Source organism: Thalia democratica, chromosome 3 (genome assembly GCF_965202585.1).
Source record: "Thalia democratica chromosome 3, ktThaDemo2.hap1.1, whole genome shotgun sequence".
NCBI classification, from domain to species: Eukaryota; Metazoa; Chordata; class Thaliacea; order Salpida; family Salpidae; genus Thalia; species Thalia democratica.
In genome coordinates, this window is record NC_139167.1 from 5,244,505 (window position 1) to 5,316,593 (window position 72,089).

General features: G+C 26.3%; 2 protein-coding genes and 2 long non-coding RNA genes across 5 annotated transcripts; 3 read left to right on the forward strand and 1 right to left on the reverse strand.

Annotated features, from left to right (window-relative positions):
• Window positions 1–15,201: 15,201 nt before the first annotated feature.
• Window positions 15,202–20,987, forward strand: LOC145831690 (kelch-like protein 35). Its single transcript, XM_082939003.1, has 2 exons — window positions 15,202–15,412; window positions 19,561–20,987. The coding sequence occupies exons 1-2, from the start codon at window positions 15,202–15,204 to the stop codon at window positions 20,985–20,987; spliced, it is 1,638 nt and encodes a 545-aa protein (XP_082795129.1).
• Window positions 20,988–32,478: 11,491 nt separating this feature from the next.
• Window positions 32,479–36,932, forward strand: LOC145831960 (ubiquitin carboxyl-terminal hydrolase 53-like). Its single transcript, XM_082939317.1, has 6 exons — window positions 32,479–32,520; window positions 34,518–34,708; window positions 35,248–35,417; window positions 35,985–36,099; window positions 36,458–36,615; window positions 36,840–36,932. The coding sequence occupies exons 3-4, from the start codon at window positions 35,290–35,292 to the stop codon at window positions 36,094–36,096; spliced, it is 240 nt and encodes a 79-aa protein (XP_082795443.1). The 5' UTR covers window positions 32,479–32,520; window positions 34,518–34,708; window positions 35,248–35,289; the 3' UTR covers window positions 36,097–36,099; window positions 36,458–36,615; window positions 36,840–36,932.
• LOC145831961 (uncharacterized) lies at window positions 36,929–42,795 on the forward strand. Its single transcript, XR_014369700.1, has 6 exons — window positions 36,929–36,985; window positions 37,585–37,752; window positions 38,054–38,235; window positions 38,481–38,680; window positions 41,986–42,105; window positions 42,732–42,795. It is a non-coding gene; the product is annotated as an uncharacterized LOC145831961 (long non-coding RNA).
• Window positions 42,796–56,648: 13,853 nt separating this feature from the next.
• LOC145831986 (uncharacterized) lies at window positions 56,649–68,784 on the reverse strand. Of its 2 annotated transcripts, XR_014369703.1 has the most exons (6): window positions 68,653–68,784; window positions 66,624–66,789; window positions 64,323–64,455; window positions 60,644–60,712; window positions 58,584–58,702; window positions 56,649–56,850 (listed from the first exon to the last, which is right to left on the reverse strand). It is a non-coding gene; the product is annotated as an uncharacterized LOC145831986 (long non-coding RNA). The 2 variants fall into 2 exon arrangements; XR_014369702.1 differs by lacking the exon at window positions 68,653–68,784 and having other exon boundaries at window positions 66,624–66,948.
• Window positions 68,785–72,089: the final 3,305 nt, after the last annotated feature.

The window sequence follows — 72,089 nt, forward strand, 5'->3', positions numbered from 1 at the left end:
AAGTTATTGGGAATTTTAGAAAATCTTGGACTGCCTTAGCATAGTTTAGTTTTTTATAAAAACTCAGGCTAGTTTTCTTTCAAATTTTGAATGAGTTTGAGCTGATCCAGTTTCTAATATTTGGTAATTTTCTAGTGTATTTTGTTCAAGAACTAGATTTCAGATTTTTAATTGTAAATAACACCTAAATTTGTAAACCTTGTAGCTAGCTGTTCTACTTATTATTAGATTAAAGTTCTTTTTTTTCAGTTTTTAAAAACCTCATTCTGACTCAGGCTAGTTTATACTAGTGATCTAGCGGACTCACTATCCGGGTCCGGCCGGATATTGCCATTATTGTCTAATATCCGGATCCGGCCGGATTCTAATTTGAAAAAAAAGTCAGGATCCGGTTCCGGCCGGATTCTAATTTGAAAAAAAAGTCCGGATCCGGTTCCGGCCGGATTCTAATTTGAAAAAAAGTCCAGGTCCGGTTCCGGCCGGATTCTAACTTGAAAAAAAAGTCCGGATCCGGGTCCGGTTGGACCTGAAATTGTGGGTCCGGTACATCACTAATTAAAATATAAAATTGAGTAAGCTATAATTTGGACAAATAGATATTCATTACCTACCATATAAACTAATACCCTACACTACTTAGTTGAATAGGTGTTTATATTTTTTACTATAAAGTTAAAGGGATTCAGGGTTAAATAACTTTTTTAGTCTTATTTTTTACATGTATGAAGTTTAGAGTTGCTTCTTACTGTTTTTTTAAATACAAAGTAATTTTTGAGATATAAGCCATTTAAGTGTTACAGTTTCATAAGTTCCTTATAGAAGGCACAGACTAGAAAGCCAAAAAGGCTAATCAAACAAAAATTTTGTTTTTTCTTAGTATTTTTGCAATTATTTTTTCATTTGTATCTTTATAAAACTTATTGTAGTAACAAAATGAAGTTTTAAAATTTTACCTAAATATATGACTTTTTTTATAAACTAATCAAACAAAACATTTTTTTAAGTAAAAAAACTCTGACAGATTTTATCAACTATTTCAAGGAACACTTCTTAAAAACTTGAGGTAAATAGTATAGAATTTATACTATAGATTATCAAAAAATATATAATACAATTACGAAAATGACTGTATTTAGAAAGTTAAATAAATTTTTGTTTTGTATAAAAACTTCCCTAAAGTTCATACTAAACACTTTGTTTATGGGGCAATAATAAATTTTGTACAAAAAAATATTTGACTCCCTTGAAAAAGAAAATTATTGGTACGTTTATGCTGAGGCTAAAATTTTCATTAATATAAGAATAATTATTTAGATTTGGGGTCGGAAGGTCAAAAAAGGAACAGTTTTAATTAACTTTTTGTAGAAAAAGAATTATATAATATATTATTTTTTAAAATAACACTAAAATTTAAGATTTATTTGAAAAGGAAACAAGTAAAATTAGTTGAAATAAAATTTTGAAAGCCATGGGCCATAGTTAGTTTTTCCCTGAGTTAGACCATTAGTAAAATTTTTATATATAACTTTTACACTTTTTTTTTTTGCTTGTTTATTTATTATATGATATAATCTGTAAAAGCAAAAACAAATCAAAAATATTTTTTTCAATAAAATTTAACTTTTATAAGCATCTTACTTGGAATAAAATTAAATAATTTAAAGCACTTTTTTTTATTTTGAAAGTTATTCAAGCTTAAATTTTCATTGTTTTTTTTTAATGGATTAAATAACACAAATAAATTTAGGGCATAGGGAGGTGTCTATCTTTTTTAAAATTTATTATTTTTATGTTGAGTTTTAATTAAACTACTAGTTGCTTTTTACATATTTTTTTTAACTCAAAATAACTTTTGAAATATAGCAGGTCAAAGTCAAAATAAGCAGGTCAAAGACTACAATAGGTTCCTTAAAGGAGGCGCAAACTGAAATAGCTCATAACTAGAAACCATTAAAAATTTATCTCATCCTACGTTTTATAAGATAACTACCTTAACTTTCAGTAAATTTACCTTGCAATATTTAAAAAATTTTGTCTGAACAAAATTTAAAAATATATATAAAAAATTAATAACAAATTTTTTTTTTTTCTTTCGAACAGAATTTTTAAAGTATTTCAATAAACATTTCCTGAAAGTTTGAGGTATCTGTCTCAAAAAATGTAGGAGAAGATATATTTTTTGTGAAGTACTCAGTAGTCTTTTTTTTTGCAGTTTTAGTTTGTGCCTCCCATAAGGAACCTATTTTTGCCTCCAACCTTGACCTGCTACATCTCAAAAATAAATTCGATTTTTTCAAATTCGTAAAAAGCATCTTGTAGCTTAGTAAAAACTCAATAAAATAAGACTAAATTGTGAGAAAAGTAATTTGCCTTAAAGGCATAGGGGAGTTGCCCAACTTTTTTTTTACAAAAACTAACACTAGCTCTTATTTAAACATTTAAGAGTATATACTATAAGATACTATTTATAGAAAAATACAATATTAATTGACTTAGAGATATAACCTGTTTTGTAAAAAAAATTTAAAAAACTGTATGGAATCAGAGGTTTAAAAGGCAATTTTTCTTGAAACTTTGAAAATTCACTAGAAATCTATCTACTCCTTCATTTCTAAACCATTTTCATTCATTTTTTTTTAGGAAATGTTCTCTTTGATAGAACAACTTGTAGGAAGCAGGTTTAAAAAAAAACAAATGGAAAGTTTTGGACTAAACTAAAATTAAAACAATATTAATTTTGCTAATTTTTTGTAAATAGAATTAAAACAAAAACTAAAAAATATGTTTTCTTCAAGCTGTTATAAATTTATTTAAGATTACTCTGAAAATGTTTTAAAACAATTTCTAAAAAAATGAAGAAGATATACTTTTAGTAAAATAGTCTCTCTTGCCTTTTTAGTTTGCACCTTCCATAAAAAAACTTATTGCTCTAACTTTGATTGCTTATATCTTAACAGTTACTTAGAATTTCAACAAGCGGTAAACAGTAACTGTTAGCTTTATAAATTATATAAAAAAAAATTGTAAAACTAATGTTATTTTGAAAAAAAGTCTTTTACCCCTTTATGCCTCAAACAGACTTTTATAAAAGGTTATAAGGGCTTACTTGTTTTTTATATCAACATAATAATTCAACTTAAAGACACAATGACTTATATAGCAAAATATAGAAATAAACTTTGGCACACATACAACGATTAAAAATAAGTTTAACAAAACTACTACATTGTACAACTGACTAAAGCATGCAAGAGTTAAACTTAAGACCTGATAAAAATAGGGTTACCTAAGGTTTTTGAAAAATTTCTTTAAGCATTTCTGAATTTCTTTGAGATTTTGAAAAGTAGAAATTTTTGGGTCTATTTATATTATCAAGTTCAGTTCAAGGCGAAAAACTGTCTTTTAATTAATAATAACAGCATTAAGTAGATACAATAAAGCTACTTTAAATGCGTTTTATAATAAATTAATTAATGAAAAAAAATCAGTATTTTCTTTATTCTAAAAGTAAAATCTATATAAAATTTTAGGTTTTTAGACCTTAATTATCAAATTCTAGATTTTTCAAGGATTCCAGATTTTTTGGCAACCCTTTAAAAATTACAAAAGATTACTTAAAACTTTATGCTTAAAATCAATCATGGCACACAATCTGTAACAAAAAACAAAAAATAATTACAAACCAAGTATCACACTAATAAAAACAGCATTCACAAACAAATCATTTTCTAGTGAACTTTATTGCTTACAAGCTCTAGTTAGTTTATCAATGTTTTTTTATGTTGGTACTTAATTTTTAAATCTAGTAAATTTGGTTTTAAAAAAATTAGTATACTAATTCATTTACAACTTAATACTTAAAAGTTCTATTCATAGCAAAATATTTTCAAGCATATACTTAAAATTATTTTTTAACAACTTTTTTATATTTTTTTTTCTATAGTTTTTACCAAAAATAATTTGATAATTTAACAAACCCTCTTGTTTGAAAAACTTTTCAATGTTGGCTGGGTCAGTGTAGGTGACAAAGTTAAACTTCCTGGAGATTTTGGGCATTTTGTCAGCTATAAGGATCTATTCATTGATGCTCAGACTGATGTTTTCTCTAGAAATTTCTTTAATTAGACAATGTAGAACTATATTAACTGTATACTTTAATAAACTTTTTTTTCTAGTATAGTTTACAAAATGTTTTAAATTGAGTAAAGTGTATATATTTTTTGTAATTGTTTTGAATTTTTTTCAAGTCTTTAATACATTAGCTTTATTTAAATTAAGTTCATTAACTCAATTCAAATACTTAAAATCCACTTTTTTATTGCGCTTTTGAATATTTTTAAACATGTATAATGTTTTTGTAATTATCTTAAAACATCTTAAACCTATTCATTTAGTTATGCATAAAAAGTCTTGTCTACTTTATATTAGTAACTTCTTAGCTGTACTGTATTTATTACAAATATTAATGCAAACTAAACATCAATCATCAAGCTTTTAAAAAATTAAAATTATTATACTTTAAGTTTAGTTGTAAACAGTAGTAGTTGATAAGTGTAAACTGAAAAATTTCCTACTAGAAGCAAGGAAGTATCTGGCATTATATTTTATACAAAGTTTTTACTTGAAAAAGTTAATTTTATAGTAATAAATATTTAAAAATTGTTTTTTGAGGATGTTTTCCAGACTTTTTAAACTAAAAACTGATCTAAAACTGTAATTTTTTTTAAGCAGCTTATAAAAATGTTCTAAAGTTTTGTACCTAAACAAAACTTTTTAAGTTATAATTTTTTTTTATTATATTAAACATAATATACTTTTTTACCAAGCATTATCTCCAGCAATTATATTTATTTTGATTTAACAAGTGAAATAAACCACAGATATTTCTTTCTAGTAAAATATTCATTGTTTTGCATTTAAAATTTGTTTAAAATTTCAGGTTCTTTTATATCCGATGTTTTTCAGTTCTTTTAACCAAGTTTTAAAATCCTAGGTTTTTTTAGGTTTAATGACCAGTTTATAAACGCTTGTTGTTTCTGTATTTTAAGGGCATAGAAATGGTCTACCTTGATTTTTAAATGTTGATCTTATTAATAAAGTTTTATCTGAGCGATCAGACTATTTCAACGGCCTAAAAAAATTCAAAGTTATTTTTGAGATATAAGCGATCAAAGTGGTGACCACAATAGGTTACTTATGAAAGTCGCAAATCAAAAAGGCTAAAAAAGACAATTTCATTTACAATATATCTTCTCCTTCATTTTTTAACCAATCCTCTTCAAATTTTCACAAAAACTTCATTATTAAATTTTGAAAAGATTAAATGAAGAAATATTTTTAACTTTAAAAAATAAAACTTGTATTAAAAAAAACACTTTTTTTTTTTTTTTTTTTATGTAAAATTTTTATTTTTAATATTTTTCAAATTCCAACATTCAAAGTCTTTTAAAGTATAAAAGGAATGTTTCCTGAAACTTTGAGTTCTATAGCTCACAAAATGAAGGACAACATAGATTTCTAGTAATTTTCTATATAGCCGAGAAAATTGACTTCAAATAATTTGCGGTCCATAGGTTTGTATCAGAAACTGTTTACAAAAATAACAATACCTCAAAAGTAAAATAAGTTTTTTAATTAAATAAAAACTAGATTTTGGTTTGTACTTAAAGCTTTCATATAAGAGCCAATGTTATTTTTAATAAAAAAAATGTTGGACCCTTCCCTATGCCCTTAAAAAGTAATAATATTATATGTATGAACAAATACAAAAACTAAACCTTGATTTGATATTTAGTGCATATACTTTAAAAAATATAGTTTTATAACTTTAGATACTCAAAATATTTTGAAGAAAACGTTTATGTGACACGTTCACTAACTTTTTCAGTCACTTTCCTTACATTAATTTTTTGAATGCTTTAGCAATGGGCCAGATTTGACTTTGAAAGGAATTTTAGATATTAAAAAAAAAACTATGTATGTATGTATATATGTATCCAGTTAAAACTCTTGTTTTACATTTCTTAACTTGCCTATATTTAAAACTGTTATTTAACAGTTTATGGTAGAAGATTTGAAAGAAGAACGTCTATATAGTTTTATTGTTTTGTTTTACATGAACTAGGGGGACGTATAGTTACGTTACTAATTGTATTGTTACCTTTACATGTTATGGTTTAGCATTTTAAAATAAACTTAATCAAACTAGAGTAAAAAGTAATCATTCAATTACAATGAATAAAGTAATTATGTTTTTATATATGTATAATTTATTAAGAAAAAGTATTAAAAAAAAACAGAACATACGTTTCAATATTCAGCTAATACAGTTTGATATGATAGCAATTACTATATGTAACCTCATATCAGAAGACTATCTTTTGACTAGGACTGGTGGGGTTGTTTAGATGAGGGAGAAGGAAACAAGCAAGGCTACCTTAGTTTGCTGAGTAAAAGATCTAGAAAAATACTCTAAAAAAGACCTTATTATTAACTTACATGTCTTTATAATAAATACACAATATATATATATATTTAGATGAGTGCGTATAACTTAAAGTTAGATAGTTTAGTAAATACTGATTTTGTATGCAGTGTATGTCAAAAAGACTTTGAACCTCCAAAAACTGATTGTATTAGTTGTAATAATTGTGAGAGAAGGTTCTATTTAAATTTTTGTGGAATATCTAAACATGAAATTAATTTTCATGTTTATAATGAATATCCTTTTTATTGTATAGACTGTGTAAATAACTAAAGACTAATATATGTTGGGAGTGAAAATTATGAAGATGTTAATAAATATTGGGATGAGTTCGAGAGTATTTTTAATGAGGCAGTATTTGAACATGCTCCAGTCAAAATTTAAAGTAAAAAAGAACAAAAATTAAAGCTAAACCGTGGATAACAAAAGGTATATTTATCTTGATTGACTTCAAAAAAATTAATGTTTAAATTTGCCATGGAAGATAAAACTAAAAGAAATTGTTTTTTTTTTGTATGATATATATTAAACAGAGTAATAGAATGTTCCAAAAGACTTAATTATAAAAAAGATTTAAAAAAAATTAATAAAAAAACTATAGAGACTGTGAATAATGTTTTGACTAAATCAGGGGTCGGCAGGTCAAAAAGGAACATCTTTTTATGTGCTTTAAAAAACACATTTAAAGACATTTTTTTGAACAAAAAAAAATTAGACAATAGAATATCCTTTAAATATAACACTAAAATTTTATTTTTGTGTTTTCGAAAATATTGGTATATTAAACTAGTTGAATAAAAATTTTAATGTGGCCCCGGGCCGCAGTTTGCCAACCCCTGGACTAAATCTACCTGTAGTTGTAAAATTAAAGGTGTTTGATGAGTGTGGTAAAATTGTGAATGACCCAAAATGTGAAGGCAATCTAATGAATAAAATTTTTGTAAATATTGCTGACAATTTTCTAAAAGAGAGAAATTATGTTGCTGATGTAAAGAATGATGAGTATTTATCTGACTTAGTAAAAATTATTTTGTCTTCAATGAAATTTCTTATATTGAAATTCAGAATTATATCAAAACTATGAATCTAAATAAAAGTGTGCGTTCTGATGTCCCTAGTATTCCTTTTGTGAAACTCAGTGCAAAAATAATTTCTCTTTATCTTTTTTAATTGTATAATAAGTGTGTCAAGTATGATATGTTTCCTTAGTAACTTAAAATTTTCTGAAGTAATTCCAATTTATAAATTTTGTAAAAAATTACATAAATAACTACCAATCTATTTCTCATTAATTCCCATTTTCAAAAATGTTTGAGTTTTTAATGTGAGAGATTAAAAAAGATATTTTTGTTGAATGAAGTACTACATGAGAAACAATATGGGTTTAAAGAAAATAGAACAACTAATCTAACTGTGAATCAGATTGTTGAAGAGCTAATTGAGGCTAGTTAGAAACAATTGATAAATTGCTCTGTATTTTTGGATTTAGCTAAAGCATTTAATAAGGTTAATCATAAAATTTTAATATTAAAACTTAAAAGTTATAATATAATAGGTTCAATGTTAAGTTTATTAGAAGACTATTAAAAACATAGAAGCCAATCAATTAATATAAATAAAGTTGTGTCTAAGCGTAAAATTGTGAATGTTGGAATACTGAAAGGTTCTTGTTTGGGTCCTTTGTGGTTTTTTATGATGATATTTTTTCCTCTACTGAGATAAATATGAGGTTGTTTGATGCCTGCTTTAGATACCAAAACAGTGGACCTGAGAATTTAACTGAAATTATTAAGGAATCGGTTAAAGTTGATAAATGGTTATGTGCTAATAAACTTTTTATTAATTTTACATAAACAAATTTTTTGCTTTTCAATAAAACTTTTAAAAATTGCGAATTTAGTGTTAAGATTAATGGTTTTCTTATTGGGCAGAGTGATAGTATAAAATACTTCGGTGTAATTTTTGGATGATAAGCTGAATTGGAAGAAACATTTAAGTTCTCTGAAATCAAAATTTTCTAGGAGTTGTTATGTTATGTCAAAATTGAGGCTACGTTTGGACAAAATTACACTTAAAATGGTATATTAAAGTTTATTTTATTGACACATCAAATATTGTTTATCTGTTGCAGACTGTTACTTAAAACCAACTATTTGCATGCAAAAAAAGAGTATTCAGGTATGTTTGCTGTGTGCCTGCCTTGACCACAAAAAACCTTCTGTTTAAAAAAAATTGGTGTGCTAAAATTATTTGATGTGTATAAATTGCAAGTCTGTAAGTTATTGCACAATACTATACAGGGTTTGATGTAGAGCAAATACAAACACAAAGTTTTCAAATAAAATGAATTAAATAACTGGAAGACCTAGAACAAGATTTGGCCTGAACTGCTTTATGTATTTGGATTCCAAGTATTGGTCTAGTGTCCCTAAATATTTTAAACACTTAAAAAATGTTGTTTTAAATTTCATTATAAAAATTTTTGTCAAATAACTACAAGGAGTAGATCTAGAGTACTTCTGCTTGTATGTGTTGTTTTGTTTTGAAATTTGATTCATGTTATATGGGCATTAGATTGTGATGGGTCTTTTATTTTTATGGATGCCTTTGTAATGAAAAAGTAATTGTTATAAATCATTGAAACCAGTTATACTTAATGTTAATTTATTTTAACTGTTATCTTTTTGTTAGATTTAAGATAGTTCATTTTGTTATAATTTATTATATTTTTTATATATATATTTTTTTTTTTTAGGTAGAAAATTATATATAAGAAATTACAGGTAAAAGTATAAAATTAATACAATTTTTTATTTTTTTAGTTTTTATGTCAAGTTAATGTTAATAAATTCTTATTATACTTAATATTTTTATTTATTTTATAGCAAAATCTTTTCATAAAAACAGTATATTTAAACATTTATCAAAAATTTTTAAGAATTTATTTTGAATTTTTAGATTGTATTGTGTAGTAGTAAAACTTCCCCAAGGTACAACTCTGCTTTGTAAAATTTATTTTAGCTCATAGACTTAGAAGCCTTCTATCATTTGGCTAAAATGTTGTAGACAAAATTAAATTATTTTAAGTATTATTTCTATATAGCAGAAAAGCTTTGAATAATCGCAAATTTCTTAAATATAGAGTGACGTAATTAGCATTCTTAACCGTTAGACAAGCATAATCTAAAACTTTGGCAACTCAGATTAGACGTTTAATTTGTTTTTTTAATTTCCAAAAATTAACCAAGTAAAGCTTTATTAAAAGCTAAAGCCTTAATTTTAAAGATTTTTTCATTTGTAAAACTCAAAAAATAGACTAATTTAACCTAAACTAGTTTCAATTGCGAAGTATTTTTTTGTGGTTCTTGTCTTGACGAGACGATGAATAGAACTATATTAAAACCGTGTACAACTCGACTCGATACCTGAAAGGCTTTTTTGTACAATAAGTCGTAAAACCAAATATTCTGAGCAAATTGTTTTTTGTCGTTTAATTAACAATGTAATTATAGTTAGTAAACTTTTTTTTCTGTTTTAACACTGCAAAGTCATTATTTTACGATTTGCTACAAAAAAAACTTTTATAAGTTTTTTTCTTGAATTAATGGAAGTTAGCAAGCAGTAAAACAAAACATGTTTTTTATCATAAATACTATTTTTTAATTTTTTATTTTGATATAAATTTAAATAAAAGTTTTCATTTCATAAACCAGATTGAGTGAAAAATTAATAGTTTGTTTTCTTTTAACGATATCAAAAATAGGAAACTATAATGAACTACTATAACGATATCATAAAAAAGACTTCGGAAAAGCATGTTTTGTGTAGAGATTCTAAATTTGAAGATTAAAATATTTTTAAAGTTAGTAAATTGTTCTTTAAAACTATAATGACTTTTACAGCAAACTTTACATAGAACTTTTACAAGTAAAATTAGAACACTTAAAAATTACATAAGATATTTTTTAAATACGTAAAAATAAAAGTAATCTTTTTGAAATTAAAAAAAAAGGTTTATTTAGTAAACCTCGATTTAAACTCTAAGAGCTAAGTTAATTACATTAATAAGTAATTAAATATAAAACAATAAACTTAGAAAATAAAAATTTGACATAGATGCTAAAAAGCTATGATGTCGAAAGTGAAGTAAAGGGTATTTAAATACAAAATAAGTTACATTTATATAAATAAATTACAATTAGGCTGAAAAACTCAGATTAAATTTAAAGCGCGTTACAATGATTTACTATTCCGATATTAAACAGTATACCTTAATATTAAAATTTTAAAGCAGACTAACTTGCTTTTAGAAAACAAATTTTAGCGCAATGGAATTACAAATGCATAAAATTTATTAAATTTAAGCTAATTCATTAAAAGATAGTTTTTAAATTATTATGTACTATAAGTTAGAAAAATAATGCAAAAATAAATCTGTTGATAGAATACACGAAGATAAGATTAAATATAATATCAAAAGGGTTTCAAAAATAAAAATAAATTAAGTATCTAAATAGGGTACATCTATTGCCCTGACCTGCAAATTTTGCAAAGTTTTTTTGTTCGTATTGGTAAATCACAGAAATAGACAGCACAGAAAATAATTATCTTCCTAGCTGTAAGCCTGTTAGAGCAGAACACATTTAAAAACTCTTCTCTATATCATGATTTAATAAGTTAAACAAGGGGTGGTCTTTTTTTTAAGTTAACTTTATTTTGTACAATTTTATTCAAGTTTCTTATTACAGTTGTTTAAAAATAAGCTAATTTCTATTAACAACCAAAGCTTGTTATTTCATTGGTTTATTGTAGTAGAAGCAAACTAAAAGAGCAAACTAAAAAAGACTACTTTATTTGAAACTTATCTTCTCTTAGAATTTATATAAAGTTTAATTTTTGTTAAGTAAAGAGTTGCAACTCCTTGTGTGCAGTGCAAGTGCATTTTATTTTGTTGAATGTCTAATTGAACAAAATGGCTCAAAACTGACTTATAAAAATGTCAAAGAGTTGAGGTAATAACGGTTTTTTGAAAAAGGACCTATGAAAATATACAAACAAAAATGGCTTCATTAAAAAACAAGTTAGTTTATTCCCAGTTAGTTAGTTCATGTAAACTGCAGTAAAGGGTTTAAACACACTTAGTATACTCAGGATAAGTCAAGATAATTAAAATTCTTTTAAATTTTAGGATAAATCAGATATTTTTTTTTTTTTTGTGTATTTGCATTAGATTTATATAAGTAATTGGTATTTTTGAGTTTAGTTTTAGTAAATGTGTTTTTTGGTATTTTTATAAAGATACATTGTTGAAATGTTAAACTGCCTTTTGTAGTAGAACAACCAATTTTTCAACAAACAGTTAAATAGTACAACTATTGATAAAACTAAGATACATACCATTAGTAAAATATTTAGGTTACACACCATTCATGAAAACAAAATAAACACCATTCCAAATGAGAACAAGCTACACACCATTTAAATATTCACCAAATGAGTTAATTTTTAGTTTTATTTTTTTTTACATGAGAAAGATTTAAAAAATTTTTTGAAAACATTTTGTTTCCTCATTACCGTCTACTTAAAAGGTTCCTATTTAATTAGCTTTAAGGTTTTTTTAATACTTTGTATGCTTTTATAATTTTTTTCTGCTGCAACTTTAAAGAACTAGTGAAGTAGCACTTTTGACAATAAAAAATAATTTTTCTCGTTATTCTCCCGGCAAAAAAAAATTATGGAACACTGCGGTCCAATTTAGTTGAACATCAAATAATATAAAATCAGTCAACCAGAAAGCTGCTTGATCTGGAACAGTTTTACATTTTTAAAATGTAGGATATATACCAGCCACAGTGTGATTGCAGTGATATTAGAATCAAAACCTTCCAGATGTAGTTCATGAACTAAACTTATTTCTTGTTTTATTGTTTTTTCTATAGTTATTTTTTAAATAGTGTTTATTAGTTATAATTTGTTATCTGATTGTGGTTCCAAGTAGTTATTTTAAATTCAATTATACAGTCTTTTAGTTTATTTCTATTAGGTTTTATTGTTTTGTAAAAGTTTTGTCCACATTTAAAGTATTTTCAAAGTTCTTTATTTGATAATGTTTGCATTTTTTTTAATACAACATATATTTTTTCATGTTATGTCTACTTAAGTTATCATATAGTATTATATATCATTCAGTAAGGTTAATGTTGTAACTTACTTTTTGTTGTTTATAGCAGGGGCGTGTATAGACTTTTTTCAAAGGAAATTCACAAAATTTAGGTATGCACTGCAAGTTTAGTTGGCGCCGAAAAACTCTAAGTTAAAATTGCTTTTTTCTGCTTAAAAATAAAAAAAAAAACATATGAAAGTAATAGAAAATTAGTAAATTTTTATATTTATTATACTGTATTAAGTTTAGATAAATTAAAACTGAAAAAACCAAAAAAAGTTATGAACTTACAAATTTTGAATTAAATGTTAGTATAGATGGAGTTCTTACAAACTTTTCTTTTAAACTTTTAACTCTATACATTTATACATCTTTTTATAATAAAAGTAATTTCTTCAAGTAATTTAAAGTATAAAAATTAAAACTTCACTAAAAAAAATATTTAGACTTAAACAACTAAATTAAAATATCCTTAAACTATAATTAAATGTTTGCCTGATGTTGCAGGGATTCTAATGATGGTTTTGAAATCTTTTGAGTTTAAAATTTCAAAAAATCAAGAATCAACTTTGTGGCCAACACATATACAAAAGTAAAACACATTAAATAAAAATTGAAATTTTACTAAAAAAAAATTTAAGAAAATTACAATTAAACTAAATTTTTAATTAATAAATTAAAAACATAGATTAAAATATCTTTAAATTATAATTAAATGTTTGCCTAATGGTGCAGGAATTCTAATTATGGTTTAAAAATCTCTTTGAGTTGAAAATTTCAAAAAATCAAGAAGCAACTTTGTGGCCAACAGATATACAAAAAAAATAACTTAAATAAAATTATTAAAATACCTTTAAATGATAAAAGAATAAATTGCTAGGTGGTGTAGTTGTCTACAGATGATTTAGAAAAATTTTCAAGGTTTAAAAGCTTCACACAACATTAACATTTACAATACACTAAGTAAAATAAAATTTTAGTATTGATATTGGACATTTTTTAAGTAAAATTGTACTTACAAGTTGAAAAATAATACTCAATCAAAAGTTATTTACATGAAGTAGCAATTTATAATAGGAACTATGAGCATCTTAGTAAAAAAATTTACAGTAGAAAATAGTATTTTAAATCTTTTACCTACTATCACGTCACAATTAAAACTTTATTTTAAATCTATTTCAGCTAGGCAAAAACGAGCATTTTTCGTTACGGAAACTTATAATCTTTCAGTGTTATTAATTCAACATTCATTATACAAAGTTTATCAAGTAAACAAAAGAAAGTCAATAATCAAAGTTTGTAGTGAAATTCTAAGAATTTTTTTTTTTCATTTTTCTTATTTTTTTTCAGGGGGTTCACAGGAAGCAGAAAACCAGTCAAAACACGCCCCTGGTTTATAGTGTGATTAGTAAATATATTGCAACCATAAAATTTAATACTTAAGTAACCTTCATTTATGGTTTAAAACCTTTTCAAAAATATTGATATAGATATACGTCTTCAAAAGTGTTCTGCTCTAGAAGGCTTATAGCTAGGAAACTAATTTTTTGTGTTCTCTTTTAATGTGATTTGCCACATACAATAAAAAGTAAAACAACTATAAAAATTTTATTTTTGAGGGCTAACAGATGCACCCTAATGCACATTGTAGAAAGAACTATAAAAACTTTAAAATCATAAAATTATTTAAATAATTTAAAAAAATAAACCCTGAAATTGCTTCAAAATAGTTACTTATATTACAAATATTCTTTTAACTGTTTCATAATCAAACATCAGTCTCGCTTTACACTTTTCAGATTAAAGTGGTTACATGAAATTCGGACAACTCAAATTCCAGCAATTAAAATTCTTAAAAAATATTTAATATACCTCACACACTAATATAAAATAATAAAAAATAGTTTAAGATCTTATTAAAATCTACAAGCCACTTTTAATTTTTTGCAAAACCTTAAATGTTTGTTAATAAGTTTTAAAATTACTAAAAATAAAAATGGATCTTATTATTTTATTACAAAAAGAAAAAAAAAGCTTTTAGATACTAATAGGAACTAGATATGTATTTTTATGTTTGATAAATATACATTAATTTTTTAGTTGTGACCATTTAAATTTTTCTAACAATTTCAATTGTCCGAATTTGAATAGTCGTGCACACGATTAAAGTAGACTGATTTTGTATTTTGTCACATTTTTTAATGTATTATGCCGATGGTAGGAACCTTTTATACTCAGCGGCATAGTTTCACCTGATAATAAAAAACGGAGCGAACTTGTAATAGATATCTCTATCTTGCTTAAATTTCTAAAACTGAACTAAAAATTACCATTCAACTGTAAAACTGCAATGAATTAATTTAAACACTATGAAATATATAAGCAATATTGAATTTAAGTTTTATAATTTACTCATTATTCTTAATTTAATAGAAAACATCTTTTCAAACTTGATCGAGTAAACCAAGCTGTTTTTTTAATTTCAAATCAAGTTATTCATCCATGTTTTATCAAACTTATTTTTAGTCTTAAAGTAGTTACAATGAAAAATAACATGTCTAAACAAAACCAAGACGTACCAGCAAAAAGATGCAAACTCAATCACTTTGAAAAAACATTTGTGGAAACAACTGGAAATTTACTCGACTGTGGTAAAGCTATTAGAAGGACTGAAAACAAAACTTTTGTGAAATTGTGCAAGAGTAGTGCTGAGAAAGTTTTGGCGAAGAAAAAAACGGAAAATTTAAACAACGTTTTCGAAGCAGGTTGCGCTATTTTAAAAACTTACTATTTTTATTTATTTAAAATTTTTATAAATATTTTCCATAAAAATATTATCGAGCTTACTGATAATTGTATTACTGATATGTACTGCTATAGTCAAAGTAAAATAAAGGGGTGGATTTTTTATGAGGTCTTTATATATGATTCTTCATTTATGTCTATAGTTACAGCAATTTTGCCAAAAAGTAATGCTCAAATATTTTGACTACGTCACAAAATAGTTATAAAATAGTTGAAAAAATGAAGGTAGGACTTTTTTATGGTTAGTTTTTTATCGAGTTGTACTTTTTATGGGTGTAATTGCAGCAACTTAGCAAGAAAGGCTCCAATAAATGTTCTGAAATTGTTTGCTTTAAATAACAGTGGCCAAGTCCATAGGAGTCCAAATGATTGCTTAAAAATACTTATAATTAACAATTTTTAATGTTGAAAATCATTGGCGACACATGTACAAAAAACAGTGATTTTTGTTACTATAAACATATCGATGTACTTATATAGAAGGGTTATAATTAAACTGATGGTCGGAGTACTTTATTGATCTATTGTTTGCTTAGCTTTAAACACCACAAAGTGTAGAATAACATTAAAAATAGATTTAATTAAAGTGTACACTTTGTCTTTTTACGTCAAATGGCCTTAAACCAAATAGAAAAACTTCAGTTAAAATAAGTTATTTGATTTTCTGTACAAAAATGTTTCTCTTAAATATGAATTCAAAAGCTACTAATATTATATAACTAAAAAATTAATAATAATATTAATAATAATCTATTTGGCTACCAAAGTTTTAAGAAAAAAAAATCTAAACTTTTGATATCTTTTAAAACATAAGTCTTATTTTCTTTTAAAGAAACACCTTATTATTAAACTTTATTTAATATGTATTATGATTTTTTCAAAATTACAACATTCCAATAAATATCAAGGTTTAATGGTCACCCTGTTAGCTTTATTCTAAATTAAAAATGGAATTGAAACTAACATCAATTTTTTATAAATAGTTGAAGTTTATTTTATGACTTGAAGCTACCAAAATTTATAACAAAAAAGTTAAAAAAATCAATAGCTTGTACTGTGTTTAAAATTAAATGTCTAACTTGAACAAAAAGGTGAATTTTTGTGAACTAAAAAGCAGATTAATCAAACACTATATATATTACTTTAATAACATAGGAAATGTTTAGTAATATTTTATTGGCTAAATTCAGGTTTATTTTTATTATTAATAAGAAAAAGCAAACAAAGTAAATTAACCTAGGGCTAAACAACAATTATGTTTTGTTTACAAAGTTTAGGCTTTAAAAATTACCCAAAGTAAAGTTAATGACGTCATCAAAGTAATGTGTACTGTTTTACAATATTGCTGCAATTGAAATTATTACCCAATATTAAAAGTACTCATAAAAACTATTACTAAAAAATAAGTCATGCTGAAAAGAAAAATAATTATCTTAAATAAAAAACCGGCTCCATTAAAAGTCCTTCTGCTAACTTCTGGAGCTTATTTTTGTAAACATTCAATAAAAAGCGTCTATGCCTGCAGGAAATGCACTTTGTTTAAGATCATTATTTGTAAACAAATGTAATTACATGCAGATAAAAAAACATACAAACTTTCTTCCGTGGTTTATTAGCCTTTAATAATATGTAATAACAATTATAAAATTGGTCGAGCGAAAACTTTGTAATTTTATTTAAACTATAGATAATTATACAAACATTTTACTTTTTATCTACAATTACAGGAGAAAATAAATTAAATTTCTAATAAATTTGGGTTTGAAAACTATATTTAAAAACATTACCTACTATGATACCATATACGTTTTCGGTTTTATGATTATTTTTAGTAAATATGATTTTCTAATTTAAAACACATTTAATAAATTAATAAAGTTATTGAAGGGATGTGTTTAGGTAAGCAAAAACGAGGAAAAATGATTAATTTAAGTTCAAACTAAACTTAAAGAGTTTACTCGCGTAGTGTTTAAAAACAAAAATCCCGTAAGCTTTTAAACTTTATTTTGAAATTAAGCTGAAGTTAATACCTGCTCTTGTTTAAAAGTTCAATTTAAACCATTAAATAATTAAATTACATTTATTTGATTTGCACCCATTGTGTGTAGCACAATGGCACTAAATGTACACATAAATACGTTTTACCCTTACGTAAAAAGTTTACAAAGTACAAAATTAAGTAACTAAATACAATTTTCAATTGTAAAACTGTTTATAACGAAATTTATATTATTATCAAACGGTCTTCAAACACTTTTGCCACTAAAAAGTTATAAGAGCCAAACTATTTTGTTAGTTTAGTAAGCAAAGTTAAACTATTTACTCGGGAAATAGTAATAGTTGACAGCGATGATAAAAATATTTATTTCGATGACTTTTCTAATTATTTATGTGTTGAAAAAACATAACAGTGTTAATGATAGCTTTAAAACTAGTAGTATCAAAAGACGAAATAATGCTTGTAAGGGTCAAAAATATAATTCAAGTATTTATACAGACATTAAGCTAGAAATGTATGTTAGATTGTTTATAACTTTTTATACTTAAATCTTTTTTTTACTATTTTAATTCACTTGAGAGGTGGGAAGTTTATGTCACCAAAACCGGGTCGTAAATAAAATATCTAATTTGCACGCCTCTATTTAAAGTCTCAGTCTACCGAAACTTGTGGTCTGATGATCGAATTGGCATGATCAACCCTTTTGTTAAATTTGAGCTTGTATCACGGCAAACGAAAGTCCGGACTTGTTCTGCAGACTTTCGCCGATTTTGTTGATTGTACTAAAACGAGCGTACCAGATGTCTTGCCTAGTGGACAATGTTTTAAATGTTGCACGGCAAAGACAATGCTGACGTCACTAATCATTGCCAGCAAATGGTTGCTTCATGCGAAAGCATGATAAACCGTTTGTAGATTGACGACTACAAGTTTTTCGGTTGTGACTGACTGATGAGTCCTAATAAGGACGAAACCGGTCTCAGTCTACCGAAACTTGTGGTCTGATGATCGAATTGGCATGATCAACCCTTTTGTTAAATTTGAGCTTGTATCACGGCAAACGAAAGTCCGGACTTGTTCTGCAGACTTTCGCCGATTTTGTTGATGCCTCTATTTAAATAGTTATAATTAAGTGAAAATATTGAATATCTTACAACTATTTAAAAGTTTCTTTTAAACAAAATGCGAGTTACTTCTTAAAGTTTACTTAAAAAAAAAGTATAATGTTCTTACTCTAGTTTGCCTAACACATCTCTTTAATACCTTATTGTTTAAATAACTTATTATTAAAATATGCCTTTAATTTAAAAACCATATGTACAAAATATGTTCAGAATATAGAAGCAGTCTTATAGTATCAATATATAGACCACGGTTTCCGAAACCTTTTAAATTTGCCTCCTTTGAAAAAAATTATTTTTTGCTCTTCATCGACAACTCAAGAGTATTTAATGTAAGTTTCAAATTTTGGCTTTAAAGTCTCCTGTAGCTCCTTTACTAGTCACGACATCTCTTTGGCTCAAAGAGGTTCATATGACCTACTTTGAGAAACCCTTGTGTAGACCTTAATATGTATTATATACAAATTTCAAAAATTTTATTTTCAAAACTATTTGTAGTTATCCGTTAAATTTATTCTTTCTGTAAATACAGCTTATAAATTAAAAGTTTATAAAAGTACACATAGTTTAAGCTAAATTACTCAATTAGAAATTTTATGATTGTTATAAAAGTTGTTAAAATTTAATCAAAAAATTAAAAATTTATGCATGTATATTTTTGTTTTTGTGCATGTATTTGTTTACAAATAAAGATCACAAACAAAGCGCATTTATTTTAGGCCGAGGTGCTTTTTCTTGTATGTTTACAAAAAAAAAGTTTCAAAAAATAGCGATAGGATTTTTAACGAAGTCAATTTTTGCAGCATTTTTTTATACATAATTTCAATTTTTTATTTCAGCCTGACTTATTTTTGTAATTTTTTTGTTTTGTTAAGCAGCCAAATAAATATTTATTCAGATAAACTCTTACCATGCTTAACAACGACTAAGTTTGGCTGAAAACTAAAGTGTACAACTGCAGCTTATTTAATTTCAAACATTTTCACAGGAACAACGGGATACGACCGGAGCAAAACGTTTCAGCGTTTCGAACCCGAACATTTCATTTTAGACGAAAGCGTGAAACGAGAAGTCGTCGACCGCATGAGCGACAAAATGAGCCTCGAAAACGTGGCGACTTACCACAAGGTGGCGAAAACGTTCGGCATGCCCTCATTTTCAAAAGCGACTTTGCGCTGCATGGAGCGCTTCTTCGTCGCAGCTGCCGGAAGCCAAAACTTCCTGCACCTCGATTTCGCGCTGTTGAGCGCAATTCTGTCCAGTACGAAGCTGAACGTCACGTCGGAGATGGAGGTGCTTCGCGTCGCCGACCGCTGGGTGAGCTTCGGAGGCGCGGAGAGGCGCAAGTATTCAACGCGCCTCCTCGCGGAAGTCCGTCTTCCTCTGCTTTCCAACCACGAACTGGATCAATTTTTAAACGAGTCTTTGGCGTTTCGGAGATGCGAAACTTGCTTCTCGCTGATCGACGACGTCTTGAAGGGAAAAACCCGAAACAAGGAGATCGAGCCGAGGCGCTGCGACGACTTGGACCTGGTAGTCGTCGGCGGCAGGAGCTTGCTCCACATGAGCCAGCCCGTGCAGCGAATCGACGGGAGAAACGGCTCGGTGACGAAATGCGCAGATTTGGAGTTTCCTCAATACCGGGAGTTCTGGGCTTCGGTGTGCGTAGACGGCTGCGTTTACGCTTTCGGCGGCAGTGAAGATGACGCGCAGAATGTCGCGGTGAAAAAGTTGCCGGTGGGCGGTCAAGAGTGGCAAGACATTGCCGACCTGGACCTGATTGCAACCTACTTCGGCTTGTGCGCCTTCATGGGCCACATCTACGTTGTTGGCGCGTGGGTGTTTGACGATTCTGAGGTGTGGTCAGAGGCTCGCTGCATCAGGTTCGACGCGAAAAGGCACGGTTGGGAGGATGTCGGCAGGCTGCGCGAGGCGAGGACGCAAATGGGAAGCGCGGTTTTCAGAGGCAAGGTTGTGGCGTGCGGCGGATTTCAGGATCGGGACGGCGCCGAAAACAGGAGGATTTTGTCGAGCGTGGAAGCGTACGACAGCGCAGCCGACGAGTGGGCTTTCATGCCGAGCATGATCGAGCAAAGAATAGACTGTCAGCTGGCGGCCATCGGAAACAAGTTGTTCGTGTTCGGCGGCGGGCCTGCGACCTGCGAGGTCTTCGACTACGTTTGCGACCGGTTCGTTTTTCTGAAAATGCCGCCCGTGGAAGTTAACCTCGCACGGTGTGCCGTTTCGGTTTGGGGAAGCAGAGTGGTTGTTTTCTTGGACGGCAGCGGGAAAAAGGCGGTTTACGACGCGGAAGCACGCGATTGGTCGGTTGAGAGTTGTGACGTAACAACTGAATACTCGAGGTACGGGGTCGTGGAAGTTCCTGCGCCGTTTGGCGGCAAGAAGACTCAGTAAAATATTTTCACAATAACTTCCCTCGCATGCCCGTAAGCAAGTCAAAGTCTGTGACGTGAAAGCCTCTATGCATGTTTGCGCTTGCCTAGTTTATTAAAGTTTTTTTAAATATTTTGTTTTAATTGCTAAATAAAGTATTATTTTGAATAAAAGTAACTATTACTGTTTTAGAATATATTTGTCTAAAGTTTTGTGCGCTATGCTATTTTGCAAGTTTAACATTTTACTATTAGAACGCAACTAATAAGTGTTGATAATTTTAGTTCTAAAAATGTTTCAATCTAAGCTGTATTTTGTATATATATATATATAAAATAAGGTTATTATTCAAACTTGAACACTTTCTACAGAGCCCACTTAGGGCTTTTAAATAATCTATTGGAAAAGTACGATTTTAAAAATACTGGTACATATGTTTCGTAAAGCTAAGCGCTTTGATCATCAGCCAGTTCAATTTATAACAAAAAGAATTTTACTAAACATAGATGCAAAAGTTGTACAAAAAAAACAAAAAACAGTATGACGTAAAATTGTGCATAACAAAAATTCAGTACAAAAATCGATCTTCCATCTAACTAATCAAACAACTAAAATTAGCAAAAACACCACTTAAATGACTATAAAATATTTTAAAATTTTTTGTAAATTAACATATTGTATATTGTAAAATACAATAAGTTTTGAAATATTTTGTGCTCTATTTATGAGAAAATTTTTACCATTTATAAACTTTTTAATTTCTCTTCCCCCGCACAACAACCAAAATCTAATATTGATCATAGACAACGGATCAAAGATTGTATATAATGACTTTTGTTTTTGAAATGTCTCGTTTTATGTAATGCACTTAATGATTTTTGTAACTATGTTTTTACATGACCTATGCGTTCAGACGAATTTTAATTTCTGTCTATAGTTATTCCTAAATACATATAACAATTTGTTTTTGCACATTAAGATTTTTTTGTTAGGTGTCGAGGCGTACTTTTGAAAATTTATGTGTCTATCCAATATCCATGCGCTCTACTATAGATTTTATTTGTGTGATATTATAATGATTGGTTTTCAAAGCTAAAAGTTCTACTAGAAATAATTTACTTATAAACGTAGCAGCTTAAATATTCTAATTATACAAAATAAGGTTTTGTTGAATAACGTTTAACTTATTCTGTGAGTATTTCATGAAGTTAATCACAAAATGGACACAAGTAAGTTAAAATAATCTAACTTCTTAAAGAAAAGACATTAAAAATATAAAATGATGGGTGAAGGTGGTCTACCTTAATTTTTACAAGTTAATTTTATGTTGTAGAGTTTTATCTGAGCTATCAGCAATTCAAAAAAGTTAAAAGTAGCATTTGAGTTATAAGCGATCAAAGTCGGTGTGCTCAATAGGTTTCTAATAGAAAACGCAAACCAAAAACGCGCAAAATACCGTTTTATGAAAAATCTACCATTTTCTTAACTTTTTAACTAATCCTCTTAAAACTCTACAGAAAGTCCATCACTAATATTAAAACAGATTTGATGCAGAATTTTATTATATTAAAAAAAAACGAAACTTTTATTAAAAAAAAAACCACCTGTTTTACTTGTTTTATAATTTCTTTATGATATTTCTAAAATTAAAATTTTTAAAGTGAAACTTTAATCTATATAAGGAAAGTTTCCTAAACGTTAAGATCTCTAGGTCAAAAAATATAGGTAAATAAGTTTTTAGTGATTTTTTAATTTTCCTAAAATTTACCTAAAAAGTTAAATAAAAACTTTAAAAAAAATAACAATATCTTAAATATTAATCAAATTTTTAATTCTATAAAAACTGGTTTGTACTTTGTACTCAAAGCTTTTATACAAGAACCAATTACAAAAAAAGCTACTTTTTTTTTGTTAATACTCTTCTCAAATTTTTAGTGCTGTTTTGAAACCAAACATCATTAAATGCTTATGTGTTATCCTTTTCATTTCTGCTGTTTGATAATTTTTACTTACAAAAAATTTTATACTTACAAGAACAAAGCTGCTTATCCAAACTTATACCTAACAACACACATGACATTGAAGTTTGATTCATAACTCAACTTGTTGTTCTTCAATTGGTTTCGTTACTTCATTCAACTGATTATTTTTGTTTTTCGAGTTGCTTCTTGATCTCAAGATCTTCAGAATTTATTACAAAAAATATTTTGTTCCTTTGCAAAGTTATGATTAAAATAGATAAAATTTTAGATGAAGTTTAGATTAAAGCATACCTGAAATAAACTGTATACAATAGATGTTATACTTGTAAATTTACTTCTACTTTACTGTGAGTAAAAACTATCGCTTTATGAGCTTGTAAAAGAAATGAAATAAAGATATTTAAAATTAGTAGTATGCATATAAACTAAGTGGAATCCTTACTGCATTGTTTTAATAAAACAAACAATTAGATTTCTTTAGCGTCCTCTGCAGCTGACCAACGTGCTCATCACAATCGCAAAGATCCCCCGTCCCGAAACTTGTACTCAGCGGTCTACCACTAACCCTGTACGCGCAAACTAGCAGGTAGTTGGCGCTGCGGAGCGTGTTAGGGTCGATTTTGACGGTGATTTCCCGCGTTTTATCGCACCCCGCCTGCCCCAACGATTTTATGATGTTGTTGAATTTTAATTTTGATAATGAATCAGTTTTTCCGATCGTAGCATGTCAAGTTTTTTGTTTTGGCGCGTTGTATCGCACCCCGCCTGCTTTAATTTGCTCTTGAACATTATTTATATAATCTAAGTGGCTGTTTCTTATCTTATACTACTTAATCGTTTAATTGCTTATCTTTAATTACTAGCCGTCAAAGTTTATTTATATTCAACAAAGGAACTATTTGATACAGTTTATTGCTTTCGATAAACTTAAACAGTTTGAATAGTTCAGACACAAGTTGAGACATTTTTTTTACTCTTTAGAAACAAATAAAACTAACACAACATAACAATATGCTCACAACTCAATACTTTAAGTTTTATGTTGTTTCTAAGGAGGTTTATCAGCGCTCTGCCGTCTGCATAGTTGCTATCGTGGGAAAACCCCAAGGTAAAGTCTCCTCAACCCCACAAGCTGCTCGCAGCTCACCATGAACGGGTTCTTGTTGACGTACACCTGTTTTAAAGAAAATTTTAAAGTTTTATTAAACTTGTACTTCTTTTTGACAAAAAAAAAAAAAAAATTTTTAATTACTATCGAGAATAATTAATCAAACCGAAAAGAAGGCGTATGTTTTTGAGTACGACAGATATTTTTTTTCATAATTCCCATCAAACTGGTGTGAGATGAAAGGACTTGTTTCAATTCTTTCGTCATTTGCAGTTCGGCGATTTCTGCTTTGTTTTCCTAACATCTAAAAACATTGCTAAATCTCATTAATTAAAAAAATAAATTACCAGTAAAAATGAGCATTAATATTTTAATTATAGACAAATAAAAACTAGTTATAATGGAAGTTAAACTATTTTAAACAACTCAATGATGTTTATCTGGTAGGCATTAATAAGATGTTTTAAATTTATTTTATATTAACAATTTTGTTTAAAAGTTGAATAGTAGTAAAGTATTTTTTTATTACAGTTCTAATATTTTGTGTTCTTTGTTATTAAACATAAAGCTGCCGCTTTTTTTGAAGCACACTTAAACAGTTTTTCTAAATAATCAAACAACCAAGCATTAAATGAAGTCAGTTTTTTAAACACATCTATACCATCGTATTTAATCAACAAAAACTAGTTTGGTGTCGTTACCCTCACCACTACCTTGTTCGAGTTGTGATTGGCTGGTGACGTCGATGACGTATCACTCTGTGACGTCACACTGCAGTTGTGAACAAAGTAGTCGATCCATTCTTGTGTGGGCAGAGTGCCCAAGTGCTTTGTTAATAAGTCTTTTATCGTCATATTTTTGTGACTATTAATGCGTACAGAAAAAATATTTTTTTCCTAAGGTTTTTTTCATTTGTATGAATTAATATTCAAAAGCTGGGGTGAATTTCGTTTTATCAATAAAAATTTTTTAAAACTTTCATTGACAAAGCAGCTGTATGAACAAATAACATAAATTAATTTTTTTATAATTAAGAGTATTCAACTTTTTAAAATAAGTTGTTTAATAAAATGACTTTACAAGATAGAGAGTTTTCAAAAAATTTAAAAAAATGTTTTATAGTAATATATTTCTAATTTGTTTTAGTAATTGTTTCAGTAAACACTTTAAAGATGTAAGAATTAAAAACTGTGTGACAGGCACAGGACCTAAACTTATTTCTTATATGCATTTTCGTTAGAAATGTTTAAATTTTTATAGAACATAAAATTCTATAATCTATGCATTTTTTTTCAAGTAATTTATTCTAAACAACTTTAAAACATATTTATTTTGAGTAGATGCAAAATATGTACGAAGACACTTTTAAACGGGTTGATTTTTATATCCCTTTTTTATAACTAGTCTTTATTCATTTTTTTTTATTTACTATCACTGTTACCCCTAACCCTTACCTCAAACGGTAACTTTTATTTTCTTTTTTTTTTTTTTTTTGTTCGTTTATTTTTATCTTTCTGTTACGATTTCTTTTTTTTACTGCAAAACTGTTACTTTAATTATTGTTTTCTTTTTGTTTTTATTATTACTGTTACCACTAACCCTTACCCTCGGTCGGTAACTTGAACTTTTTTTTATACTAACTATTTATTTTATTACCTTTTTTACCCATAATTTTCGGTCGGTATCTTTTTTTTTGTTATTTAACTGTTTTCTATTTATTTATTTTTTCCGTTATTGATCTTATTTTTTACTCTCGTGTAAAATGACTTTTCGTTCAAAATTGATTCTTCGTGCAAAAGTGTCTTCGTGGAAAAGTGTTTTATCAAAACTGTCCTTGTACAAAAATTTTTTTTCGCGCAAAATTGTCTTCGTGCTTATTTGACCCGTTCCCAAATAACATATCTATTAACCAACGAACCGTAAAAAGTCTACTCAAATGTTCATATGTATATACTTTTACCTAGATTTTAGAGACCATAAAATAACTATCGCAAGTTTGCAATCTTTGGTTTAGGTATATACCAACAAAAATACTAAACACAACTGAAAACAATTCGTTACTTTTTTTTTCATGTTATATAATCTTCACATAGGTAGTTAATACGTAGCCTATTCATTTAAAAATTCTTTCTGTGGAACTTTACATTTTCTTTCTACTAGGCTATTCTATTTAAATAATATATGCATAAAAAAACAACAGAAAAGTAGACGGCGCGTTGACAAACGCTTTAAATATTTATTTGATCGACAAGTAAATAAGAACATTGGTAACTTTCTACATCTGATTACTGTAAATATTTTTGTTATTTTTTTGATACTCAAGTACAAATAGTTAGAAAAAACTTAAGGTCAATTATCTTACTAAAACTTAAATGCTTTAGTTTTTCAATTAACTTAGGTGTCGTATTAATGTTTTGATCAAAAAAAGTCAATAGTTTAAAAATGAGCATTAATTATTTTAAAAATAAAAGGATTAATGTAGTTTAAAAGCATTTATAGCAAAAGTTAAGTATCAATTAAAGATCAAACAGTCAGGATCAGTTAAAAAACAAGAATTAAGTAGTTCAATGAATAGTTTTTAAATTAACTGCTGTAAATAAAAAAAGGTTAAAATAATTTTGCTAAAACATAAGGAAAACTTTATGTATTATTTATACATTAATTACGATTAGTTTATTAAATCGAAAAAAGAATTTAAATTTTACAGTAATAAAAATTTAAGTAGTTAAAAAGTTTGTTAATTAAACAAAATAAATATTAGTTTTTAAAGTGGATATTGTTTATTTTTTTCTAATGTTTTATTTAACTTTTGATGTAGGCACAAGCAATAAAAAAAATAACACTGGTCTCAATAACATCATACAGCCAGTTACTCCAGCTGTGATAAACAGTTAAAGTTAAGAATAAAAATATTGTAGTTATACAATGTTATACTTCCAATAAAAAATACTTCTAACACGTAAGAAAAGTTAACTTAACTTAATTCTTTACTAAAAATTTACATTTACCTTTACATTATCAAAAGAGTGTTATTATATGTTATAAAAATTTTTTTTAGATAATTATAGAGCCAGAGCTTTATATAATCATATATTATTAAATAATATTAATAATATCATTTTATTAATCATATTTTATTAAATATGATAGTTTAAAAATAACATCCAAGCCTATTGTTTACGTATTCTAGTTAAGTAAATATTGCATACTTTTGTAATGAGAGTTTTAATACTTAGATACAACGTTAATGGTGCATTTTTTACACTTTTGTATTAATTAAAAGTTTAGTAATCAGTAATAATTAAATTTCAACTAATCATTCCGTATTAGATTTACAATCGTTAATTAATAAAAATATTTCTATAAAAACTTATAATTTTCAAAAAATTAACAGATTATTACCAATACATCTACTTAATGTTCGTAGTCATAAATACTAATGACAATAATAATGCTGTTGTGCTACACCTGCCAAGCCCTAAAACTATTAGAGAACTTAAAGCTGCATATAAGAAACAGCTCGGCAGTGTTAGCAAAGTCCATTTTTACTACGAAGAGCAGTCTTTCCTGCATGGTACATTATCAGTTTCAAATGAACGTGTTTTGTATGCGAAGTTCTTTAAAGACAACCAGTAAGCATGATAAAAATGCAGCTTATCCCGATACCAATGGAAAGAAAACAGTTCAAATCAATGGAAATTTAACCAATGAAGCACCTGAAGTTCAACAAAAAGTTGATAACTATAATGTTATAGAAGATGAACCTCATTTTGAAGAGTTGTATGCGAACAAAAGTTCTATTAAGTATCTCGGTGAACGAGAAAAGTCTGATTGGATCGAGTACTTGAGACGTTTGCAGCAACAGGGCCTCAAGTGGAATAACAACGTAGTACAATGTTTCTACGACAAAAACCACAGAAATGGTTTTAATAACCTCACATACTACAACTTGTGGTATCTTGTACACCAACGAGGTTGGCTTGATGACGTAATAGTCGACTGTGTTCTGTCATACTGTTTTAAAAACAAACATATAGGCTTTATAGGGACTGGCATAATAAAATTGATTGAAAACAATATGGTTGAAACTCCATTCACAGATGACAAGGACGGATATGTGGCTGTGAAAAACGTTGATGACTATCACTGGGTGTTCGTGTATGCCAGTTACAAAGACAAGACTTTCTATGTTGTGGATCCGCAGCACGGAAGCGAAGCGTCCTGCTCAAAATCACTCGTTGCTAAACTGAAATCAAATTACCGCAACGAAACTTGAACGGGTTTAGTGTCGAACAAATCGAGCACACTACGCAAGGTGATTGGTGGAACTGCGGTGTTTATTGCATCGAGTTCGCGTTGAAAGTGCTCCACAGTTATCCAGACACACCGGCAGATTTGTTTGTTGAAAAGAAGGACTTGAATGCGTACAGGCAGTACTACGCTGCTCTACTACTCGGACTTTCGGAAAAGATCCGGTCAGATCCTGAGAACAAAGTTATTGTCCATGAAAAGGAAAAGTTAGAAGAGAAGTGAAAATTTTACAATCATGAAAAAACATTCCTGATGAAGAAATGAATACAGAACCCTTCGGTTGCTCTTAGTCCATCACCTTGTATGAGGAGGTCATTTCTATCTTTTATAAATAATTGTGTTTTAGTTGAGTGTTTGCATTATGTATTAATATTTGAACTTTACATTAAAAGTTTACAAAAAGTTTGCTCCTTTTTTGACTTTACTTGAACTTATACGTTAATTCTGTGTATGCATTATTTTTACTTTATAAAACGCTCGCTTTCAGAATAAATTAAAGATATATAACAGTTTTTTGTTGTGTAGACTAAATAGTATATAAAACATACTAACTGTAAAAGGTTGTTAAAGTAAAATAGTTCTTTAGAAACAGATTGAATTGTAATATGTAAGAAAGCACACTGGTGCTAAGTTGACTTAAAAAATTGTTTAATCATTACAAAATAAACTGAACGGTCAAGGTTCAAAAAAAGAAGGTTTTTACGTTTGTAGATATGTATAAAGTAACTGAGCTTATTCTCTGTTACTATTGTGCCGGAGTTAGATAAGGTTTACATTGACGACAAATTATTTCTTCACTTTTATGCAAGCATCTTGAAAACTTTAATAAAAGTGTGTACAGTTAGAATAATTCTTTTTACTTTTTCATAAAAATTTCCAGTAACTAAAGGCTGCTGGGGTGGCTTTTAATAAAAAAATCTACTTATAAACAAACCTTATTAAATTAAAATTTTAAATAAATATTCAAATAATAAAAGATTTCAATAACCTGTTTAACTCTTTATGCATAAGTTTTAAGTTTAAGGTTTTATGTTGTCCATTTTAGCAAAAAGTTGTTAATATAATTTTAGTATACATTCTAACTAAAGACGTAGTAGTTTTTGGAATATATTTCTATTTAATAATTTATTTGGATAAATATTTGTATTATTCAATTTTGGACAAACTATAAAAGGCAAAATAAAAACTTGAAAGTAGTTTCACTTTAATTTTTGGAAACTTAGATTCTTGAATGATATGTTTTTTTGAAATTATTTTAAAATTATTTGAGTTAAATTAATATTGAAATTTTAAACTATTTATAGTAATAAGTTAGTAAGTTGTATATAAATGTTAATTTTCTATTTCCCATTAATGCTATTTGCATATTTAACTTGTGTCGTTCTTCCCAATTTGAGTAAAAGTTTTGTTTTAGTATATAATCAACTAATGACATGTGAATTTTTTAATTTATTTAAATTTTTTCATGGAGTTTTAATATATCTATGTTAGTAAATAGTAGTATAGTTCTTAAATAGAATACAATAAGCTGTTTTCAAAAATAACTAGTTTTCAAATTATTTTTACTCAATTCACAACAAGTTTGCTATGTTGTATAACACACTAAAGAAATATTATTCTTTTAAATTTACTTTATAAAAGTTTTTAACCTGTTTTTAAATAAACTTTGAGCTATATTTATTTTTATTTATTTAATTTTTCAAAAAACTTTTGCAATAGTTTTCACAACTCTCATTTCTGCACTGTAGTTTTAATCGACTTCTTTAAATACAACCTTGTTTTATGCTACTTTCATTATAAACTACAAAAACATCGGCGAGAGTCTGAAGACTTTTAAAATTGATAACTACAGGTTTTTAAGCCTGATGAGTCCTGAAAGACAAAACTGATCTCAGTCTACCGAAGGCTTGTGGTCTGATGACTGAACTGGCATGATCAAACCTTTTGCTAACTTACACTACAAAATATAGTATAACTATTAGTTTTTGTAAACTTGGATCGATTTAATACATTTTAAAAAATAAACAAACCACGTAGTAATAATTTAACTAGAGACTTTTATTTAAGAAGTTGTTAATACAGTAAATTAAATGATTACATTTTCTAGAGTTAATTGTTTCTTTTCCTAAGTAAAATTTTTTTGAGTAATCTACCATAACATACTTGTATGTTTAAAAATATATTTTAAGTAGCAACATGGGCAAACGTTTCTGTAGAGTAAATATTCTTTTATGTTATAAATAATTCTTTTATTTAATTCCTAATACTGTTTGTGTTTTTTAGAAATTTTGAACCTTTTTTAAAACAAATTAAGGTATTTTTACTTTAAATTATTTTTTTTTTGTTGTACTTACAGTTTATCTGGTAATACGTTTTATGGGAAAATATTTTTACTGCCTTTAATTTATAAATTTCTTACAGAGTTATGCGATAAACTTTTTTGTCAAAAACTTTACTAACTAAAACATGTTTCTAAAACGAAGGTAAAAAATAACTTGGTTTTTAAAACTTTTATAACAATTGTTTAACATTTTATTAAACGAATAAATAATACATTTCTAATTTGTTATTTGCTTAGATTTATACTAAAAGTTTTATGGCTTATTTCAAACTTACACATTTTAACTATTTTTCTAAGTTCTATTTAATTGTATGTTCTGTCCAACAGGGTAAAGAAAAACAATATATGATAAGATTCTAAAGTATTTATATTTTACATTTATTTTAAAGTTAGTTTTTCCGCTTTTATGACATAGTGTATATAGAATCATTAAAGAAAACTTAATAAATTCGTGAACTTTGAAAATTAGAAAGAAAATATGTAGTTGCATTAAATAACAATAAGTTTTTTAATTAGAAACTAAAGCAACAACTGCTGAAAGAACTTTTTATTTTTAATAAGAGAGCTAGTTGGAAATAGTTTTTCTGAGTTTTTATCTTACTATATAACAAAAGTTTCTTATTTTTGTGCAAAAGCTACTTAAGGTTCGGTAAATAAACAACTTAAATTTTTAGGTAGTGTAATCTAAAACATTATTTGGTATGGTTGTAAACATTTTTATTCTACTCAAAAAGAGTTTTTACTTCTATTCGAATTTAAAAGTGTTGATCATTGATACATCTTACTTGTTTAATTTTTGCTTATTGTTGAATAAGAAAGACTGAGTAGTTGGAATATGATGTTTTCAGAAATTAAATTTTGGTAATTAACTGAAGTTTAAGTTAAGTAAGTAAATAGTTGGTTGAAATTTTAAAACTAGTTATTTCTATATTTTTGCAAAGCTTTTAGAACATATGGCTTTTAAATAACTTACAGTTTATATAAGAAAGTTAAGTCTTCAAAGTCATAAAAGGTTTATTTGAAAACTGCTTTAAAATTTTTAGTAAAGTATTTATATTGAAAAGCTATATCAATTTATTAAATTAATCTAGAGCAGTACATATTTTTCTTCCGGTTTAAATATTTTGTTAAGTTAGTGATTGCTGTAAGAACTATGGTAATTTAAATAAACAATAATTATGACTGAACAGATTTTATAAACAAGCAAAAAGTTGTATAACTTTATTCAATTAGATCTAAGCTTTAAATAATACAATTTTATATCACAGTAAAATATATTAAGTTAAGTTTTATACTTTTTGTTAGTATTCATTTATATTATTAAAATACATTATGTGATTTGTTTTTTACTAACTTTTTTACTTCAAATTTAAAGTGATTTTATACAACTTTAAATTTCTTTTTTTGTGTAGTAAGATAATTTTGTAAAATTTCATAAAAGTTTTACTTTAGTCAACTTTTAAAGTTCAAAAAACAAGCAAATTGTTTTGCTTAAAGTTCCAACAGTCATTATTTTTTAAGGTTAAGAATGCTAATTACGTCACTCTATACTTAAAAAATAGTAAATTATCAGAGATTTTTAGCTATATAAAGAAATAATTCTTAGAAAGATCATACAAATTAATTTACTTTTGGCTACAAAATTTAGCCAAATGATAGAAGGCTTTAAAGTCTATAAGTAAAAATAAGCTTTACAAACTAAAGTTGTACTTTGGGGAATTTTCACTATTCCTTTTGTTTTCCAATTCCTATATATATATAGTTTTTATAGTTACATGTACAAAATTTAATGAACTTGAGGAATATAATCTGGTAAGTATAAAATAATTTAATTTAATTTCTTAAGAAACATTTAAATGTTATCAATCCTACATGTGTTTAGTATGGATACGAATAGGATTTATATTTGTTAGTTTTCATTTGAAAATTGTTTTTTCATGTTAGATTTTGGTAACTTGTTTCTTGTTGTTTCTTGTGTATATTAATTATGTTTTTTCCTCTATTGAGATAAATATGAGATTGTTTGCTGATGATGCAAGCTTAAGCTACCAACATAGTGACCCTTAGTATTTAAATGAAGTTATTAATAAGGAGTTGGTTAAAGTTGATAAATGGTTGCATGATAATAAACTTTTTGTTAATTATTCAAAAACAAAGTTTTTGCTTTTCAATAAAGCTTCAAAAAATTTTGAATTTAGTGTGAAGGTTAATGGTTTTCTTATTAAGCAGAAAATACTTGGGTGTGGTTTTGGATGATAAGCTCAAGGTTGCCACAAGGTCAGGAAAAGTCAGGAAATCAGAAAAAGGCAGGAAAAAATAAAAAAGATTACAAAAGTCAGAGAAAAATGGGGGTTTTTGAAAAAAAGTCAGGAAAGTTGACAAAATTAAAAAAAAAGTTTGATTTTGTCAGTTTAAGTTGTCAAAGTTCCTTATTTTCCAAAGTCTTCAAATGGTAGAAAATTAATTAAAAGTCCGTTAATGTCAGACTAAAATTGCAAAATTTTTCTATAAATTTACAAAATTATTTAATTCTAATGCCTTCATCTGGTATTAATTAATAAAATATCCTTTATAAAACTGCAAAATTTTTCTATTAGCATATTAAAAATGCAATTTTCGTAAACTTTTAAGTATTGATGATCTGTAGCAAGGACACTTCCATAGTAAAACTGATATATACACAAAAGTTTATCTAGCATAATTTTAGAATGAAAGTGTTTTTTGTTTAAGTAAATAATTGAGGCAGCAAAAATGAAGGTAAAAATAAATGAGTGCAAAAAGAAAAGAAATAAAACCTACAAATTGTGGCTAGATTTAAAGAAAAGATTCTCTTCAACAAGTGTAGGGGAAGCAGATGAGAACGGTCTAAATACAATGAGGCAAATGGTTAGGCAAAACTGCCAAGAAAATAAAGTGGGATGCATACCACATGAAGGAAACCATATCTTTATTAGATGAAGAGGTTGAAGTGCTAATAAAGAAATGGAAAAAATAAATTTTAGTACATAAAAGAAAAAAAAACAGTGTTTGATTAAGTTCTTAATTCTTTTAAGGTTTTAGTTGTAAAAGTTCGTTACTGTTTTAAGATTTTAGTTGTGAAAGTTTGTTATAAATTTAAGGCTTTAATTGTATAAGTTTCTAGTATGTCGTTTTGTTTATTTAGATACATTTATGTTAGGAAATGTTAAAAAGTTGTCTCTTTTTTCAGACAAGCTGTGCTTAAAAGGTAATAATACAAGTATTTTGCTGATAGAGCTGTTTATTGCAAATACATCAATCATACACAGATGGTTCAAGTGATGTAATGGAAGTTTGATGACTGAATTCAGCAAAAAAACTGTTATTTTTAGCTGTATTAAAATTAGATTGAAAGCTTTATATAGTTTGAAGTTTTAGATTATGTAATTTAGAATAAGTTTTAATGAAGAGTTTGATTTAGAAAAGTCAGGAAAATTTTAGTAAAAAGTCAGGAAATTTTTCTCAGCTTGATCTGTGGCAACCCTGGTCTTGCCACATTTACTTGTGATCTTAGATGCTTATCTTGTTAAATAAACAAAAACTGCTGTATACAATAACTGTTTCATAAGTAAACACATTTGTTAAAAATTTAGAGATCAGTACACATTTTTTTAGCATTTACCCTTATCACATTATTCTAAAACCCAAGTGATAATTTATTACAGGTGTTATTGTATTTCATTATGTTTACATGCATACATTAGTTTTTTTTTACATTTTTGTTGAGTACTATGAATTTTAGCTAAGTTTAACTTGACATCTACAGTATATCTCAAATATGTTTCCAACAGGTGTTATGGCACCTGGATGTGTTCAGTCGTTCTTTGAGAAGATTGGAAGGTCACAGGTGCATGGGAAGGTCTATTATGTGCGTTGAATCAGATATTCGATCAGTTTGAGTGCTGAGCACTGGCACCCAATTTTCTGAGGAGCACGCTGGCAATCACTTGTGATAAGGAGAACAGATGCTACTGAGTGTTTTGTTAGTTATTATATTGATATTTAATTTAGTTTTGTTTTAGTTTGTTGTAGATCCCATCTAACATCTAAGTAGTGCTATGTTGTTTTTTATATATTTAAGGTAAATGTGTATTGTGCACCCTTTCAAATAGATTTTTATGTAAAATCAAGTATTTATGATGTGGTCAAACCTGTTTTAATAAAAAAACTTATATTTTTAAACTATAATGAGCTGACAAATGTTTGCTGAACTCTAAATATAATATTGTGTAGGTAGAACTAAATAAAAAGAGCATATTTAGAGTGTTGCTTTAATATGTTGCATAGATGGAGCCCTTAATATTTATTTATATATATAACTAAGTGAGATTATTATATGATAACTAGACATAAAAAAAGATAGCTGACACTAGTATGTTTTAAGATAAAATACCAGGATGTGACTTAGGAAAGATTTATACTATTTTTTTTCTAGCTTGTTATGCTTAAAGTAATCAAATCACTGGCTTTTATTGTAAAACTAACAACAAACAATAATATTTATATACTATCTTGGTACAGGACTTCCACTTCACAGAGGACGGTGATGAGAATAACAAGGACATGTGCACTTCAACCCACAGAAAGTTTGGCATGACTGTTGTTGAACATTACGTTTGTCCCTGTGGGGCCACAAGTGAACCATTGGGTTACGTGGAACTTGTCCATTACGTGGCTGCTACTGCATTGTGGTATGTGCAAATGGAATTATGATAATAAATTAAAAAGAAAGTTACAATTTTTAACATAACTTGCAAAACTTATATCCATGGAAAATGATTAAAGATTTGTTGTATAAGTTTAATAAAACAATATAATAATCAAAATATATGGTATGTATTGTTGATGTGTGATATATTGTGGGTATAAAAGCAAAGAATCATGATATTTATTTTAACATTAAATAAAGTTCATTCTTTGCTTTTAGTGAAACCATAATCTAGTTGTAAAAAAATATCTTATAGTTATTAAAATATCTTAACACATAAAAGTTTGATTTTAACATTTTATAGTTTATTTAATTTGAAAAACAAATTTTAAGCTGCAGAAATAAACATAAAAAATAATTTTATTATATTTTTGCCACAATTTTATTGGAATTTTATAGATATGTGTTAAAATTTGTTAATATAAAAAAGCAATTAAATTAATGTGAACAAGATGAATTAGTAATAAATCTATATCAGCATAATTTGTACTTACTGGTTTTAGACTCTATCGTTTTAAATGTAATTAAAAAAAAACCAAACAATTTACAGTGAACAAGATGGTATAATACGGGAAAGATATGGTATATGCGAACCTGTTAGTGCTAATATGTTTGATAGATTAGTGAGGAAATCAGATAGTTACAATAATCAGCAGAGTTAGTAGGTATGAATCTGTTTTTTAAACTTTTTTTTACAAAGTTTTGAAAATTCAGTTTATAATTATCAAAAAATGTCTTTATTTTGCTAAATAAAGAGTGAGACATACAACTTTTAAATATAAATGTAATTTATCTACAATAGAGAGTAGACGTAACTAGATATATATATATATACAACATATTGCTGAGATTAAACCTGAGTAAGCTCGATATACTTTATTAACCGTTTTGATCTATCACCACACAGTCATATTGTTTTCTTACATTTAAAGAGCAGACAAATCAAATATATGCTGTTAATGTTGCTAAAGCTATCTAACAGTATATATTGAGTTCAATCATTTTATGACAACTTTAACACAGTCAAGATGTGGTACCAAACTAGCGGGTGAAGTACGTCGTGTTCTAATGAACGATGCTGATGTTATCACTTTGGTATCACTTGGCAATGTGAACAAGCTAGCAAAGATGTAATTGTGAAACTCTTACACATGCTTGGCACTACTATTAGATTGCCTGACGTGAGTTGTTTTTAAGATATTCATTTTTTATTCAAATTATGTAGATATGTTTTTTTATTCAAAACCAAATAACCACTTTTTTATGTATCTTTAAAGTTTAATATCTTACAATAAATCTACAGAAACAGTACTTAATGGGAGTTAAAAATTTTAAAGTTAGAAAGTTTTATAATTTTTTCATGCTAAACTAGCACTTACAATGGACTTAACGTATTTTTACACAGTTATTCAACACAACAATGAACGAAGGAAAGTCGCAGAATCCGCTCTTGTTAGTTGGTAGTGTTATTACCGTAAACATTATTCCACATTCTTCTTTTACAACAAATTAAACATGTGGATTTATTTCGATGATTCGCAAGTTATTGAGGTTAGTTGTTAAAGTTGTATTATATTTGATTTTAAACTTGTTGTGTTAATCAAATATTTATGTAGCTTGTCAAAGGTTTTTTGAAATATTTTAGATATATAACAACAATTTATTTTTTTTTTGTTTCATTAACAGCCTAAATAAAAAAAATAACTATACTAAACAAAAGTCTTATATATAAAAGACTCACATTTAAATAACCTTGAACTTGTAAACTTTTTTGAAATTAAAAATTTATTTTAATTAGTATCATATCATACTTGTTTTTGCATAAACACCTTTTTAGGAAATTGACATCAATTGGGAATTGAAAGTTTTAATTAGATTAAAAATGATCCTAAAATAGTGTCTTTTAAAACTAATCTAATCTTATAGTATTTTAATGATGATATATTCTATCAGTTTACTTATTAAAGCCTAATGATATTTAAAACAATATTTCAATCGTAGCATAATTTTTATTTAAAATGAATAATACTAAAACAAGTTTATGTTTTATACAGCTCGATTTGAAAAACTTCATCAAGTTAAACTGCACTCAAAATACAAATAACGAACTAAACAATTAACATATAGTAAATAATTAAAGTACGTAACAGATGAACCAAACGGAGAATATTTGGAGGATTACAAAATACGACTTCGCAATACCCCCACCACCTTTACTAAAAAACCCGCCAAAATCAAATCATGTGTCAGAAGAAGATTTTCATTCTCCATGTTGAAATCTTCGTCCAAATTGAGAGTGAAAAGTTCTACAAATGAAGGTAAGGAAACATGAACTGTTGATTTCAGCACCTGAATAACGACATATGAAATTATATTTCAGTGGTAATTTTTTTAATATTAATAAAATGCTATTTTAGTATGTAAGTAAATGATCAAAGCAATTTATCAATAAAAATGTGCATACATGTAAAAACACATATTTAGTTAATTTTTTAATATCTAAAATTTGGAATTTGCTGGAAATAAAATAAATAAATAATGTAAATCAAATTATTAACCTTTACCGTACTAATACAAATATACATTTAATCAATTAAAAAATTTTCAAACCATTTAAAGCTTCGCCCCTGATAGACATGCAACCCCTATCACCGAGGAGCAGGAGTACTCCTAGCAAGTCAAGACCGACCAATGACGTTAAAGATTGCCGCAGAAATCATGTCAGAGATCGCAAGAAGTCACGTGACAATTATGACGTGGTAGACGGTAGTTGTGACGTAACAAAGGTCTCGTACGATTTGGTTTGTATTTATTTATTAACATTTGAACATTTTAAAGTTTAAATTTTGATTTATTCAAACTTTCAAGATTATACCGCCTGACTCACTGCCCAAAAGTCTATAATTTATGCCTGAAAGTTTTACAACTGTCTTTAACATTAATTTACAACTGTCTTCAACATTAACGTTTTAGCTGCGTGATTCTGTTCGCTAGCAACTTATTTTTCAACACAGTATAGTTGTAACTTATTAAAAATTGTATTCAGGTTTGAAATTTACATCGGGTGACAAGCCGAAGTCAAGTCATACCGAAAAACCATCTGAAAAGAAACAACCAATAGTTGAAAAGAAACCAGTAGTTAGTAGTGTTCACAAACCCAGTAAGAAGGAAGATTATGTTGAGCCCACTAAAAGTTCAAGTTGGCACACTCACATAAACCCTTATTCACAACAAAAGAAATATATTGTTAGTTGTTAAGTTTTATTAATAATCAAATATGCAGAAGTACAAAATTAAAACCTAATTTTAATATGTTGGATTATTGTTGTTTATTTTATTGTATGTGTTTGGGTTTTTATAATGTTAGAGTAGGCACAGTTTATACACACTGTAGTTTAAAGTTAATACAATTTTTATTGTTTACTTTTATAGTTGAACTAGTAATATGTTAAACTATGATTTTTTTACGGGTTTTGCCTATAAAGCTATTAAACAAAATAAGATAACATAACATAGAAACACTTGAAATGCTTGAAACAAAAATTTGGTATTTTATAGTAAATCAACTAAAAAGTGTACTCACTACGACATTTTATTTGCACAAGTGTTGTTATATCTTTTATTTAATTGGTGGTTTTGCTAAAAATATTTAAAATTCTAAGTGAGTGTGATTATTATATAAGTAGTTAATCAATGTTGAGAAACTAGCTTTGAAATATTATTTTGACAGTTTTCATGTTAAATGTTTATATGAAAACATTGCTGTGTCAGAATAATTTATTTTGATAGTTTGTGGTTAAACCTATAATTATTCATAATACATTACATACCTTATATAATACAAAGAAAAAGCACTTTTAATATTCTCGGCAAAACTGACCAAAAAACAAAATTTATTTATATTCGTCAGACCTTTTTGAAAAGCCTTAAATTTGGAACGAATTCAAACAATTGACTGTTTGATCAAACTAAATCAATTGTCATTTATTTTGTTACATTACAAACCATTTGTTAATAAAGTAAAATATAAATTTGAAACAAAAAGTCTGTATTGTTACGGTTTTTTTTAATTGATGGTATTGTCACAGCTAAATTAATTCTTACATAAAAATGTTATTTATAAATAACTTGTTTTGTATAGATTGCTTAAGCAAAAAGTACATACAAAAGATTTAGTTTCTAAAATTGATTAATTAGCTTTTAAAAGAAAAACAATTTTTATTTGATTATGATTAGATTTATTTTAGATCATTCTTAAATAATATTTTCTACAACTTTTTTTCCTAAATTTTCTAATTACGTGCATTTGGTAAAAAAATAATTTGTATAGTAGAATCGACAGGGTTGCCACAAGGTCAGAAAATCAGGAAAAGTCAGTAAAAACTAAAAAAAAGACAAAAGTCAGGAAAAAATAGGGGTATTTGAAAAAAGGTCCGGAAATTTAACAAAATTTAAGAAAAAGTTAGATATTAGCAGTTCAAATTTACAAAGTTCCTTTTTTTCCAAAGCCTTCGAATGGTAAAAATCAAGTTAAAATTTTCATGTCAGACTAAAATTGCAAAACTTTCCTAGAACTTTACAAAATTACTTTATTTTCAATGCCTTCATCTGGTATAAATTAATAAAACTGCAAAACTTTTCTATTAACGTATTGAAAAACTACCCTACTTGAACAAGTAGTTTTTGTTAGCTTTTTGGTATTGATTATCTGTGCAGGGTTGCCAAAAAACCTTAAAACCTGGAAAATCCTCGAATTTTTGACATGTGTTAAGTATTAATTGTTAGATTTGACTCAAAAATCTATCATATAAATAATTTCATTTTTCATCATCAAAATCTTTTTCATAAAAAACACATTTAAAGAATCTTCAAGATATCTTTTCCATGTTGTTGTACTATTTAACACAGTTTTTAGCTTAAACTTAAATTTAAACTAAGAATAGACCCTAAAACGTGTAATTTTGAAAACCTGGAGGAAATTTGACAAAAATATTTGGCAACCTTGTCTGTGGCAAGGAAACTTCCATATTGTAACTGTGATATATATACAAAAGTTTATATTGCAGAATTTAAGAATTAAAGTGTTTTTTGTTTATGTGAATATTCAAGTTCTTTATAATTAAGCACTAAGTTTAATATTTTATGTAACAAGTTTATGTATATACTTTACCTTTTTATAGTTTTTTAAAGTTGTTTAAACTTGAATAATAAGTTAAAAGAGAGGCATATACCATTGTAAATTTTTGTAGAAAGTTTTTAAAATAAATAAGATTAGATTTATTTGTTTCAAATTTCATGCTAAATGATATGAGGAAATATTTTATATAACAGATATATAGTTAACATTTTTATTTACTTTTTTACAGTTACTTAAGCATATTCTTTTTAATTTATTTTTATATTAATGGTTTTATATTACATGGTTCAGGTAGTACAGTGCTTCCTCGCTAATCCGGCCAAGTTGGGCAAGATTTTTTAGAAAATACGGCCGGATTTGCCTTTGGCCGGATAAGAACAAAATATCGCTTTTTTTACAAATTATCTACCTTAGTTATATTATGAATGTATATAACAAAACATACTATAAAACTTCTGTTAATTTAATTTATTTTACTTTATTCAAAGAAAAAAGAATTATAACAGACAAAACTAAACGAAATAAAATTTTATAAGTTCAAAATTAATGGAAAAAAACTTCACTGTTTTTTTTTGCCGTTTTAGCAGCTCCAATTAGTCCCAGCTCTTCCTTTTCGGCTTTAAACTTTTTGAACTTTTTTTGGCCTCTCAAAATGTCATTTAAAGTTGACTTACCAATGTTAAACTGGCTCATTATAACAGCTTTAGGCACATTATTGTTTGCCATTTCGCAAACTTTTAACTTGTTTTCAATTGTTAGTTAAACGCTTTTCGTTTCTTTGCTGTCTTATCAATTTTTTAACCAGATATGTTGATTGTAGTATATTAAAGTTTAACTTGCTTAGCAAAGGCAGAAAAATTGCAAATGAATAATAAACAAGTTTGTTGCAACTTAGCGGGAAAAGTATGAAAAATACTGAAGATTATACAAATGATACTTTACTATGACGTAACAATATATTGCTTGCATACTTATAAAACGTAAATTGAATACTTTTTCGAAGTAAAATGAAATTAAACGCTAAAAAAGCTAAAGTAAATAAGTCGACTTCTCGACTAAAACCGGCCGGATTAGCGAGGAACCGGATTAGCGAGGACCGGATTAGCGAGGAAACACTGTACTCTAAAAAACTAAGAGAACAATCTATATAAGTATTACATGTTTTCGATAAATATTTTTACTTTTAGATATAAATTACCTTTAGGTTATTTTACAACTTTTATGCTAAGTCTGACTATATTTTGCTGGTAGAGCTGTTTATTGAAAATATATCAATCATACACAGATGGTTTAAGTGATGTTTTGGAAGTTATATGATTGAATTTAGCAAAAAGCTGTTGTTTTAACCTGTATAAAAATAAGATTGAAATCTTTAGATAGTTTCAAGTGTTTAATTATGTGTTTTATATTTTAGGCGAAAACACTGTTTCCCCTATTTGGTCCTGCTGTAATTTGATCCGTGGAACAATAGAACCACTTTTTGTTGTCTGGGTCGCCATGGAAGAGAAAAAGAAAAACTTTTAGTGCTATAAAGGTAAAGTTTTTTTGTTTCACACTTCTGAATTTATGTTTTTACTTTATTTAATTATTTATCTAAGTAATTTACAAATTTTATGTACACTATTAACGAATTTGAAAATATCCATTGAAATAATAACTTGATTTTATCTATATCACATTTAATGTTAAATGGGTATTGAGACTATTACATTCATTTTGTGTTTAACTGATTTATTTATAAGTACTTACCAATAAAATTTGGTAGATTTAGAATTGCTCAATGAAAAAAATATTTAAATGTGCTGTAAATCGAAAACAGAAATATATGTACAGTTTTTTTTTTATTTTTGGTATTTTTATAAATCTGTAATTCAAGTTAAGCTACAATCTGATTACATCATTGTATTTTTTAAATTACCATTTTAATGATAATTTACAATTGTTGCAACAAGGTTTTCTGTGTAGATAAGGATAGTTTTTTTTTTTGATGCTCGTATAATTTTTTACTTAATTAAATTAATTTAGATATTTTTCAAACATAGATTGTTTATTACATTTACAATTTTGTATTTTCTATTATGCTCTAATCAAAGTTTTTTAATAATTAAAATTTAAGTTATAAAAAAAATTTTCATGTACTAAAATTTTTTATTTTTTTAGAGAAGCTCAATTCACTTCAAATCTAGTCCTGTAGTACAATCAATACCTGTGATCCTAGTTTTAACCAGGTTTTTAATTTAATTATTTAAGATAAAAATGTTGATTTTGAAAATAGCTACTTTACAGCAGAAGTATATTTATTAAATTTAAACATCTTTTAAATGGAAATTTAACTGTAAATCAAATTTAAAATTATTTTGCGTAAAAATCATTGTTAAAGTTGTATAGCTTTTTTAAGTTTTAAATTTTCACATATATTGTACAGACATAATTTACTAAGCTAATTTAATAACTTTTTTTAAACACCAGTAAATACAATTTATGTAATACTAATAATGAAACAAACTTTTTATTTAAATTGCTGATTTACTTATTTTTGATCTGCCTGTTTTGTTAGAGCTCTAATAAGTTTATAGAAAAACTTTAAATGTTTATTTGAAAATACTGTCTCTGTTTTGTTAAATTTTTTAAGTTTAAAGTATTTAAGGTTTTATATTTATTAGTTGAAAACTTATGTATTTATCATTAAAATTTCAACTGATTTTAAGTTTGCAGTCATATTTGATAAAAGCTTTCTTGAAGTAATATAGTATTTTGTTTTAGCTGACTTTTCAATAATAGAGATTTGGGATTTTCAATCAAATTAAGATGTTATTACAAAATATTATTATATTCATAACTAAGTTTTATTTATTTTATTCATGATTATATTGTGTAAAAAAAATTAAATTTTGAAAGGATGTATCTCTAAACTCTTAAATAAAGGTATATCCAAGACATTTGTATGTTTTACTTTTTACAGAAGATATTTTTCAATCATATATGAATGATATTTATGTGTTAAGTATAATTTATCATTTATATAAATAAAAACGTTTTTACTTGAAAACTAAAGGTGTATAAAAACATGATACAAATTATCAATACTTCAACAGGTCTAACGGATTGTTGCAATTTCAACCACCAAATCCACACAAAATTCAAAATTATTCTTGTATGCTTTTATTTTTTCACTAGTGTTTCATTTCGTGCAAAAAATAACGCTTTTGGTCAAAAATAATCGTAAATATAAAATTTAAAGTTTATAAAATAAGATTTTTGAAATTAAAATCCAATTTGTTGCAAAACTTATGCTTACTTATGTTTTTTTTTTTTGGTTGCAAGGCTCAAGCTTGTTTAGGCGTTTTTTGTTTTTTAACAAATCTCAGACTAGTTTGTATAACTTTAAACTTTTAATTAATAATGTTTTTTTTAAAGTCCTTGTGTTAATCATATATTATTTTTATACTTTTGTTTAAAACAACCTATCTTATTCTATTTATTTTACTTCATTTTGAGTTTTGCAAATAATGCTTGATTTACTTGAATGTCTAAAAGTAAGCATTTTTAAGAGTCTTAATTTTTTGATAATTTTTAGGTTGATTATGCAATTTTCTGTTTTACCTTGAAAAAGTACTGACCTTCACTTAGTTTTAAAATTGATTAATTTCCAAGTTCAGTTCCTAGATTTAAACATTGATTTACCTACATACTTTGAATTAGCATGTTAATTGGGTTAGATATTTTACAGAGTGTTAAAGAAAAATAAGTAATTGATAAGTTGGTCCAAAAAAAACTCGATTTATGAAACCTGTATTACCATTTTCCAAATGAATATTTTTTTATTAAAACTTAAACCATTTTTTAAGTTATTAACGTTGATTACTGTTCAACAAATTAGGACATTTTTAAAGTAATCCTAAAAAGTTTATGTTTTTCTGTATTGAACAAAACAATGTAGGAGCACATAATTATTTAATAATAAAAGCCATTATTAGGTTGTTGTAAAGATCTAGAAATTTATTTCAAAAATGTTATACTAAAGAAACTTTCAAATTTTTATTAATGCTTACTTTTTGTAGTTTATATTGATGAAGAACCATTTTGCATTGTTTTACTTTGAAATATAGTTTTCAAATACAAAAAGTTTTGTTGGGTACAATTACTATACAGTAATTTTTTATAAACCTTTTTTCTGAAACTTTTGCTTTTACCCCATGACTTGATTTTTATTAACCCACAAAACTAATACGATCGATACAAAAAAAAATTTTAAAATTGAATTTAGTTCAATATTCTTAACATGATAGGTGTTTTATCCAGGGTCGCATACACTAAGACTAGCTTGGACTTTTTTACTAAATTTGAAATGTTTTATTTTTCTTACAATTTTTTTTATAACAATGTTATTTCTAGGTATCTAAGCTTAATCAACCTTGTTTTTCCACATATTTTTGTCTAACTACTTTTATTTGAATTATTCAATGAACTCTTGTTAACTTTTTGATAGAAAGCTTACACTTTGCTTAATTAGTGGCTACCTTTTTTCTAAAAACTCAACTTTACTTTTTACAGAACTAAGTCTAATGGCTTTAATACTAACACATGACGATTAAAGTTGCTTAAAAACTTTTTAATACCTATGATTACTTGTGTAATAATAGAAAACAGTTATAATTGGTCATGAAGAGACTTCTAAAAAAGTTAATGTCTTAACAATGTTTTTATAATTGAACTGTTTGACCAAAGTTTTGTTATATTATAGTTAGAAAACCTGGAGGTTTTGCTTTTTAAGCTAGTATGAACTTCTAACACTCTATCTTCAGTTCTGTACTTCTTGATAATAACAAATTAAAAAAACAACATAATATCTTTAAACTATTAAAATGCAGTTTATTTAGTTTAAAATGGCTATTTATATTATAGTACTAAATTTCACAAATAGTAAAAAGATTAATAAGGCTCAATCTGCTAATAGATTTACTAATATTTCTTAATTAAAATAAAAATCAGCTCTTACAAAAATTGTTACGTTCATTAAATTTTTAGGATATTTATAACCGCTTTGGAAACATAATTTGGAAATTTATTTTTCTTGATTAAAAAAGGTGATCTTTGTCATTAAAATAATATTAAGTTTGAACTGTAGTAATTACTGTAACTTAAACTTAGTATATAAATAGTTAAAAAACTTTATGCTACTATAGATTTTATAACTTTAAAACTACACCGTTTGTAAAAACGACCTATAAGTATAACCCAACTATGTGCATAATCTAACAAAAATACAATGTTTAAACTTTCTTATCAAAAATTTCATGATTTTAAATTTTGTTTATAGGTTGAATTTGTAGATTATTTCAAAGCAAGCTGACAAGTAAGTTTGTAAGTGACGTTTTGTACATATAAATATTATCTGTTAACTCGTTTGTATTAAAATAAACAAGCTCGATTGCCTAAAGGTCTTTCTCTGCACTAAGTCTAACTTTATTCCTTTTTTTGACCTTTTCTAGACTGAGTAGAATAAAATCAAGTTTCCGTTTCATAAGCTCTGTTTTATTACAGCTTGTATTTATCAATTACTTAGAACACTTTATTGAAAGTCAAAAAAGCCTTAAAATGTTTTGGTTCAAGGACCTGATGCACGAATAACAGAACCTATCAATTATTGAGTCGCGCACCACGAATACCTTTGATTTGTCTTATTCAGGATAGTTTATGTAGCGAAAACTTTACAGTGTGTTGTTAACAAGTACTTTTAGTTTTTTACTTATTCAAACCTATCAACTAAACTTGCATGCACTTTATAATTCTACTATTGACTATTTGAGAGTTAGTTTAAAGTTTTGGTTTATATACACCTGAAAAGTAAAAAAAAAGCTATTTAGAAACCAAAAGTAAATGCTTTGTTGTTATTATTGTATAAGGCAATAAAGATCGGTTTAGAATGAATTAAGATCTGAAAAAACTGTAGAACTATTTAAAATCTACATTTTTCAATAGCTTTTTTTTTAATCAGAATTACAAACCTAGACAGCTAATTGAAACTGTTTTAAATTTTCTTTATAATTCTTATAAAATAAATAAATTGTAATTTTTTTTTTGTAAAACTGAAGTTTTTATTTTTTAATATTGGACGGTTTTTGTTAAACTGTTAAGAAGTTAAACGTTCAATAGATGTTTAAACAAAACAAAATAAAATTAGTGTAGATTATAAATTTTGTCAAATAATTTTATTACAGTTAACTTCTGATAAACGTCTACTAAACTCTTAGCACCTGATTTTAATATTATCTGAAGTGATTTAAGTGTTTTTTGTTATATTATTTGAAATTCTAACTTCTAATATTAAATTGGATAAGATTATGGTAACATGTATTTCTTAGAGGAAAATGACTTGATGTGATATAATTTTTTAAAATCAAGTTGGCCCATAAATACTAACTACATTAAATTTTATAAAATTAAGAAAATTTAAATTTGTTAAAACATTAACAAATTATAAAACCTAGAATTATCCATTATTATGTATTGGAGTCTTAACTTTGTAATTTTAAAAAATTATAAAGTCAAAAATCTACGAAGTTTTTGTGAGTTTTATTGTAGGTTGTACTGGCAATTTTCCTATTTATATGTTGCAAGTTAGAGTCTACGAGAATATGAAAAGAATAGTCATTTAGAAAAAAAATTTATCTAGTTCAGTGATTTTTTACAGTTAATTTACACTTTGCAGGTATTAAATAATGTTAGTTTGTAACTAGTTTTAATTTTACATATAGGCATAAAATTTATGTTTTTATTGAAATTAAATGAAAAGTAATTTCGTATTTAAATCTTGTAAAGGACAGCAACACCATTTCAATTCAGATAATTTTATAGTTTTATGAAAAACTATTGTATCGCTGACTTTTGTAGTAAGTTTTGTAGTACGCTATGTTTAAATTAAAAAGAGTATATCAATACATTTTAAATAAATAAAGTTTTGTAAAAAAAGATTTTCATTTAAAATGGTCTGATTTTAGTATATTCAATATCTAAACAACTATAATTACTATCATTAAAAGGCGATGTACTACAACTACAATGTTTTTCTTTAACTTTTTTAACTGCATTAAAGTTTAAATCAAAAAATAATTTTTAAATCAAAAGGACTAATATTTTCTTTCGACTATTTTATTGTCTCCTATGACACAATTAATATTTAGTTTTTTCTGGACTGCTGTTGAGTGATTTAAAACTAGCTTTTAATGCTTTAAATTTTTTATAAAAACAATAAAATATAAAAAAAAATTGTATTAAAGGTTTTGTAAAGTATAATGACAAAGTTAATTTAAACATTTTAAAAAGTTATTAATTTTTTGACTTACAATGTGGTTTATGAAAAGAATACATACTTTATTTAACACATTAGCGTTCAATTTTTATTCTTCAATAAGAAACATTTTCGAATGTTTACAAGTAAACTAAAGTATGTTTAATTTCACCTGTCCCTTTAACATTTAACATTAAACTCTTTAATTATAAAACAAAAACTAAGCTACATTTTTAACTTTAATGTAACCAATAAAAAAGTTTTTGGATAAAAAGTTTTAGAGCAAGCCAAAAAAATTAGTTTAGTAAAGTTAAGAAAATAAATATTTATATTTAAAGTTGCATTTTATTAGTTTCAAAATAAAAAATAACTTTTTTCTTATAACTCAATTTTTCTATTTAGTTAAACATAATAATAGTTAAGCAACTAAACGTTTTTCTAAAACAAAGTTTATCAAAGTCCTTGAATAATTTTTTACTCAGTTGCTCAAACCATTTAGCATATCTAAAAGGAAAATATATATAAATAGAAACTATCAATAGTTATCTTACAAAGTTTAGATAAATATACTTAAAAAATTAATACTTGATATGTAGTACAACTTTCGCTGAGGGAGCGGGTCAGAATGACACAGCGACAAAATGACACGGTCGTCAAATAGACACGGTGCGTCACTTTGGCACAGCGACAAAATGACACGGTGCGTCACCTTGGCACGGTGCGTCACTTTGGCACGGAGGGTCACTTTGACACGGCGACAAAATGACACGGTGCGTCACTTTGGCACAGCGACAAAATGACACGGTGGGTCACTCTGGCACGTTGCGTCACTTTGGTACAGAGGGTCACTTTGACACGGCGACAAAACGACACGGTGCGTAACTTTGGCACAGCGACAAAATGACACGGTGCGTCACTCTGGCACGGTGCGTCACTTTGGCACAGAGGGTCACTTTGACACAGCGACAAAATGACACGGTGCGTCACTTTGACACGGTGCGTCACTTTGGCACAGCGACAAAACGACACGGTGCGTCACTTTGACACGGAGGGTCACTTTGGCACAGCGACAAAGCGACACGGTGCGTCACTTTGGCACGGAGGGTCACTTTGGCACAGCGACAAAACGACACGGTGCGTCACTTTGACACGGAGGGTCACTTTGGCACAGCGACAAAACGACACGGTGCGTCACTTTGGCACGGAGGGTCACTTTAGCACAGCGACAAAATGACACGGTGGTTAATAAGGGAGGGAACGATTTTTTGTGAATCTTCAATCTTCATTGGTATGGACAACGATCTTATTTTTCTAGGAAACTTTTCGGTTTCCTGTATTCTAACCGGTTTTGTAGAATCAGCAACAATCACATTGATTAACTTTAAAAACAAAGACCGCAGGAATTTTTGATTGTGACTTCATAAAATAAAGTGAAACACGTAATGTTTATACCTTCTATTGTCCATCGTTGCACTTATAAACAACATACTCATTTTTAAGCAGTAGCAAGGTGTAAGGTGTGCTTAAAAGCTGTGCTTAATAAACGACAAATAATTATTTGTATCAAACAAAGTTCACAAAGATGCAAAAGCAGCAACTTTTTTAACAAAATACGACTGCCAAAATCAAAGGGAATTTATTTTTGATTTCTTTCGAATGGAAAAACTTAAACACAGTTTTGTACTAGAACTTGATACGAGTAATAAAAATTAAAAAATGACTTGCCATTTTACGACTAAAAAGATAAAAACTCATATAAACTTATTTTTTAAATTTCAGCAACATTCTGATTTAAAAAATACAATCTACATTTTAGATCAATCATTCAGTATATCAAAACAATAAACTAGTAGGTGTTAACACAGAGGATAATTTGTCTTATAAACTAAAACTCAGACGTTATCGAAAACAACTTTTCTACTGTTGTAATTCTAAATTCTAATGCGGTTCTTATTTTTCGATTTGTGCTTAAAAAAAGTGATACATGCGCTCTTTTGACGACTTAATAGCTGACAATTTTGAACTAAAATACTGCGTTTCCTGACAATTTACGTTAGTAGCAACATCTTCAAAAAATCATTGTGCACTTGACTTAAAAGATCGAAATTTTACGCCTCTATGCGACTTTTGTTAGTTGCAACATATATCGTGCACTTAGAAGTAGAAGTATAATGCTCTTTCGCAAATAAAATTGTGCGCCTAACACTAAAACTGCATAGATAAAAGTATAAGTACAAATAACCGCAAATAAATTAGTTTTTTTAGCAAAACATTCCCTACATCAAGCATCTCTTTAAATAAAACTCAATAAACCACTATTACACACTTGTAATAGACTATTGTAGACTTGCTTTAACAAAGTACAATTTTTCTTACTATTATAATACTAAAACTAATAGTATAAATGCTATTTAATTCCTTAAATGCAAAAAAATACTATAATATCTGTCATACTCTAAGTTTAATTCTTTATATTTTAGGCTACAAAATTTTGTAAAAATTAAAAAGACTTAAAGTATTAACTTTATTAGAATTAACTAAATTGACGATAAACTTAACATTTAATACACTATTTTTAAGAACAACTAATTTTGATTTATTAGGACTCAAGTTGTATAACCTCTAGTGCTTAACTTTCTTAAAAGTGATAAATTTATAAATGCGCATGAATGGTTGCATCAGACTCTTAATTTTCTGTCAACTGTTCATAACACTATTTTTAACTTTTTCAAAAATTTAGGCTCCAAGACCGTTTATTTTAATTAATTGCCCTTTAGACAAGTTTATCATACATTTTCAATACAGAGTTTTAAGTAAACATCCTAAGTTATTAACTTTTGTTGAATTTGTTTTTGTATGTTTTTGGAAATTTAGGACTTAACTTTAAAAAAAATTATTTTTAACTGCACGTAATAGATTGTTAAAGCATGTGATTTACGACTCGATAACTGAAATGTTCTTTGGTATAACTTTTCGAGCGATAACCTTTTGTCGTTTAAAAAACAGTAATAATAGAACTTATATGTTTAAACTAACTACTAGGTTAAAATATTAAACATATTTAATATAGCTGGCTAGATACTACAAAAGCAGCTTAACTCTGTATTTTCAAAAACTAGAGTTAAAACACGCATGACTTATTCTTACAACGAAATAACACTGTATAAAATTAAATCTTAGTTGTTTATTATAACAATTCCTGATAATAATTAATTAAACTTTTAACAAAAAATACTAAATTTTATTCATTACATAAATAGGAAAAGTTGTGAAACGTAAAAAATAAAACTTAAGAATATTTTTGTTTTTATACTTGACTTAAATTTTAAAGCATTGTATCATATATAGTTTCAAATGTATCAAGCTACTATAGTTTGGAAAAAATATAATAAATCTTTTGTTTAACTAATTACTATCGAAGTTTTACAATTAAAAGTTATATTACTGAAAAAGTTTAGTTTTGCTTATAAGTTTGTTTATCCATGCTATAGTGACGCACCGTGTCATTTTGTCGCTGTGTCAAAGTGACGTATCGTGTCATTTTGTCGCTGTGCCAAAGTGACGCACCGTGTCATTTTGTCGCCGTGCCAAAGTGACGCACCGTGCCAGAGTGACCCACCGTGTCATTTTGTCGCTGTGCCAAAGTGACGCACCGTGTCATTTTGTCGCCGTGTCAAAGTGACCCTCCGTGTCAAAGTGACGCACCGTGCCAAAGTGACGCACCGTGTCATTTTGTCGCTGTGTCATTCTGACACCCACCCTTAGCTGATAGTAGGTTTAGCGTTTTGGCTAGTAATTAAATACTTTAAACTTTCTAAAAAAATATTCCACTTTGTTAAGAACTCTAACATGTTCCTAAATAAGAAATAAAACGTTACTTTACATGCTTAGTATTTTTTAGAACTTTCATAACATTTGACTTATCACACAAAATAAAATTATACACACTGTACTGTTGAAAAAAATAATAGATGGTTTTGTTTCTTACTTCAAATTTTATGTTTTTTGTAATTTCTATTGACTTCAAATTATGTTATTTACAAATACATAAAGCCCTGGACAAGACGTATAAAGGTATCCGTGGTGTATGACTCGATAACCGAGAGTGTTTTTTTGTGCACCAGGTCCTAGAACCAAATATTTTGAGCGCTTTTTTTGTCGTTTAATAAACAATATTATTAAACATGATAAAAACTAACAAATACAAGTTTAGTTAATTTATATAATAATTTGTATTTATAATAAAAAAAAGAAAATGTTAAAAGATTTTGTAATAATTACCAAAATAATTTGATTTAAACTAACTACCTAAAGTTTTCTTTAGCTTATTACAGACAACATAAAAAAGGGCAAATGAAATTACAAGTGATTTTTAACTTAGTTTTTGTTCATTGTTTATGGTTTATTTATTTCGCATTATTTTCGAAAAAAAAAGAGTAAGTAGTGAGCACTATTATTAATAAATAAAAAAATTGGTAAATTAATTAGGTTATAAATTCAAAACTTGCTTCTTGAATGTTCAGTCTGGTTTTGGTTAAGTTTTTACAAAACTTTCAGGATACACAGTTTATAACAGTTTATAGTTTTTAAGAAAAATAAGTTAAGGTTTAAAAGTATAAGTTTGAATAAGTCTTTTCAATTTAAACGAAATATTTATACTTTAGTTCAGAAACAACTATCTATACAATAATCCAGTCATTTAAAAGCTACAAAAAAAAAGTAAAAAGCAAATTAAGGTGTAAAAATTTTGATTCTTTTTCAATTAATGTTTTGATACAAAGGCTATTTAAATATTGTTATAGTAATATAAAGTGTTTGAAGCCTAATAACTTTGCTTCAAACTTCAGTTCCTAGAATTAAATCTTGGTCTACTTACATTTTAAGTTTATCAATTTTACAAATAATGGGTCAAAGTGTTTTATTTAATATTGTGTTGGATAGTTGATACGAAAATTAATATACATTAGTTCCTGAAGTCTATATAAGCATCTTCCATTTAAAGAATATTTTTGTTAAACAGCACTCGTATTTCTTCAAAAAGGACTGTTTATGTTGATAAAAGCCCTTTTAAGTTTATGATACTGATAAAAGATAAGAGACTGAAAAAGCTACTAAAAATATGACGCTGAAAAGGATACTAAAGGGACACATTACTACTTAAACATAAAAAGTAATCATTAGTTCATTGAAAAGGCATTTATTTTATGAGTATGTTAGTAAACATTAATTCAATGCACTTTACTTTTTGTTTTACATAATAGGTGCAAATCAATTGTCTTCTTTGTTTTCAAACGCAAAAAGTCTTGAACGTAGTAAAACTTGTATATTCAATAGAAAATTGAACAATGGTGTAGTTGTGTTAAGTTATGAGTTCAAAAAGTATTAAGCTTGTTGAAATTTTCCATCTAACTTACTAGAAAAACTTTTGAATTAGAGTTTTCAAACAACTTATTGTTTTACAAAAGCTTTCATAGTGTTAAAATCTATGAATCTATTATTAAATGCTTTTTTTTTGAATTGTAATAATATTTATAGACAACCTTATTTAAATCAGTTGACTTGAGTAATAAGCAATTGTTTAAAAGTTTTTAAAGCTTTTGCTGAATTTTCTAATGCTGTTAGAAAAGTATCTTCTACAAAGCTAAGTTTTAAAATATAGATAAAGATATGGTTTACTTAACTTGTAAAATGGAGACTTATTTTCAAATTAGTTAGAAAAAACATATGAATTAAGCGTTCATTCAATAATAAAAACATTTCTAATTTAAAAACACTTACACCAGAGTTAAAAATAAAATAAAAACATAAGTTTTATGCTTTCAGGTAAATATTTTTATAACTAAAGTTTACCAGGATATTTTTCATATTTTACCTTAAGTACATAAAACAGCATCTTCATATTTCTTAAAAATAAACAAATAAGTAAAAAAATAATGTTTTTAAAAACAGTAAATCTTTTTAATACCCAAGCAAAAGTTATAAAATTTTATTGAATGTTATATGGTTAAACTAAAAGCTTACAATTTAGCTTTTTTCTATGAATTAAATTTTAAGTAACTCTAACCAAAAAATTAATTTATCAATTAAATCTACTTAAGTAATTTACTTTTGCAAGAATATCAAAGTCTTTACAACAAAAGATCTTAAATGTATTTCTATATAAGTAATTTTTAAAAACATGGTTTCATGATATTTGGTAAATCTTATCTTTGTTGTAACGCTTTAAAGGTAAGTATATTAAAATATTATGAACAAAAGATAGTAAACTTTTTTATAAATAAATAATTCTTAATATGTATAACTCCTTAATAATATTATGAATATAACTGTTTACTTAACGACAAAAATAATAAGTTCTAAAACAGTTCAGTCTAAAAATCTGGTGTACAAAATTTGTTTTGGTTATCGAGTCATACACTATGGATACAATTTAATGTCTTATCAAGGACTATATACAACAGAAAAATAATACCCAGTGTAAAGAACAGACTTTCAGTAATCGAGATATTATTTGTGTTCAAAAAAAGTTTACAAAGAGCTTAGTGTGAAAAAGCTTTACAAGATGTATTATGTAGTTTGTTAAGTCAAACTTTAAAATCAAAAACTAACGAGACACAACTTTCAACGAACACTATAAACACACGATTCTAGTAAGATTTGAAAGAACTTAAAAAATTAAATAGTTAAAGATAGTAAAGGCCTTTGTGTGAAAATTTGGAATATATTTAGACCGAGCTAAAAACTGTTTACAATAAGTAACTATACAATTGAAGGTACTTAAGTTTTATAATTGAAATGTTTGTTAAATACTTAAAGTTATTAAAGTACCAGCTAGAAGGAAAAACAAGAAATTTCTAAATTTCAACTGTGAAACTTGAAATCTCTATTTTTACTCATAATAAAGTTTAGTTCAACGAATTTAAGCAGCTTAAATATAAGTTTTGTTAAACTGTGTTTTTTAAAACACTTCAGAGGTAGTTTTAAATTTTTTATACTGATACAAAAAGTACTAAAGTTACTTCTTGTCATTTGTTAGTGTCTAAAGCTGCCAGACTTAGTATTTTCCTATACTTAAAATAGAATTGATTTTTTACCATAAAAAGGGTATTTGAAGCAAAATCACCAGCCTTTATTTCATAAATTAGCCAAAGATTGATTTAAAATGAAAAACTTGTTAAAGTCAAATAAGAACAAGCTTAAAATTTGGAACTTAATATATAAAATACAACTTTTTATTACATGAAATCTACTAAACTAGCATGAAAACTTAGAGGTAGTATGCAACCACGAATAGAACATTTTTTTTATCGTTTGCTTTCTGAACAATAAAGTTTACACAAGAATATGTTTTAATGTATAGGAGAGTAAATTCCAAGTTGTTAGGCCAAATTAAGTTTGATAAAACTTTTTTCAATACTTTATGACAAATACTACTATACAAGTTTTACTACGTTCAAGACTTTTTGCGTTTGAAAACAAAGAAGACAACTTGATTTGCACCTATTATGTAAAACAAAAAGTAAAGTGCATTGAATTAATGTTTACTAACATACTCATAAAATAAATGCCTTTTCAATGAACTAATGATTACTTTTTATGTTTAAGTAGTAATGTGTCCCTTTAGTATCCTTTTCAGTGTCATATTTTTAGTAGCTTTTTCAGTCTCTTATCTTTTATCAGTATCATAAACTTAAAAGGGCTTTTATCAACATAAACAGTCCTTTTTGAAGAAATATGAGTGCTGTTTAACAAAAATATTCTTTAAATGGAAAATGCTTATATAGACTTCAGGAACTAATGTATATTAATTTTCGTATCAACTATCCAACACAATATTAAATAAAACACTTTGACCCATTATTTGTAAAATTGATAAACTTAAAATGTAGGTAGACCAAGATTTAATTCTAGGAACTGAAGTTTGAAGCAAAGTTATTAGGCTTTGCGAAAAGACAGTAAATGGTTGTTTTAGATCGTAGCACAACTAAGATTACTACCATAACTAACTTAAATAATTATCTTCAAAACTAGGACTTTTTAAAACATTTAATTTAAAAAATGCATTAACAAAGCTATGATAACAAATAAGGTTGACACTTGCATAACTTAAAATATAAAAAAATAAATGATAAGTTGTTTTGTACAAAGGTATAAATATATATATAGTTATTTATTTATCTAAACTAAAATTATTGCACCATTTACTGTAATTTAAAGAGCTTATTTAAATATAGAAATTAAAGTTAAGTATTTTTTTACTACCAGGTTTCGAAGGTAAAAAAATTTACGACCTTATCAAGGTACAGATTATTTTCTTACCAGGCAGGTCGTTATTATAGGTTATGTTAATTACATTGCAACAAAAAAGTTCTTTTAGGTTCAAGTAAAAAGAAAAATATTTGTATACTTGGATTTACAACTATATATTGTTAGAATGCACATAAGCGATGTTTTATGATGAAACAAAGATTATCTGGCTGAATATTTTTTTTTAATATAAAAGTTAAAAAGACACTTACCGAGTTGCCACTTAGGCATAAAAGCCAGCCGAGTCGACTTAAGATAACCTGAGCTTATAAACAAAACTTAAAAAATAACATGAAAAGAAAATTAATCAGGATTTTACACTTAAAAATATTAAATTATAACTAAGTGACTTGATAAGTCAAAATTTTCTATTTGTAAGAAAAAACTATTTATAAAAAAAAAATAAAAAACTAGCATGTGACTTTTGAAAATGTCAAAAAATCGTGAGTTTTATAAAATATCAAAAAAAAAACGTTAGTCAGCCTGAGTGTGTGTCAAACTTAAATTAATCTTAAAAACTACTTAGTAGTTTTTAAGAGATTTGATTACAATCGATTGATAAATTACATGAACTAAAAACATTATTATTTTTGAGCGAAATTTCAACAAAATAAGCACAAACAAAAAAAAAGTAAACTAATTCGTCTTTTTTCAAAGTTCCGAAATCATCATTTCCTAGACCTATATGAAAAGAATATTTTTATTATCAATGAATATTTTTTCTTATACACCTTCAGTTTTAAAGTAATACTCTTTTTTATATAGCAATATTATTCATAAAAGCATAGCTTACAAAGTTTAAAACACCTCAACTATAACAAACATAATAAAGATATTTATAAATATAAAACAAACACATACTTTAGATAAACTAATTTTATTCAAAATTAAAATGTTACTTATCTTCAAAATTTGATTTTAATAGACTTAATAAACTGAACTGGATAGGACTAAATAACTTTTTATTCAAAAACACTTCCTTCGTTTTCATTATAAAACCTAAACTTAGACTAATGAAAAAGTCAATTAAGTTGAAAAAAAGCTATGCAAGTTTCGAAAAATAAATTAAGATAGCCAAGATTTAAAATGTTTAATCTGTGGAAATTTTGAGATATTACATACCCAAAGAGTAATTGAAAAATTCAAGCAATTAATGTATGATTTTTAAAACTTTATAAAAGATTGAATTTAACATAGACTACATTTTTCATTAAGCATTAAATGTTTCTGAAATAACAAGTACTTTATTAAAAACCAGGCAGTTTCAAAATCAGTTAACTGTACATTTAAAGTGTATATATATTTTATTATTAGCATAATATGAGTAACTTTAAAACAAAGCTATAAAGTAAACAAAGAAAAGTATATACAAGAGATGTGTATTTGTCATAATCAAGTGCCTTAAACATAAATGAATAATAGATTTCAGGAAATTTAAGAAGAAAGCTAATAAACATTTAAAAGCTTTTCAAAACTTTACACAAAAAGAACAAAAAAAAGTTGTATCAGTTTTACCAAGTTTGTTTTTTAATAAAAAACTTTTGTGGTATAGTATCTTATTTTTTTGAAAACTTTAAGTGAAATACTAGGATACAATTACAACTCAGAACAACAAAAAAACCTGGAAAAAAAAGATTACTAGAGCTGTACTACAGGACTGGCTCTAGTAGAGTTTTCTGAAAAGTTAGTAATATCAAGTACTTACAACAAAAAAAAACTTACTCCGCTAAAATTTTGATTATTAAAAACTTTGGATTGCACACAATAAAGAAATGTAAAAAGTATGTATTTTAGATAAAAAAATAATTGTTTTAATTTTCTTTTACAAACAAATATGTCTGGGTTCACTTTTAAAACTTGAAATAAAGTTATTTGCAACAATTCAAATTTGAACATTTTTGAACTAATCACTTTAACACTGATAGCACTTTACTTATTAACTTGTTTACTATGTTATAAAAATTGTGCAAATAAATTCAGTTATCATATTGAACTTAATTTAATAAACAAACATATAGGCATTTGGTAAATAAATATGTATCCACATGAAAAAAATTTATTGCAATACTTTTTCTAAAGTTTAAAATAAATTTCAAAAGATAAAGCACGAAGATATTGTAAATCATAGCTCAATTTGGTTTAGAGCTTTGTAAATATTTTTTATAAAAGACTGTATACTAACTTAACCTTTTTGTTCTAGCATTCTTTTACATTTTTTTCAATATAGTGTATAAAATTAACTTTATTGTTAGTATACTTTTAAATAAATCTACTAAACATGAATCTGATTGTAAATGTTTTAAACTTTAATGCATAACTCTATTCTTGTAAGTAATTCACATAAAGTTTGAGCAATAAATCAAATTTTAATCGAGTAATAAATAGCATACAAATGGATAAATAAAAAAACTAACTTTACTTGTTTCAGAGGAAATATTCACTGGATGCCACCCTAAATATGGCGGAAAGGTGAAAATGTATCCATTGTTCCAGGTATCGTCTCCTCATTAAGCGAAATTTTCATATATTCCATCTAAAATATGTTTAAATATTTAACAATGAAAATAAATATAAACATAAAAAGATGTTGTAAAATAAGCTTTGTTTCATTTAAAAATTAATTAACGCCATAATTGGGATCCACCGTGATTTTTACAAGTTGATCTTATTTTGTAGAGTTTTATCGTAGCTAATTAGACATTTTTAGGGCAAAACAAAATTCAAAATAACTTTCAAGATATAAGTAATCAAAGTCAGTGACCGCAATAGGTTCTTTACAGAAGAAGCAAAATAAGAAGACTATTTTACTGAGAATATAAGTTATCCTTTATTTGTTTACCAATCTTCTTCAAACTTTTACAGTAAGTGCATTACTAATACTTATTTCTTTTCAAAGCAGTTTTTTTGAGAAAACTATTTTTTTTTTTTAATAACCACATTTTTCTATTTTTTTTTTTAATGTTATTTTTTAAAATTATACATTTATTTTGGCTATAGAAAGTTCAACTTTTTTTGATAACATTGGCTCTTATTTGAAAATTTAGAATATATACTATTAGATACCTTTTAGAAAACAAAGAAAAATTATCAACTTATTGTACGACAGTATTGAGATATAACTAGTATGTAAAAAAATACAATCCCCTATACAAAAATCAAGGCCAAATTTTTGAAAAATTCATAATTCACATCAAATTTTAAAGCAATCTACTTTTAATTTTCAAATAATTTTTTTTTGTTATGAACAACTTATAGAAAGAATTTTTCTTAGTTATTTCCCAACAAAAATCGACTACTTTTATTTACTTTATTAAAAAAAGGAATAATTAAAACATATGTATTCTAAAAATTGTTATAAATGAAAACTGATAATGTTTCAAAACAGCTGCATAAAAGTAGGAGGATTTTTAATCAAAAATTTAATTGTTCTTATTTAGTTTCAAGTTTTTAAAAAACCTCCTGAAATATCTATTTTCGATTGCCTATATTCTAAAATTGCTTTGAATTTTTAATCACCCTAAAAAACAACTGGTAACTTAGTTTTTTTTTATGAAAAAAAAACAAGATTAACTCAAAAATAAAAGATTTACCCTTTCTTACAGTTTTATATAACAAAAAAACATATTCAATATTATTTTAGTTTCCCAAAAGTGGGTCAGACAACCACTTGGGGGTCAAAGCTTAAGGTCGTAATTTAAAGCTTACACTAGATATTCTAGAGTTGTTGATGAAGAATAAAAAAAAAAGTATTTTAGGGTAGCTTTTTGAGAATTTTTTTTAGAGGGGGTCATTGTTTTCTAAATTTCTTCAAAGGGGGCCTTATAAACAAAAAAAAAACTTTAAGAAACTCTGGTTGAAAGTCAAAGCTTAAAGTCACCAAAAACTAAAAGCTAACAATAAGCCAAACATTATTTTTGACCTGGGTTCAATATTTATAGCAATGTGACAAATAAATGTATTTTATTTTGAAGGAGCTTTAAATAATTACTTTTTATACCAGATAGGTTGATGTAAAAATTCAAAGATATTTAACTAAACAGATTGGCACATTTTTATAGACCTGTTAAACAGTTGGTAGCAAACATTTAATGGATAGCTTTTTTAAAATTTCTATAGAAGTTATTATATACCCCGAGAAAACACTTTACATCTCTCAGTTCTAGAATCTTTGTATATTAGAACTCGTGAGCCAAAAATTTGCAAACGAAGAGATTTTTACAATTTAAAACTTTATAAAAAGCGTGTTTTAAGTATTATTGTTGTCGTTTATTGTCGTACTTTTGTAATGTACTTTTTGTTTAATTTTGTTTCAAGTAAAATTTCTACTATCTTGAGTGATTTTGTTTTAATAGTTTTGTTTTACAAAACTGCTAAAACTTGATTAAAAATTTACACTTTTTACTTAGTTAACAGTTTTTGTTCAATGATTAATAAATGCATATCTAACAAAATTAAATATCTGAAGCAAGTATACCTTGGTTTGTCTAATTGTTGTGGTAATCCATGGTTTCAATACCAACCTCATTTGCCAAGTTACTAGAACCTGTTTTTTATTTATTTTGTAAATAGTTTAATGAATTTATTTATGGTATAGCATTAAATATTAAAATTATTTATAATTTCAAAATTTGTGTCTTTTCCATATAAAATGTACTACAGTTTTCATGTATACAGTTTGATAGGGACCTGACCAAAAACAAGTTTTTTCTTCCTAATTATTATTGTCTTAACATAATTTGGATGTTTTTCCAGAAGTAAAAGAGTTATACGAATTTACTACGAAAACTTCTTTAAACAAAACAATTAATCACAAAAAAAAAATATTTTACAATTTATTTAGATACTTTTTAATAATATTTCATTAAAATACTAAGTGGAATAAGCTATAATTTGGAAAAATAGAAATTCCGCACCAACCATTTAAACTAATACCCTATGCTACTTAGTTTATGAGTCTTATTACTCCTTTAATACTATAAAGTTAAAGGGTATACAGGGCCAAATTAATTTATTAGTCTTACTTTTTACATTTATAACAAGTTACCAGTTGCTTTTTACTGTTTTTAAATACAAAGTAAATTTTGAGATATAAGCCGAAGTGTTAGAATTTCACAAGTTTCTTATGGGGGCAGAGACTAGAAAGCCAAAAAAAGCTGATCAAAAAAAATGTTGTTCCTTCGATAATATTTTGGCAAATATTTATTTAGTTGTATCTTTAAAAAAACTTATTGTAGTAACAAACTGAAGTTTAAAATTTTACCAAAAGATATGTTTTTTTTAATTAATGAAACAAAACATTTTTTAAGTAAAAAAATCTGACAGATTTTATCAACTATTTCAAGGAATACTTCTTTAAAACCTGAGGTCTATAGTATAGAATCTATACTATAGATTATTAAAAAAAAATAGAATACAATTACAAAAGTGACTATATTTAGAAAGTTAAACAAATTTTTGTTTAGTATAAAAAATTCCCATACCTAACACTTTATTTAAGGGCCAATGATAAATTTTGTACAAGAATATGATGAACTCCCTCATGATAAGAAATTTATTTGTACAGTTAGGCAGAGGCTAAAATTTTCATTAATATAAGAATAATTAGTTAGACCAGGGGTCGGAAGGTCAAAAAAGAAAGTTTTAATGAAATTTTCAAACAAAAAAATTATATAATATATTATCTTTATATATAATAACACTAAGTTTAAAAGATTTATTTAAAAAGGATATAAATAAAATTGATTGAAATAAAATTTAGAAAGCCATTGGCCGTAGTTAGATCTCAAAGTTAGAACATTAGTAAAGTTTTTTAACTGTTTAAAAATAACGTTCACACAACATTTTTTGTTTGTATATTCACTATACGATGTAATCAGGAATAAATAACACAAATAAATTTAGAGTATAGGGGGGTGAATCATCTTTTTCTAAATTTAGTATTATTTTATTGAGTTTTAACTAACCTACTAGTTGCTTTTGGCAGATTTTTAAAACTCAAAATAACTTTTAAAATATAGCAAGTCGAAGTCAGAGACTACAATAGACTCCTTGGATAGGCAAAAACTAAAACGGCTAATAAAATAACTAGAAATCATTAAAAAACTATCTCATGCCACATTTTTTAAGATAACTACATCAACTTTCAGTAAGTTAACCTTGCAATATTTAAGCAATTATATCAGAACAAAATTTATAAAAATTAAAAAAAAAATTAGTGACAAAAAAAAACAAATAAATATATTTTATAAATAGTTTTTTTTTAAATTCTTTCCAACAGAATTTTCTAGTATTTCAAGAAATATTTCCTGAAAGTTTGAGGTATCTTTCTCTAAAAATGTAGGAGAAGATAGATTTTTAATGAAATAGTCTTTTTTGCGGTTTTAGTTTGTGCCTCCAATAAGGAACCTAATGTTGCCTCCAAATTTGACTTGCTACATCTCAAAAATTATTTTGTATTTTTTAAATCTGTAAAAAACATCTTGTAGCTTAGTTTAAATTCAATAATATAAGACTAGATTGTGAAAAAATTAATTCACCTCCCCTCCCCCCATGCCCTTAACGGCATAGGGAAGTTGTTCAACATTTCTTTACAAAAACTAACACTACCTCTTATTTAAAAGCTTAAGAATATATACAATAAAATACTATTCATAGAGAAATACAAAATTACTTGACTTTTGAGATATAACCTGTTTTGTAAAAAAATCTAAAAAACCGTATGGATTCCATAATGTAATCAGAGATCAAAAAGGCAAGTTTTCTTGAAAGTTTGAAAATTCAATAAAAATCTGTCTACTCCTTTATTTTAAAATCATTTACTTAATTTCAGGAAATATTCTTTTCGATAGAATAACTTGTAGGAAGCAGATTTCTAACAAAACAATGGAAAGTTATGAGCTAAACTAAAATTAAAATAAGATTAATTTTGCTCATTTTTTGTAAAAAGAAATAGAACAAAAGCTAAAAAATATGTTTTCTTTAAGTTGATCCAAATTTATTTAAGATTACTCTAAAAGTTTTAAAATAATTTCTAAAAAATGAAGAAGATAAGATATACTTTTAGTAAAATAGTCTCTTTTGCCTTGTTAGTTTGCACCTTCCATAAAAAAAACTTATTTGACTCTCTAACTTTGATTGCTTATATCTCAACAGTTACTTAGAATTTCAACAAGCTGTAAACAGTAACTGGTAGCTTTATAATTTATATAGAAATGTTTGTAAAACTAATGTAATTTTGAAAAAAAATTGTTTTACCCCCTTATGCCTCAAACAGACTTTTATAAAAGGTTATAAGGGCTTACTTGTTTTTTATATTAACATAATAAATCAACTTAAAGACACAATGACTTATATAGCAAACTATAAAAATAAACTATGGCACACATACAACTATTAAAAATAAGTTTAACAGAACTAAAACATTGACATTGTACAACTGACTTAAGCATGCAAGAGTTGAACTTAAGAACTGATAAAAACAAAATTGCCTAAGGTTTTTGAAGAATTTCTTCAAGAGTTTCTAAACTTCTTTGAGATTTTGAAAAATATAAACTTTTGGGTCTATTTATATTATCAAGTTCAGTTCAAGGCAAAAAACTGTCTTTTTATAAAGTATAACAGCATTAAGTTGATACAATGAAGCTACTTTAAATGCGTTTTATAATAAATAGATTAATTAAAAAAAAACAAAATTTTATCAATATTTTCATTATTCTACATGTAAAATTTGAATAAAATTTCAGGTTTTTAGGCCTAAATTATCAAATTCCAGGTTTTTCCAGGATTCCAGATTTTTTGGCAACTCTGTAAAAATAATAAAACATCACTTAAAACCAGTCATGGCAAGTAACAAAAAATAATTACAAACTAAGTATAACACTAATAAAAACAGCATTTACAAACAATTTTTTTTTTTTAATTTATTTGCTTACAAGCTCAAATCAGTTTTACAATGTGTTGTTATGTTTGAACTTAAGTTTAAAATTTAGTCAATTTTTTTTTGGTATACTAATTCAGTACAATTTGGTATTTAAAAGATCTTATTAATAGCAAAATATTTTCAAGTATATACTTAAAATTATTTTTTAACAACTATTGTTGTATTTTAGTATTCTGAAAGTTTTACAAAAAAATAAATTACTAATTCAACAAACCCTCTTGTTTGAAAAACTTTTCAATGTTGGCTGGGTCAGTGTAGGTGACAAAATTAAACTTCCTGGAAATTTTAGACATTTTTTCAGCCATTTTTTTAAGATGTAGTCATTGATGCTCAGACTGATGTTTTCTCTAAAAGTTTCTTCAATTAAACCATGTAGAATTATATTAATTGTATATTTTAATAAACTTTTTTTTTCTAGTTTAGTTTACAAACTGTTTTAAATTGAGTAAAGTGTATATATTTCTTGTAATTGCTTTGATTTTTTTTCAAGTCTTCAATACATTAGCTTTATTTATATAAAGTTTATAAACTCAATTCAAAAACTTAAATAACTTTACACTTTTTTATGGCGTTTTTGAATATTTTTAAACATGTATAATGATTTTGTAATTACTTTAAAACATCTTAAACCTATTCATTTAGTTATGCATAAAAAGTCTTGTTTACTTAATATTGGTAACTTCTTAGCTGTACTGTATTTATTACAAATATCAATGTAAACTAAACACCAATCATCAAGCTTTTAAAAAATAACATTAGTATACTTTAACTTTAGTTGAAAACAGTAGTAGTTGATAAGTGTGAACTGAAAAATTTCCTACTAGAAGCAAGAAAAGTACCTGGCGTTATATTTTATACAAAATTTTTACTCAAAAAAGTAAGTTTTATAGTAATAAATTTTTGAAAATTGTTTTTTGAGGACATTTTGCAGACTTTTTTTATATTAATTTTGAAGCAGCTTAAAAAAATGTTCTAAAGTTTCGTACCTACACAAAACTTTTTTAGTTATTAATTGTTTTTATTATATTAAATATAACATACTTTTTTACTAAGCATCATCTCTAGCAATTATATTTATTCTGATTTTAAAAATGAAATATACCATAGATATTTCTTTCTAATTAAATATTCATTGTTTTGCATTTTTATATTGTTTAAAACTTCAGCTTCTTTTATATCCAATGTATTCTAATTATTTTGACCAAGTTTTAAAATCCACTTTAGGTTTTTTAGGTTTAATGACCAGTTTATAAATGCTTGTTGTTTCTGTATTTTAAGGACATAGAAAGGGTCTACCTTGATTATTACATGTTTATCTTATTAATAAAGTTTTATCTAAGCTATCAGACTATTTTAACCACTTAAAAAAATTCAAAGTAATTTTTGAGATATAAGTGATCAAAGTCGGTGACCACAATAGGTTCCTAATGAAAGACGCAAATCAAAAAGGCAAAAAAAGACTATTTCATTGAAAATCTACCTTCTCCTTCATTTTTTAACCAATCCTCTTCAAATTTTCACAGAAAAATATTATTTAATATGAAAAATATTAAATGCAGAAATATTTTAACTTTAAAAAATATACCTTTTATTAAAAAAAAAACTTTTTTTTTTTTTTTATCTAAAACTTTAAGTTTTTAATATTTTTAAAATTGCAATATTCAAAATATTTTAAACTATAAAAGGAACGTTTCCTGAAAGTTTAAGATCTTTAAGAGATGATAGATTTTGAGTGATTTTTGAAATAGCATAGAAAATTGACTTCAAATAATTTGTGGTCCATAGATTAGTATCAGAAACTGTTTATCAAAATTAAAATACGTCAAAAGTTAAATAAGATTTTTTAATTATATAAAAACTAGCTTGTAGTTTTCACTGAAAACTTTCATATAAGAGTCAATGTTATTTTTAGTAAAAAAAATTTGACCCTTAAAAAGTAATAATATTATATATATGAACAAATAAAAAAACTAAACCTTGCTTTCATTTTTAGTGCATATATATCTAGTGAAACTTATAAAAATAAAAAAAGTTTTATAAGTTTAGATACTCAAAATATTTTAAAGAAAGTTTTTATATTTTGACACGTTCACTAACTAATGTTTTTTTCAGTCACTTGCCTTACATTAATTTTTTGGATGCTTAAGCAATGAGCCAGGTTTGACTTAGTAAGGAATTTTAGATATTAAGAAAAAACTACGTGTGCATGTTTATATGTATTCACTTTTAACTCTTGTTTTAAAATTCTTAACTTGGCTATATTAAAAACTGTTATTTAACATTCTATGGTAGAATATTTAAGAATGTCAACTTTTATTATAGTTATATTGTTTTACATGAACTAAGGGACGTATAGTTATGTTACTAATTGTATTGTTACCTTACATGTTATGGTTTAGCATTTTAAATAGTAGAGTAGAAAGTAATTATTCAATTACAATGATTAAAGTAAATAAATAAATATTTATATATGTATAATATATTAAAAAAAATTAAAAAAAAAACCAGAACATACCTTTCAATATTCAGCTAGTACCGTTTTATATGAATAACAATTACTATATGTATCCTCATATCAGAAGACTATCTTTTGACTAGGTCTGGTGGGGTTGTTTTGATGAGGGAGAACGAAACAAGCAAGGCTATCTTAGTTTGCTGTGTAAAAAATCCAGAAAAATACTCTAAAAATACCTTAAAATTAACTTACATGTCTTTATAAAAAATATATTATAGATTATTTACATTTAGATGAGTGCGTATAACTTAGAGTTAGATAGTTTAGTAAATACTGATTTTGTATGCAGTGTATGTCAAAAAGACTTTGAACCTCCAAAAACTGATTTTTTTTGTTGTAATAATTGTGAGAGATGGTTATATTTAAGTTGTTGTGGAATATCTAAACATGAGATTAATTTTTATGTTGATAATGAAGATCCTTTTTGTTGTATAGACTGTGTAAATAACCTAGGACTAATAAATGTTGGGAGTGATGATTTCTGGAAATTATGTTCTAATCTAGATGATTGTTTATTTTGTGAAGGCTGCTTTAAATGGATACATCTTGAGTATTTATTAAAAGGTTTGCAGAAATGTGCAAAAATGACTTACCCTTTTTTTTATTGAAAATCTGTGAAGTAAAAATATATGAAGTAAAAATGTTTTAAATGTAAATTGTGTTGAAAAAACTGTAAAAATTGTTTAACCTGTTTTTTATGCTTCCAAAAATGTAATGCTTCTGAAAATAAAATGAAACTAAGCCTATACAAACAAGGTGATTACAAGTTTTATTGTGATATATAAAGTCTGTTTTTCCCTTACAGAATGTTAATAACTTTGATTATAATTGTTATTATGAATCTGTTAAACCTAGTATTCCTGAAATAAACAATGAGAGTTACTTAGATTTGTATAGTGTAAAATTAAACAAAAAAAGTTGTGTTAGTATTATTTTAATGGTAAAAGAAGCTTGAATGAAAATATTCATGAAATTGAGGACTTTTTCGGTGTAGTTGAGGGGTTGCCTGATGTGATTTGTGTGTGTAAAACATGGCTAACTAATTTGAAACCTTTTGTAGGTAAGTTGTTCGGATTTGATTTTGTAGATAAATTGCCAAATAGTAATAAATCTGGTGGTGTTGATTTTTTTTGTAAGAGCTTGTCAGTCTTATGAGGTTGTAGAAGGTGTGTCTTTTGAACAGTGTGATGTAAATGATCTGTGGATCTCTATCAAACTTGAAAATAATAAGTGTTTTATAGTCGGTAATGTTTATAGACATGCAAACACTGCATTTGATACTTTTAAAGAAAATTTCCTTAATTTTATAGACCCATTAATGAAAAAATAAATATCATATAATTGGTAGCAATATAAATATTAACTTGTTTAATAGAGATCAGTGTCTTTGTGATTATTTGGATTGTATTTCTACTGCTGGTGCTTTGCAATTTGTTGATTTGCCAACTAGGCATTCTGCTGATTATTCCTCTAAATCTTTGATTGATCATGTTTATTCTAGTTTTGATTGTGAAAATCTAAATGTCAAAGTTCTGGATTATGATATATCTGATCATATACAGTGAGTGAAATAAAATGTGAAAAGTCTAAAAAATGAGTATATTTAACTTAGGCCTTCATTAAGTTTGAAGTTGGAGCTTTTCTGAATGATTTGAGTGTGAAATTGAGAAACATGAGTTTGTGTGCTGAAAATTATTAAAATGTTAACATAATAATACAAATGTTGGGATGATTTAGAGAGTATTTTTAGTGGGGCAGTATTTGATCATGCTCCGGTCAAAACTTTAAGTAAAAAAGAACAAAAACTAAAAGCTAAACCATGGATAACAAAATATATAATTATCTTGATTGATTTCAAAAACTTAATGTTTAAATTTGCCATTAAAGATAAAACTAAAAGAATTTTTTTTTTATATGTAATATATTAAACAGAGTTATAGAATGTCCCAAAAGACTTTATTTAAAAAAGAATAAAGTAAAAAATAAAAAAATTATGGAAAACTGTGAATAATGTTTTTACTAAATCTACCTGTAGTTGTAAAATTAAAGGTGTGCTTGATGAATGTAGTAAAATTGTGAATGACCCAAAATGTATAGGCCAGTGATTCTGAACCTTTTTCTAGTGGCGGAACCCTTTTCTAAAGTTCAACTTTTCCGCAGAACCCCTAATTTAATTTTACATAAAATGTTTAATATAAGATTTCCTGCAAAAAACAAAAGAATTTCAGTGAAAAACCAATTTTTTAGCAAAACTATATCATTGTTAGAAATCATACCAATTGTAATAGTATTAAGTCGAGTCAAACTCAAAGTGCCAAGAGGCAATAGGTATTTTATGATTCTAAAATAAATAAACGAAAACAAACATGATTAGTCGCAACGTCATAAAAACCTTTTCTTGCATAATAAAAACAAAATGAGAGCTACAAACAATAACAAAATGAACATGAACCTAATCGAATTCACTGATTACTGTAATAAGCGGGTAAGATTCCAAACAAAAAATAAACAAAAAACATTTAGTGCAAAACTTGAACTTGTCTCTTAGCAACAAGCATGTCAATGGGCGGCTGGACTTTGGATAGACTGAGACAGAGACAGGCAGATAAGGTTGGAGTCAGCATACAGTTCCTTTGCTTTGTTTTAATGTTTGTTACATGCAAAAAGCCGGACTCGCAAAGATAAGTGGTGGTGAATATTAAAAGAAATTTTACTGCAAGCTTGCGTTGCGGAACCCCATTTTAGAAGCACTGGTATAGGCAATCTAATAAATAAAAATTTTGTAAATATTTTTTTATAATTTGTTAAAAGTGAGAAACGATGTTGTTGATGTAAAGAATGATGAGTATTTATCTGAATCAGTACAAAATGATTTTGTCCTTAATGAAATTTCTGATATTAAATACAGAATTATATCAAAACTATAAATTTAAATAAAAGTGTGCGTTCTGATGTCCCTAGTATTTATTTTGTGAAACTCAGTGAAAAAATAAGTTCTCTTTTTCTTTCTTAATTGTATAATAAGTGTGTCAAGTATGATGTTCCTCAGTCACTTAAATTTGCTGAAGTGATTCCAATTTATAAAACAGGTAAAAAATGACATAAATAACTACCGAACTATTTCTTTTTTATACCCATTTTCAAAAATTTTTTAGTTTTTAATGTGAGAGATTGAATAAATTATTTTAGTTGAATGAAGTACTACATAAAAAACAGTATGGGTTTAGAGAAAATAGTAGAATTAAAGTAACTGTGAATCAGATTGTTAACAAGTTAATTGAGGGTGGTGAGAAAAAATAGATAATTTCTCTGTATTTTTGGATTTGGCTAAAGCATAAAACAAGGTTAATCATAAAATTTTAATATTAAAACTTAAAATTTATAATTTAATAGGTTCAATGTTAAGTTTACTAGAAGACTATTTAAAAGATAGAAGCCAATCAATTAACAAAAAAATAGTGTTGTGTCTAAGCGTGAAACTTTTAATTTTGGAATACTGAAAGGTTCTTGTTTGGGTCTTTTGTTGTTTCTTGTGCATATTGATGATATTTTTTCGTCTAGTGAGATAACTGTGTAATTGTTTGCTGATGATACCAACATAGTGACCCCGAGTATTTAAATGAAGTTATTAAGAAATTGTTAAAGTTGATAAATGGTTATGTGCTAATAAACTTTTTATTAATTATTCATAAACTAAATCTTTGCTTTTCAATAAAACTTAAAAAAATGTGAATTTAGTGTTAATATTAATGGTTTTCTTATTGGGCAGAGTGATAGTATAAAATACTTGAGTGTGGTTTTTGGATGATAAACTGAATTTGAAGAAACATTTGAATTCCCTAAATTAAAAATTGTCTAGAAGTTGTTATGTTTTGTCAAAATTGAGGCTATGCTTGGACAAAATTACACTTAAAGTTTGTTTCATCAGCACATCCAATATTGTTTATCTGCTTAGGGTGGTGCTGCTGACTGGTACTTAATACCAACTATTTGCATGCAAAAAAGAGTATTCAGGTATGTTTGCTGTGTGTCTGCCTTGACCACAACAAACCCCCTGTTTAACAAAAATTGGTGTGCTAAAATTAGTTGATGTGCATAACTTGCAAGCCTGTAAGTTACTGCACAATACTATAACAGGGTTTGATGTAGAGCACACAACACAAAGTTTTCAAATAAAATGAATTATATAACTAGAAGACCTAGAACAAGATTTGGCCTAAACTGCTTTAGGTACTTGGGTTCCAAGTTTTGGTCTAGTGTCCCTGAAACTTTTAAAAACTTAAAAATATTGTTTTAAATTTCATTATAAAAATTTTATCAAATAACTACAAGGAGTATATCTAGAGTACTTCTGTTTGTATGTGTTGTTTCGTTGAAGTTTGATTCATGTTATATTGGCATCAGATGTTATAATGTCTTTTCTTTTTATTAATGTCTTGGTAATGAAAAAGAAAGAAAGAAAAATTTGAACGCTCACAACTATGGTCAATGGATTAGTGTGGAAAAAGACTTTTTAGTCATCGAGCCTCACACTATTTATTTTATAACTATTGTTAAGCAGATCTAAATCTTAATTAAAACAATAAAAATGAAACTTAATATCAAAAAAATCAATAATACTATTGTACTACAGTGATTGTTATAAATCATTGAAATGAATTATATATATTGTTAATTTATCTTATTTGTTATCTTTTTAGTTAGATTTAAGATATTTCATTTTGTTATAATTAATTTTATTTTTATTGTTTATAAGAAGTTACAGGTAAAAGTATAAAATTAATACAAACTTAAAATTTTTATTTTTTGAGCTCTTCTTTCAAGTTAATGCTAACAAATTTATGTTACACTTATTAATTTTATTTTTTTTTTAATAATTTTTTTTCATAAAAACAGAATTTTTTGTTATTTAACAAATGTTTCATGATAATTTTTGAATTTTTAGATTGTATTGTGTAGTAGCAAAACTTCCTAAAGGTACAACTTTTGTTTGTAAAATTTATTATAACTCATAGACTTAATAGCCTTCTACCATTTGGCTAAAGTTTTGTAGCCAAAAATAAGTTATTTTGTGTGATCTTCATAAGAATTATTTCTTCATTAGCTGAAAATATTTGATAAATTGCTAATTTTCGAAGTATATAGTGATATAGTTAGCATTCTTAACCGTTAGATAAGCAAAGTCTAAAATTTTGGCAACTCAGATTAAATGCTTAACGGTTAAACTTTAACCTGTTATTTTAATTTCCAAAAATTAACTAAGCAACGCCTTATCAAAAGCTAAAGCCTTACTTTTAAAGACATTTTCTTTTGTAAAAACATAAAAAATAGACTCATTCAACCTGAACTAGTTTCAATTGCTTAGTATTTTTTTTATGGTTTTCAACAAGACTTTGAATTGAACTATATTAAAACGGTGTACAACTCGATTAGTGAAAGATTTTTTTTGTACAATAAGTCGTAAAC

Excerpts from the sequence above, each read along its gene's own strand:
- LOC145831690 (XM_082939003.1), top strand. The coding sequence starts at position 15,202 with ATGTCTAAACAAAACCAAGACGTACCAGCAAAAAGATGCAAACTCAAT. Across the intron at positions 15,413-19,560 it reads AAACAACGTTTTCGAAGCAG|GAACAACGGGATACGACCGG; the intron begins GTTGCGCTATTT and ends ACATTTTCACAG.
- LOC145831960 (XM_082939317.1), top strand. The coding sequence starts at position 35,290 with ATGTGCACTTCAACCCACAGAAAGTTTGGCATGACTGTTGTTGAACAT. Across the intron at positions 35,418-35,984 it reads GTGGCTGCTACTGCATTGTG|TGAACAAGATGGTATAATAC; the intron begins GTATGTGCAAAT and ends AACAATTTACAG.